This window comes from Brachionichthys hirsutus, chromosome 8 (genome assembly GCF_040956055.1).
Source record: "Brachionichthys hirsutus isolate HB-005 chromosome 8, CSIRO-AGI_Bhir_v1, whole genome shotgun sequence".
Classification (NCBI taxonomy): Eukaryota; Metazoa; Chordata; class Actinopteri; order Lophiiformes; family Brachionichthyidae; genus Brachionichthys; species Brachionichthys hirsutus.
In genome coordinates this window covers 11,162,618-11,234,706 of record NC_090904.1, presented here as the reverse complement: position 1 = coordinate 11,234,706, position 72,089 = coordinate 11,162,618, and the positions used below count along the sequence as shown (strand labels likewise).

Here is a 72,089-nt window from a genome sequence, read left to right as displayed (position 1 = left end):
TGCTGAAACAGGTGCTCCTATCAATATGCAGCGCATCCCCAATTAGGCGACTTTACGTCATGCATCTAAAGCAATCTCATTTATTTATTGTGTTAATGAGGGTTAAGGAGCAAATGTGTCATGAACACAAAAAAAATAGAATGTGAAAAAGCACAAATAACCGAGAAACTGTTCTTCCTTATTGGATGTTTGCATGCTTAATATATTTCCCATATTAATACGAGCACTGATAAATATATTACAGTGTGTGTTGGGAAGGGAGAAGATGGTACATTCCAAGGGACCAACCCCAAGAGCAAGACTCAGACTCGGGGGGCGTTTCAAGGTTGTTTAATCAGAGTTAGCGTGGCGATTGGCCGGGCTGGTTGGCAGAGACAAGGGCGGGCGGGGCAGAACGCCGTGTCTCTGAGCCACAAATAAACAGGTTAGCAAAGATCCGAAACATCCAGGCAAATTAAGAAAGATAAGGAGCGATGAGAGGAGGTGTCAGCCGGGGTTAAACCTCAAGGCGTGATGGTGGACCGGGGAAAGGTTCACCGACAAGGAGGGAGAGATGCTTCAAGCACGGTGCGCCACAACACTACGCACGTTTGCGTAGCGACGTCATTCACGCCCACTGGAATCGATAAGGGAATCGTTTGCAAAACAACAGCAAGGAATTGAAACACCGGTTCTCAGCAAGAACCAGCTTTCGATTCCCATCCCTATCCACGCCACCGTCTGCACAACTTACTGGGCAAAACATCTGCAATCAACACTGAAGCCAGATAGATACAGGGGTGCACATATAGGCGGGGGCAGGGTCTGCAGAAGCAACTTCAAGTGAAGTACTTCTGAAACAAGAATGCAGAAGAGACTTTCATTTATGGATGCTATTGAGGTGGACAATGTTAAACGGACTCCAGCTGTTCAACCGCTCAGAACACTTTACAGCCGAACTCAGCCGTCAGTCAGCGTGTCAATGAGAGATGCAAAGGACACATACACAAATGGAGGAACCATCAGGATAAATTGGGGGCAGAGGATGAAGGACACACAAGGATGGAGTCACAGACATCACACACTCCCTCCTAAAAGGTGGTAAAGCCGGTAATAATGAGGTTTCAACCGTCGTTCATCCATCCATCAGTCCTTTTCTGCCTTCTTCCCTCATTTGTGAACAAGACTCAGCGATCCCACACTTTGTGCCGCAGTCAGGAGATGAACATGGGAACTTCTTACCGCTACCATGCTCGGTTTCTACTAAAATATTCTAATTCGATATGGCTATCGAAAAAAGGGCTGAAGACGTTTGCTGGCGTTACCTTCACTGTCATTGTTTTTAATAATCTTGGATTCTTTTTGAGCCTGTTGCTCGGAGAAGGTTCTCTCCATTTTAAATGGGACGCAACATTTTTTTTGTATCTTCACATGATAAAAAAAAAAAACAGCAACTTTGCATCCATCAGGATTAAAATAATTCTTCAAGACCAAATTTATTCAGGAAAAACATAAAAAAATGAAATTAACTGTGCAGATTGCGCAAATATTTATTTTTGTAAGATGACTAAACCACCACCTCCTTTTGTCAGGGCACCACTAACACAGATATTAGCTTTTTAATTAAGAAGCAGAACTAAGAAGCGTCCTGTAATAATTCAATTAACACAAAAACCAAAACATTGAGAGGGAATAGAACATTTCTACTTTTGCTGAAAGCAAAACTCTGGCAGCAGAATTAATGTTGCAGGACTGACCCCGAATAAAACTGCTATTGCTTCCAAAGACTTCACCGCTTTCTGGAATCTGTGTCAACAGCATGACTGTTTGCTGTGCAGAAAAGCATTTAGGTTAATAAAGCTGCCCCAGATTAGCCGATTTAAATAATTAATGATGCCACTGCTCCTGTAGATCTGCTTAAAGTGCACCGTTCCTCTAATTTGGAGAAGCATGTATTGGCCCTTCACTGATGCAGTGTTTGTAGCACTTTATTAGGTGAGAGAAAAGGAGCATCGACTCATTTTTTATGTCCGGATGAGATGTTTAAAGCCAAAAGCGTGAGGTGAACGAGGCAATTTATCTGCGATCGGTGCCTCTGATTCAAATTCTTAATTCTGAACATGCAGGCTATAATGGATTATTGTCTATCAAAATGGAATTAAGATTCGCAAAATGTATTATGAAATGTTTTAAAAAATAAACTGTTCAAGAGAAAACCGTCTGTTCGGTTTAACCCAGCGATGTCAGCTATGTTCTCAATTTATATACATTTATATTTTGTCAGAATATTGGCTTTAGAGGACACCGAGTACCAAACCTGAAACAAAGTAAAAATATCCCCCCCGTTCTACATGTAATGTCAGGTGGCGCTTACAAACACTCACCTCCATGTCTCGTCTTTGTTTGATCACTGCGCTGAATAGGCGACGCTGCCGCTGAACGCCGCTCTACAGATTGCATGTTACGTTTGAAGAACCTCGTCTCTCTAAAGGCTGCAGCTCTTCATTCTGCATCCCCCATCTGTCCATGAAAACTATGGCACATTGCGCTGTGGGAGTTCACTTCCAATCAGTTTATATTTATCCGTCTCCTTTGAGCCAGGAGCAGACGTTTCTCAGATGCTACAGCTCGAGCAGCGTTTCCAAACGCCGGCCCTCCACATTTCATTTCAATTCATCTCTGTTGATAGCTCTCTCTCTTTTCCTCCACTCCTCAGTTGCTTTATAGTCATAGCATGTGTATGCTCACAACTGTCAATACCTGATTTAAAATGCATCCCAGTGACCAGAAGAGATCAGAAACTACTCGGGGGGGGGGGGGGTTCCCGTCTGGCTATCAAGGCCTGGTAAAATAGTCAGTTACTCTGTGGGGTTGATCGGGTGGATGTTTGGGTTTGATTGCACTGAAAGTCAGATAGCTGCTTAGCCTGGTGAGACCGGAGGCGGCATCGCTTGGGGGGGGGCACGTCAGCATTCAGGCCACACGTTAACGACACCAATGTCATTCTCCAGATTAAACTTACGTCTGAAAGTACATAAATCTGTCACCCAAAGGCCTTGACATCCAATTAATTTACTGCTGAGGTTTTGTAGACCACAGACTGTTCCATTTTTTTCACTGGGTTCTATAAGGTCATCCTGTTACACAGCAACGCTGCCATTTTTTTTTTTTTGCATGCAATGCTTCAGTCCTTAACGCATCCGCCAGTGAGAGCAAAATTACGTATGATGTGCTGCAGCGACGCAGCGTGCATTTACCGGGTTTCACATTTCAATGAACTTAAGCAGTTTCCTATATTTGGATGGCAGCAGCAATTAAACGGTAGAAAGTAAAGTAAACATAAAGTTGTATATCCCTTTTGCTCCATCGCTATGGGATGATAGTTGATCAAATCCGTGTCAAGGCTAGCACAGAGCGAAGCTCCACTCGCTTCATAAATGGAGGGCTAAAGTTAACGTAAGCAGACTGAGGTAAAAGCAGCATTTTGCAACCTTGACATTCTCATTTGCCTTCTGAGAAGCGCACTTTGCATGAGGGTGATTTGACACGCACAGCAGATGTGTGGCAAATTGCAAATGTTTGCTCGAGAGGACGCACGCGGATACTTGTGTGGCAGGGATTCATATCTGAAAGGCCTCTCTGGGTGGAAACACGGTGCAGAAGGCTGTTCACAACATGATGAGATGCTTTATCTGAGTGCGCAGGGGAAGCCATTATTCCCCACGAATCTGCACTTCTCGATCGGAGAAGTAACACGGAACAGATAGCACTGTCCTTGGACATCACTTCAGATTTTTCCCTTCATACATCACAAATGGTTAAATGCCAGATCGCATCTTTTTGACAGGCCTACTCAAGCATTTATAAAGCCATTCATCCCATCCTGCAGCAGCCCACAGCACTGCAACCATTGTATTTACTGCACTGGCCCCGTGGTCATGTTAAACCCCCCCATGAGCCCATTCAGCCATTGTTACTTCCAAGGGTTACAGAAAATATCTTTGAACAGTCAGCTGCCTTGACACCAATGACTGGGAATGACAATGAGGTCATTGTTGACTGGACAAGTAGAGCTGCGGATATGGAACGCACTGTTGGCGTCTCTGGTCAAACACTAAATAGCAACCAAAGCACACCAAGTCTGCAGCCACGCTGAATGGGACATGCTCACGCAACAATTAGCACAGTTCAGAAGTTCAGTATTATTATCTAATAGTGCATAAATACATTTATTAAATAGCATTACACAGAAAGCCAAACTAATTTGATTGAATTTTGAACGTATCTGTTCCAGTTAGGGCCAAATTTCGAAACCAATTTCCTGACGTAAACATTGCCGCTGGCTATCCTATTAATTCACTATTAACATTCAGCCCAAGACCTCGGCTTCTCTTTGCTGGTCATTGTGTACAGGCCAACATGCAACCTCAGAGCAGTTAGTAAATGTGAGCTGTTTGAAATGTCACATAATGATTGAGAAACAAATAAAGCAATCGTATGTAAAGTGCAAAGATCTATCGGCCACCACCACCATCATACCTTCCACCTTAACCAGGCTCCTGTGATTACCCTCGCCGAAGCGGAAGCGAGGGTATTGCAATTGGGTGCGTTTGTCTGTCTGTTTGTCTGTCCGAGCGCATAAGTCAAAAACTAGTAACCCAATCGACTTGAAAATTTTACACAAGCAAGGTTCTGTCCATGGTTCGGTCCTCCCCGAGAATGGCGTTGATCCGGATCTGGATCCAGATTCTAGAATTATTTTTACATCTGGAATTGTGCCTGTGCTGTAAACTGCCACTTTAAGAGGGAGGGACATGAATGGCATGATGGGAAAAAGAGTCCAGAAGGAGTCTTGTAGTACGTTCCGGAGCAGCAAGCTAGAGCAGGTTTGGCCCCTCTGATCCGGAAGCCCTGTTTACTGTCTGACAAGATCGAATAGTCTATTGGAGGCGAGAGTCTGCAATCTCTGATTGTCTTTCTAGTATTTGAACTGTCCTTGAGTTTAAAACAAGGGAGCAGCATTATTGAGGAGCATTTTTGCATGCATGAACTAAGTGATCAAAACTTACAGAATAAATGTTATATGTCCAGTAAATAATAAATCTTATGCACAGGTTGTAAAATGGATCGCAGTTCTCTGGGCAGGGAAATATTCGCCAATGTGTGGCTGAAGAATCATCAGCATGGAACAATGCAGAATATGTATATTTAACATTGAGAGAACGTTCAGACCATCCGAAGGTCACAGCAGACTGGAGGCCTACTGGACAACATCTGCCAGTATGCTAATTATATTGTTCCTGCAGCTGCAGCAGCGACATACCGCAGTGTTCTTGTTCCACTTGCAGTGAAGCCAATTTAGTTTCTCGAGGGGCTTTCAAATGTACTGGGAAGTTGTACGTGAAACCTCCTCACAGGGTAAAATATTCATTTCATTTTTACTAATTTTGTCCACGACAGATTTATAGACAGTTTAGCGGAACTCCATAAATTTTACACATGAAGATCAATTTAATCAAGTGGGTAGTAGCAAAGAGCTCAGCCTGTGAGTCTGAAAGACCTTACGAAAAAGCTACTGGGGTCATCTTGGCGTGCGCGTGAGACAAAACAATTTTAGCTGAAGCGCTTAATTTATGTGATGTGTTTTCACTCATGTTCTCACACTGAGGAAGGGCCCATCAAGAGATGCTAGTGGTTTTTGCTTCGTTTTAATCATTGTGTGCTTGAAGGAGTAAATATACAATTTTAAGTCACATTTTTGTTGGTCAGTCCACGTCAAGCTAGACTGAAATAACTCTACAAGTATTTGACAGCTTGCCATAAAAACGAGGCATTCAATTGTCACAGAGGACGAGACTTTGGTACCGAAATACAATTAATCCTCACTGACTTTTCGTGTGGTGCCATTATGAGTGCAAACTTTTAAATGATTCAATAAAACATCTAAATAACCATCATTTGGTACAAACAGTTTTGGTTTCCCAGGCCTCAATTTCAAAAGAAAGCATCTGTGCCTTTTATGCGCAATGCAGATTACTTTTATGAATTATTAAATTCTCTTGAAATGCTAAAAGACATTAATATTAATTCAGATTATATGTAAATGTAGAAATCCAAAAGGTTGCGTACGTAAAGGCCAGTGACATTGTAAACTGGAACATTTGGACCCTTTTCCTCTGTCTCGCACAACTTTGCGAAGGGTGGAACACATTTTCCTTCGCTTTTTGACTGAATAACAAATGGAATGAAATTAAATTAACAATGTTCACGAACCTAAAAGACCCTAAAAAAGCTAAATGTAGCAGTGAGAATTGTCTGACATTTTACTTGAACAAAATATTGTGCTCCTTCAGTAAACAAGTATAATGTGTTTAGTGAACAACAAGAACACCTTTGTGATTGTGTGTCACTACACCTGTTCTTGCAAGCATCTCCACGGCACACAGTTACTGCCTAACAAATGCAACCAACTTCGTGCCTTTTGCAAAGTCAGCACCCGCAGCTTCAATAGAGAAAGCTACTTCTTTGTTTGTTGTTGCATTTTTTTTATAGCACAAAATAATTTTGGATCGAGGGTAAACTGTTGTCTTGAATAACGGAGCTGAGGAGGATCGAGACAGGATCAGCGTGGCAGTCAGCCATCGCTCCCACAGGAACTCAGAAGAAAACAAAGCGTCTGTTAATTTTCTTCCTGGCTGACGCCTCAGGGCTAGAACAACATTTTCCAAGCAAACCCTGGAAGTGTGACCTTGGGCTTTGGCTGAGACAGGAAAAGCTGAACAGGTTTTGCATACCAAGAGAGGTGCCTTCTTGCATGCAGTCCAGCGGGGGAGCCGAATAATCGCACACCGGCGCAGGTTGAACGACCCTCCCCCCCTACTTCCCAACTGCATCCTTTGTCCTGAACACCTGCTGTCTCTTAGCCCTGTAAATTAGAGGGTGTAATACAGGATGCTGTAAGTGGCAGTGTTGCACACAAGGAGTCATTCCCAGCACAGCTATAATAGCCCCCCTTCTCAGTGCTTCTCGCTCCCCTCCCTCATCACAGACTTCAGGGCTTCCACGTCCCTCCAAGCCATCGCTGCCAAATCAAAGCCCCGCGAGTGAATGAGGGTAGTATAGATGCGTAGCGACGGAACCAAACCTCGCAGTATGTTTGACATTTGCTGGAAATGACTCTGGTGAGGATGCAAGAAAATGAGGAGTGGTTGCAGAAAATTGGATTTTTTGTTTTTGTTTTTTTATGGTTGTCTGAGAAATCTTGACGTTAAACGTTTTTCCGTCCGTCTCCCAGCAACTGCAGTAGAGATATAGGACAGACAGAAAAAGTAATTTTTTATTTACAATTTACTTAAGGCAACACCAGTGTATTTTTTGGCATTATGCAGCTCAAATTTAAAATATAATATAATCTATAAAATAGCCCTTCAGTGTACACATTTAAATTAATACAAGCCAGAATCACAGACCAAACTTTGTCTTGCAGCTGTCAAAAACTTTATTTTTCACTTAAATGTGAGAAGAAGAATTTATACACCACTAGCGTCCCAACCGCTTGTAACTTTGGATTTGGAGCCGTACACATATTTAATACGCTGGTAGGCCCACATGCAAGATATCTAATTTAATTTGTATTTAATTTAAACAGCTCTTGCATTCTGTGCTGATTTCTTGGCTCAGCTCCTCAGGATCAGGGTAGAATCGGGTACATTTTCTGTACAAACAAAGTCAAATAGTCTCCTCCCATATCGTGCGCCCTTAACCTAGCTGTGTTTTTACATATATGTCGAGTCAGGTTTTACCCAGATTTAAGAACATAAGCAACCCAGCAGCAGCTCTGACAATGAATCATGCTTTTACATTCCTCTGACTGTAACCTTGAACCTATTATGTGCTTTGGTTCTGGATCTGCAGCTCAGCATCGAGTGCAGCTAATAAACAACCAAGACACATTTGGTATTCAGTCTGCTGGAACCTTCACTTCAAAAACAGATTCTTTTTATGGGTTCGCTTTTCTGACTAATGACTGTTTTGTTGTTCCATAATTGTGTTGCGTTATCACATCCATCTGTTGCCTTTTCTTTGATATCTTTCATAAAAAAGGTAATATTCTGACAAATTCCATTTCTCCTTTAAACTTTGCTTGTAGGCTGTATTTTGCTGTTGCACTTCATTTCCATTTTTTTTTCTTCCTTCCGGGTAACCTTGTGCTTGAAAAATAAATACAGCCATCATTCTTTGTATTATTACTGGGGACTCTAAAGCTTTAAGAACAGAACAATCAGAAGCAATTCTTCATCCACCTGCTACAGCAATCATGAATAGTTGTTTGAGTGGAATCCACTTTATATTATCCGACACGGCACGCTTATTTGTGATAATAAGGAGCATTTTGAACGCTGTTGATGCTTTTCTTCAGATACTCCTTGCAGAAAAGACGGAACTGCGTCGATCTTTGTGTTAAATTAAGCGATCGCTTACCACGGGCAGCGTTACAAGTTCCCGCAGAATTGATTTGACAGTCTTAAGCCTGCCTCTTTTTGCGGCTCGCACATCCCATCTGTTTGTCACCTCTGAATATGAACAGAGTCACTCAGGCTGAAAATGTCTTGCAAGACTAATATTTATGGAATAGCAGTTATGCTAATGCGTGCCAGCGCTAACAGCATAACACTGGGCTCATGGTGCAGTCTGCATGACAAATATACAGCGTTGCTGGCGATACGTGTGATTAGAAAAGGCAGTCCCTGGAGCGTCGTGCACTCCGAACGGAGAGGCGGTGCTTGGGGGGGGGGGGGGGGGCAAGATGCTCAGACAGTAATCAGTTAAAGCAGCAATGATGATGTAATGAAAAGTACCGCATTAACATGGACAGTCGATTCCGTCGACTAACATCATTAGTCGCTGGCGGCCGCGTCAACGCTTTGCCGTGACCCATTCATCATTGGAATTCCTTAACATGGTTAGGAGACAAAAAGCTTCGAGAGTTATTTTGCAAACGGAATTTGCTTTCGTATTTCAGGGTGAAATAAGGAACACAATTGCCGAGACAATGCCTAACGTCACTTTGCATTCAGTCTTGTAATCTCATGCGATATAATGGGCTCCTTTAGGCAGAGAGAACGCACTTTAAAACAAGGGATCTTTCCCAGGTGCACATTATTCAATTCGCTGCAGCTGAATATGGTAGTTAATCATCTGAAGATTGATGCTGCAGGATTTTTCCGTCTGAGTTGGAATCTCTCTGAGCATTTCAATATTAAACTATAGAAAAGGGCCGTTACTGCGCCGAGGTAAAGCCGAGGGGATATCAAGACCTTACAGAGGCAAACCTCAGACCCAGAAACGTATTTCATATGAAACAATTCACAGGCCTAAAGAAATACATTTTCAAAAAGGTAATAGTAATACCATCGCTCGTCTTCTGAAGCGCAGCCCCACCTTGTTCTTTCAGCACGGTGTCAGACATCGTTCAAATTCACATCAGCGTAAATCAGCACACGTTTTTATGACGGCGCTTTTTGTGCACCAAGATCAAGGACATTCATCGAGCTGCTCTGATTTACGCCGAGCCGCAATCCATTTCATGCGCTCAGAGCAGTGTCAGGACATTTTTTTTTTTTAAAGCACAGAAATACAAATCAGCAAGCGGCCGCCCAAGCAAACACAATCTGTTGCTGATCACCGGATTATTATTATTTTTTTCTCCATTGTGCTTACTTGCTTTTCTCATGTTTGACTTTAATGAGAAAGATTGCAATGAGATTTTAAACTCCTCCCCAGTGCTAACGTGGCTATCTTACCTGCACATATTAGTAGGAACAAATTAGGGGATCTTTGCATTTGCGCTAGACTTCAATCATTATCATTATCATTATTACATCTCTGCCTGCTCTGTAATCAAATCTAAACATGCAAATTAGGTAGGCAGAGCCGGCTGGCTCGACGGCCAACTCGGGTCCAAAGCTAGCAGGCGCTGGTGGCCTTTATAAATCACTGCCGTCTATTTCAAGTACAGTCAAACAATAGTATGTATTACAGTACAAGTACAGTCAAACATCCTGTCTAAGAGGAGCATTTCAAAAAAGTCCTTGCGGTCTTGTTTCCGTTGAAAGTCCTTGATCAACATTTACAAGAACCAATCTGTTTTTGTGCCAGTCACATTTTCCAAGTTCAACATTTTTTTTTTTTAATTAAAACTGCATCTCATTCGATCCACTAGCTGATCTGATAAAGGTCTCTTGGTGGCGCAGCGGGTAGCGCCGTCTCCTGCTGGGTTAAATTCCACCGGAGGATGTGGAACTTTACTTGTGAGCGCCGACCAAGGCGCGATTTGCTCCTCGCGCCTCCTCGTAAACAGGAAGCAGGGAGAGGCAGCCCAAATGAAGCTGATATTCAGCCCGGCTCTAAAATGAGCTCAAGCGGCTCAAAAATCAATTCAGAAATACGCTTGAATGGCACAATGTATGGCCGGCCTGAAGCTTGCTCCGGCTTCTTTTACTCAATACACCCGATATCCTGGCGAGTCCACAGTGTTCACTTGCCCTATTGAGAATTCCACTGATGGAAGAGGCCTTCTGGGTAGAACTGAGTGAAAAATGAACACCGCCGGCATACAAGCGTCATGGTTCCCTCAGACATTCAATTATAAAGTATAAGTATCTGATTGTGGTAGTCGTGTTACAGGAAGAGAAAATGGCCAAGACTTTCAGCAACGGTCCCATAAGCAAGCGGAGCTAGAGGCGCTGGACTCATGTGGCGTGACGTTTAACCAGGAAGTATGCTGTCCTCTTCCTCCTCCTCCTCCTCCTCCTCTCCTACATCAATGTCTTCCAGCCACACTCAAATCGCGTTACAGCCCGGTGCGTTCATGGGAGTTTAATAAAGATGAGGGTCAAATGAGAGAAACACAACCATCAATATTCGGAGGCTTTGCTGCTTCTGATAACATTAGCAATGCAGCGAAGGGGCCATCAAGGACCGGATAGCGTTCTAATCTTATATTGCAGAGCTCTAAGTCCGGATCGAATGTTTAAAGCAGAGAGCCGGGAGTTCTTCCTGAGACGTCTGGAGACTGGTTTGTCGTAGGACTGAGATACAGTTGCGTCAAATATCCTAGTGCTGCAGCCGGAGAATCTTCGTCTCATCTCAGCAAACTCAGAGAGACGAGCAACCCCCCCCCCATTTCTGATTCTGAATTACACATGGAGGAATGTTTCATTGATTTTATCTACATGTGTGGGGGGGTAATCCAAGTGTTAATTAATTAAAGAGCCCTGTCTTTACTCTGCGCTTCAATTACAAATGAATTAAAGAATGCCCAATGTGAATTATGTCTAATCAGAGGAATAGATTTCACCAATTAAAGTGCCCTCCGGGCTGGAGGAGAGGGCGAGAATATGGAGCTGGCTTGCTCATAAATCCAAGTATTGATCTGAACGCAGGCAGGGGGATTCAATAAATATGCCACTGCTCCTACACAGAAAATAAGACAATGATTAACCATTAAGCAGACTGCTGATGGCACCAGGAGCTCAGAATATTGTTCATCGTGCCAAAGGAGATGCTTTTTGTATTTATGCATTTATTTATTGGACGACCTTCAACAATGTTTAAAATTTTTCTAAAGCACATGGCAAAAATCCTCTACAGAATGCAATATGGGGAGGGGGGAGTATACAAGTATGTATTTGTATTCTTAACATAATACGTAATATTACTTTCATCCTGCTCCACCTGCTATTCAAGTGCAGCAGCTTCATCCCTCAGCATACCATCACTCACAAATTAGAGACAGTGTGTTCAACAGCATTTACCCATTTTACGAAGTCCTTTAAAAGTTGCATTGCAAAGTGTGCATTAACTATCATTACCGGTACATAATGGAGATAATCAAACTCATAATTCCACGCATAATTGAAATGTAGTACCTGGACTAATATGTTCACCTCACACACATTTCAGACCAGTAATGTGATGGATCTGACTGTTAAGATAATTTTGTTTTTATAGCAACAATTCACCACTAAATTACTTAATTAATTTTCTACATTAGGAGCAGGTGTTTTCTTTATTTGACAGAGACTTGGCAAACCACAAACGGCAAAAAAACCTTGAAGAAGAGCAGCCTGTTGATAGAATTTAATTGCATTTTATACAGGGATTTGTAAAATGCCTATTTTTATTGCATTTATGTGCCTAATTATACGTAATTATTCAACATGGTTAATTATTTGATGCTTTCTTATTGACATTGGTTGTGTTTTTTTTATTTCCGGGCTCATTGTGATGAAACGCATTAAAGCTCAAATGGGAATGGATGTGCATTTTAAATCATAGAAGCAGGTGTGGTTTTATAAACCTGATGAAACGAACGTGTGTGTGCGATCGCAGCGCGCAGCGGTCTTATATACATGATGCGTAGCTAAATACTAAAACTTTAACTTGGCCATGATCAAGGTTAACATAAAAAGGAGAGGAGCGGAGTTGAAATGGGGAAGTCGTTCTTGCTGTAGCTCCTTTAATCTTCATACTCTGTATGCGTGTAACAGAACAAATACTTGGATTACATAAACGAAAGTTCAAACGCAGAGTTGTATTCTCAAGAGCTCCTTTTGCGTCTGACATGTTTGTTGAATCGTGAAACCGAGACGAGAACGCATGCCGATGCAAGCCTGTCTTTCGAGGCGTGCTGTTGAATGTAAAGCTAGTATATATTTGGAAAAAAACCACCCCCCACGGCTGCGTGGCGGATATAGCAGCGATGACCCGAACTCTCCATTGGCATCAGATAAAGTTCTGTTTCGGCAGATAAGGAGTGAGTAGCCTCGAGCAGTGGCGGCGATGCCACCTCGGAGAGTAGGAGTGAATGATCGTCTGTGTCGAACCTGCTCCGAGATCTGGGAGAACTAAAACAGGATTTTCCACCGTAGCTACTAAAAGCAGGCCATTGATCACCTCGAGAGGAGCTCTCTCGCTGCTACGCAAGCGCACGGAAGGCCGATGGAAATGTCTTCCGACTATTACAGCTCAAAAGAGTAACTCATTAGCTCGCCGGCATTTTGGAGCGCTGTGGGCCGGGATGGCCTTCTAGAGATTTATCAGCAGTGGGGAGGCGCAAAGGTTAAGATATATCTAAACCAGAGGTAAAGGATGGAGACAGTGCAGTTGAGGGTTAAGGAGAGATGTAGTGGGTCTAAAGTATTACACAATTACTTCTTCCAATTTTCAAACACGACGTGACAACAAGTCTTTTTTTTTTTAATTGAACAGAAAACACTGCGTTCCGCAGACGACAGATGAGACAGGTAATAAAAAAATTATTATTCTCATCACACTCACGTATGTGCAGCTCCAGGGCTCCCTAACAAACACAGCCTCGCTCTGTCCATCCGAATGAAATAATAATAATCAATAATCATATTAGCTGTTAGATTATGGTACATCAAGAGCCTTGTCCTCAAAGGATGAGCCAGAGTCATGCCATCCTTCGATTGGCACCAACTTACGTTTCCCTGTTACCAAGCTATTGAATCCATTTCAGGGAGACTCAGAAGCCTTTAATGCCTGATTAATAATACTTTATTAATCTGTCCCCTGGAGGGCAATTTGGTTTACAGCAGTTTGAGCTGCCCAGGCAATGTGGGTTAAGTGTCTTGCCTAAGGACACAACGACAGTGTAAACATGCGCCTGGGGTTTGAACCGCCAACCTCTCGATCATAGGACGACCCTCTCAACCACTGCGCCACTGATTAACGGTGTCAAAAGCTGAGCGGCCCCTATTTGTGACACATTTATTGTCCTTCTGCACCTCTGTGGTGAGGGTTAGCTCAGAATGAGAACGCATAGGGGTCATCTCTTGATGATGATGGGCATGTTATACATTACACAAGTAGCTAAACGTCAACAAATTAGCCACAGTACACTATTAATCAGGATGTCCCACACGCCGGCATGGTAGTCTGTTCCAGATGTGTCGGGACACCCTTGATAATGAAGAAGTACGACTCAAGTGACCTATACTAACAATAAAGATTAAATTCAGACACAGCAAGAAAGAAAAATCACAGGCATTTGTTAAAATGTATACTTTTTTTCTAACCTTATACAAAAAGGCTCCTTTAAAGTGGAAGGGAAAGCAACAACTCCGACCGCAGCTCCTGGAGCTGCTTTACAGCACGCCAGTCACCGGCCATGCCTTTGCTTTCCAATGCATCATTTGGTGCCTAATTTGCGGGCTTCACTTCAGCATGTTTTGCCTGTAGGTTTCCAGTCAGCAGAACAAGCTCTGCATGCATTACGTGCTATTTTTACCCCAGTGCACATCTTTTGTTGATAGTGATGAAAAGAGAGGTTTCAAAATTACCCATCAGCCTCCGAGCTCTGCATGCCATCGCAACCCGTTTGTTTTTAATCACAGGGGGATTATTTTTGGTTTCTTTTAACATAACATTGCATGTTATAAAATAGGTTTGAACTTCCAGCAGATGGATGAAATCAAAATGCATGGAAACGGGGCATTGAATCAAACGTTAGAAATCTCCATTCCACTTTGGGAAGCCAGTCCGATTACAAAATGCGAGCCACTCTCAGAAATGTTGCAGAAGTCATCTGATTATCCATTTAAAGTCGCCAAACAAAATCCTATTGTTGATACCCCCCCCCCCCCCCATCTGTGCTTATCCTGTAAATATGAAATGAAACCTGGGAGGCAGGCTGCACTGAAGTCACCATTCTTCCCAGCGTCATCAAATCAGCCTGTAATGAAATCGACCAGCGTGGGCTTGCCCCGCCTCCTCTGCAGCTTTTGCTGGCGCTCTGGAGATGGACTCCCTGTATGCATTCACAGTGTTGAGTGTTTTATCAGCACACAATGATTCAATGCTTTTGTGGTCTACCACAAGCTGTGCTGCTCACGCATTAAGTGGAGTGCTATTAGAGAATAAATGGGGTTAGGTTGGATGTGGGGGTATTGGTTTCTCTTTGTGCTGTATGGATTGTGCTGACTGAGCCGTTGTGATAGACAACACAAGTCTGTAGTTTAAAGCTCAACAAGGTTCAGGAGACATATCTGACAGCAGCAGCAGTGTTTGCCAAAGGGTTAGAGGGCACAGCCAAGCAAATATGATGCTTTAGCCCAGGTGAAAAGGTCTTAAACCCAGTCCTGTTACGTGAAGCCCTACGGCCTCTCTTAAACTGTTGTGTAGCTTTATACTACATATCACTTTCGAATGTGAAACCTCTGCTAGTTCCAGATTTGCCTCTTCACACATGCATTTGAGCTTGATATATGGAATAAATGCAAGTCTTTAGAAGTCACAATGAGAGGGCAGAGCAATTTTGCATAGAACAATCTCTTGTCTGCAGCATGCATTTTATTTTGACTCTGGAAACGCTTTTTTATTTTGTAAAGGCAGTGCATTCCCCATCAACCTGTGGATGAACTGTGTACTTTTCCACCCAAAATCTCTCGTGTAATGCAACACTTCTGAAGGTTCACACAGTATTAGGTAAGCGAGTGTTTGAGCAGCTTGAACCGAGAATTCTAGTTCCTCAGACAACACACTTCCTTAAATTGAGGAAACGAGGAGTCTGGAGGCTGCATTTTATACCGGCTGAAGGTTGTGTACAATCTGGTCACTCAAGCATATGGGCAGTCTGAAATGCAGCCATCGGAAATGAATGCTATAAAAGCATTTTAAGGCCATCCTTAGATCTTTGGTGGAAAGCCCTGAACAGTCGAGGATTCTATTAGCCCTGCTGACATTATTGCTTTATAGTGTACAATATAATTAATAATGCGTATCAGGAGTATACTGCACCTGACGGAATACTAACCAGATATATAACGACAGTAATATTAAGTCTTAGCATAAACAAAGCAGTTCCATTATGATCTCAGCGTGCAGGAAACATCAGCATCAGTATTTGCACAATGACAAGAGAAAATTGAGATGCTGAGCTTTTAAGGTATCTTGTTCTATTTTTAGGGTGCAATGATATTCATTTTACAATTTCTATCGTCTCTTTGCATGTTTGCACTGCTGGCATATTTGCCTTCGAGGTGAATGTGCACTCCCAAAACTATACTACTCAGAAGGGCAGGAACTAATGCTGGTGAAAGGATATATATATATATATATGGGATTAACAACCATGCTCTGCTCTCAAGCAAAATTTGCCACATAATCCTCCCTCTGTGTGTATGAGAGCAGCGAAGGAAGCTTCAAAGTAGCAGCAGATAATAAAAGATGATGCTAATGTTGCGTGGAAGCACTGAGCGCAAGAAGAAATGTGACTAATAATGAAGTTATCCAGTTGTGTGTTTACACAATGTCATATAAGGATCTATAAAAAGGAAGGGATTTGGCTCATACCGATATGAAACTGTCAGTTGCCAAATCATATTCCATTCAACAGAGGTTAAGAGCAGATGATGGGACGACACAGCTCTCGTGTAGAAATCTTATTGTTCCTGACAGGCAAGAAAGACGGCCTCGAACTGACATAGAACCAAACAAAGGAAGCAATAAATATCTGGTGCTTTTGCAGCTTGAATAGGGATCATGCTCTTGTCCAATGTGTGTGGACAGTTTAAAGTGGAGGGAGGGGAAGCAGGTATTAGCTTCTCCTTGAACTGTTAAAAATCCACCTCAAAACTCGCCCAAAAAACTATTTATAAATGGGGTTCCCTTCATCTCAGTTCTCGTCAGCTATTTCGCACCGTTGCATGCATTACTTTAGTGCAACAATATACATTTTGATCCTGGAATATGTCAAACAGTTTATCTAGGAAAACACATCATGCCCGGAATGTGAAATCAATTGCAACCTTCATTAGAGTCTAGCAAAGATCTTTATCGACACATTCAAATGTACTGTGAGTAAAATGGATATATTCAACAACACACACTGTGTAGGTGTGTGTGAGTGTGTGTGTGTATACGTGCCAACTGTGGAGGCTGTACTTTCTAAATAATGAGATTAGCTGACAGGCTATGCAACAGGATAGTCTCCGTGGCAATGCACTCCTTACAAACTCCACATGCTTGGTCAGATTTACTGTTGCAGGATGCCAATGGGTTCCCAGTATTGTAATGTAGAACCCATTAGTGTCCATGTTATCTGTGAAATAAGTCATTTCACGAAATACAATCAATTAAGATAAGACTCCAGATAGCTCCACCTCATTGGACTAATCAATAGATATTAATTAACCACCTAATAAATGGTCTGGAAATGAAAAAAATTGTCATTTAGAGGATTTTCTTTGGTGTTTTTCCACCCCTTTATTATTTTTACCAATTCCTTCTGGTGCATAAATCTGTCATTCGATGGTGGTTTGCGGTGGCGGATGAATTACGAGAGGTGGGGAGAGGGATGCAGTTGGATTCCAGTGTGTGTGTGTGTGGGCATGTGAACTTGGCAGAGGCATGAGTAGAGAAAATACACTCACCAGTTCCATTGTGTCCTGGAGATTGTACATCACGGTTCCGCCCGGGTGCTGTGTTTCTCAGCCCTGCGATGCATTTACCATCCAAATGGAGAAGGAGTGTCGAACTTGCACCAGGATTTATCATGACTGAGGAAGCGCATCATTTTTAATTTTCATTTATATATCAATATATATAAATTTTGCAATGCTGATGCGTGATGGGCTCTCGCTGTTTCTGATCCTGTTTTTGTTTTCTTTGTATCGCATTGTGGGCGTGGCCACGACGGAGTCGGCAGAGCACAACGAGACACACCTGTCATTCATGGCATCTCGTTAACGCCCTGCTACCTGGACTCCGCCCTGCTACCTGGACCCCGCCCTGCTGCCTGGACCCCGCCCTGCTGCTGCGCCGGCACCAGATTATGTCTTTGCTTGCCACAGTGTTTTGGTTCTTGTTTTTCCTGCACCTGCCCGCCAGCTTGTAGTTTAGCTTTTGCGTATTTTAGTTTTGCTGTATTTTTTCTTAGTTGTTTTCCTGGACCTCAGCCAGCCCCAGCCTTTGCTCGTTTTTGTAGACGGTGCATTTGCTTTCTCTCAGTCTCTGTCTCTGCATTCTGGGGTCTATCAGCCATTTTTCACGCTGCGTGATAATCACTCTTGGAATAGTTCAAGATCCTATTAGTGGGTGGTTCGGTTTGATCTTATTCACCGTATGTCATCATGGCTCAACGTCATGCCGCTGACAGTATAACGAGGCAGCGATCTGTCAGGAGTAGGTTTGATCTTCACAACTTTCTGTTCATATGAAATCAAATGCCCCCTAAGTAAAATAACTGCTTCTGCATATCTTAACATGTTGAGTAACGTGTTTTGAAGTTTTTAATTTTGTCAAGCAAATAAAATCCCAATGTTTAATCCAGCCATTTTTTTTGTTAATGCCTGGAAACTACTGGGAATGCCCTTGGTGGTCCTGGTGAAAAGTGATCAGTCATTAGAAGCACCACTTTTCAGAGTCCATGTCAACCCTCAGCTGGATCCTCTCCTAAACGCATTTTATCTCCTGTTCGCAACTGTCAAAAACAGCATGCATAATCTACAGCAGGGGTCGGGAACCTATGGCTCTTTTGATGGTCGCATATGGCTCGCGCTCAGATTAAAAAAAAAAAAAACTTTTTTTTTTTTTTTAACTCGCCTTGCCCGTGCTGACCGCAACTGGTTTGCGCGCCCAGGTCATGTGTCGTGTTTTTTGTTGTAACTTGTTCACTTGTGTCTGGATCTTATGTTTCGTTTTCTTTGCGGCACCAGACAGTCGCAGGGGCATTTTGCACGGCTGGCATTTTATTGTGAAAAATCAAAGAGCGGAAGCACGCTGTCACGGTTCCGCCCTGAGCCTGGGCTGCCACTTTAAAAGTAGGCCGTCATCCCGCCATCAGGGGTGGGTGTGGCCAGCTGTGTGTACGGTGGCAAGAGTGGACTTTGTTTGGCTCCACCTTAATTCCAGATTACTGGCTATTTTAATGTATTTTTACCTGGGACCTTCTTTTGGAATAAATGTGTGAAAAAGACGGGGCCCTGCGTTTGCTTCAAGAGGGCATCACTTGCTTTTTGGTTTTCTCTCGGCTGTGTATTATTACGTTGGGCTCCAGCCGCCCCTCGTCCTGTGTGCAGCTCCAGGTGTAAATGATCAATTCAACCATCGCACCGTTTCTGTTCTCTGCTTTCTGGGGTCCGCTCACGTTAGTCCGTAACGTTCAGAGGCTAATTATACTAGTTTTATTACCTGCTTACCGCTTATACTGACATTTAGTTGAATTCACGTTTAAAATATATTATATGGCTCTCACTGAAATAAATTTCCAAATATTTTGCTTTCATGGCTCTCTTAGTCGAAAAGGTTCCCGACCCCTGATCTATAGCCTTGTTGTAGTCCAAAATCAAAAGAGTTCACAGTGTCCTCGTGAATGGAGTCGGTGCATTTAGACTTGACCAAGGCATTCCAGCCTTGGTCGAGTCTAAATGGTCGCAGTTGTTTATCGGTGTCTGTTTGTGCACAAAACATTGGTTGGCACTGAAATAACGTTTATCCTTGTAAGGTTTCTTTATTTAATCTTCCCTTCTCTCAAATTATATACAATATTACTGCAATATAAAATGTGGTTTTATTATGAGTTTTACCTTCGAGACAGACGGTAGCGCTAACAGCGGTGAGCCTTGTGGGGAGGGGGGGAGGGAGGGAGGGGGAGGGGAGGGGAGAGAGTTAGACGGTTTGCAGATAACTTCATTCTGTAATTGTACCTTACAGGTACACTTACATAAACTTAGACATAACAGTTCTGCCTTTGTGTTCATGGTAGCATCCTTTCTGTTTGAGCATGGTACATATCGTCGATGTACACCACTCGTACTGGCGTGCTTCTATCACGTTTCCCCCCGTGTCTCAAGTGCATGCGAATCGTGCCGTGGTGCGTCTGTGGTACGGTGAAACCTTTGAGGGAAGGATTAATGAGAGTAGGGGGGGTGTCTGCTGATGGATGCTCTTGCTCCTTTGGGTCTCCATAATTCACATTGTCAGCTGAAGAGCCATTGCCGGGCGCCAACCCGGCGCTGTCTCTCATCATCACACACAGTCAAGAGCCTGTCAGAACAGATGAAGCCACCGGCTCAGCACTGTCGAGGAACATTGAGCCGTAATTCACATTCCCCCGCCCCGACAGGCCTCACTAAATCCAGGTCCTGCAATGAAACACTGGCGTCTCATCAAGGAGGCCCTGCGTCGACACCACAGGAGAGCCGCTGTGCTATGAACTAGATTAGCAATGATCGACTCAACTGGCCTCCCCCCAGTCACATGATAGCGGCACCGATAATTGCTATGTAGCTTTCCGCAGCAATTCTATATGTGTCCATGCATGATGCCTCGTACAACTATTATTCTACAGTTCATAGAATAATGCGGTTTTCTGAGCAAGCTGCATTTCAGCCGTATGAAGATTTGTCTTTTCTTTTCCCTCAGCCTGGGGCGGCATGCAAATTCATGCAATTCACGTCTGCTAGATCTCTGCATGCAGTTTTTAGGGGCAGTATGGTATTTTATGCTGATATACACATCTGGACAGATGCATTAGAAGGCTGAGAAGCCCTCGTGGCATCCTGACAGAAAAAAAAAACCCCATTGAGTGTGTTTAATGAAGAATTCTCCATCAGCACACAGATTCCACATCTGCGTTTGAGTGGCTTAATTAAGCTATAATGAAGAGGTGTGTGTGTGTGTGTGTGTGTGTGTGTGTGGGGTGCTACATTGGGCTCAGGGATGTCTGACGCCCAGTGTCGGACCTCATTTATACCAGTAGGCTCCATGATTGGCACTTCGCTCTTCAGGAAACCTCAGAGCAACAGAAACACCGGGAGCAGACTGAAGAAATTAGGCTGCGCAGGACTCCAGTGTACGAGCAGCAGTCGAGAAACCAAACCCGACACATCACAGGGAGCAGCAAGAGCAAGGACACTTTAGTGAGGCATGTTAATTTCTACTGGAAACATTTGTAATTGGAAAAATGATAATTCGAGAAGCTATGAATGAAGCCACACTGTATTTAACATTTAACATTGGCAATTTAGTCATGCTAATTAACACGCCATCCATCGCTTTAACATGCAGCTGATACAAATGTACAATTCAAATAATTCAAGTGCATGTTTGATTTTCTCTGGGCGTCTGAGCAAAAATGAACAAATTGCGGTGCAGAAACAGAACTGGCGTATTAACATATGTCATTTGACTCGGCTCTTGTGCTGCGGCTCAATTAAATGCTTGTTTAAATGTTCCTAAATGTCTCCTAAAGCGGTCACAGCTGCACAGAACTAGGAAAAATTACAGGGCTACTCTATATGTGCAATAGATAAATAAATGTCTTTACTTGTGTGCATTGAGGCGCAATTTATTTTACAGCTTAATTGCCATGTAGAGCAAATGTACATTCAGCCACAGACTCATCCACGGATTCAACCATCCTTATGGCGCCACAAAGACGCACAGCCAACCTGATCCTGAATGCACATACAGTTTTTGTTTGCCATGCAATTGCAATGGAAATATGGTTTTAAATGATTTTTCAAAATTCATCAAATCCATTTTCTGAATCGCTTATCCGCTACCGGGTCGCACGTTGTGCGGGAGCAGTTTATGGGCGCAAGGCGGGGCACACCCTGGACAAGCTGCCAGTTCATCACAGGGCCACGCAAACACAGACAATCATACACACACACACACACACACACACACCTACGTAGTGTTACATGTTACATGTTTTTGGTGGTGGGAGGAAGCCGGATAACCCGGAGCGAGCCCACGCAGACATCAGAAGAACATGCAAACTCCTCACAGAAAGGACCCCAAGTTAGATTTGAACCTGTGACCTTCTTGCTGTGAGGCAACAGCGAACTGACCCCTTATGAAATTCAGTTAGACAAAAAAAAAACCCAAAGGTGTGGATGCTTAAATATCAACTGCTATTTCTTGCCTTTTCCCTTTTCAGCATATACAAGCACATCTATTTCTGTCCCATTTTAATGGTGGAAGAGGTTTGCAATGTCGAGATTTAACCAAGTTAGTCATCAGTGACATTTAACGTATAATCTGCAAGACTCTGAGTTACAATTTCGAGTCAAACTTAATTTAGATAGAGCTCAAGATCACAATTACCACTTGCCTCAAGCGGCTTTGCAATCTGTAAGGTGCATTACAGCCTCTGCCCTGGCTTAGACCAGTTATTTGTGGATAAGAAGGGAAAAAATATCCCATGGCATATATCCCAAGAAAGAAAATCATATCTACATTGCAAAGTCGAAATTTCACATGCATTTGTTAGGAAAATAGATCCAGGATGATCAGCAACACAAACACAGAGGAGGAAGAGGCAGCAGTGAATTTACACAGATAAGACCTGCAAAACTAGCAAGAGAGGAAATGAGAAGAGAGTTAGAATCCCTTGAGGCACAGAGAGAGAGAGAGAGAGAGAGAGAGAGGGGGGGGAAGATTCCCGGCTGGGCTCATCGGGTCCACTTGAAAAATCATAATAGTTAATGCACTATAATAATAGCACGGTACAGAAAATATAATCAATATAGTAATAACATATAGAGTAGAATAATATCAATAACATCATCAATGAAAATATGATCTTAAAATACACAAAACATCTTTTTTTCAAAGCGTCTTTTATTTCTATTTCACAGATACATTTTGTATTTTTTTTGCCAGACAAGGAGAGACGTTCCATAATTTGGAACCCACGAAATCTAATCAAGACTCAGCCTCTGAGAGTGATCAATTTAGTAGGATGAAGGTCTAAAAAGTTAAAAGGGAAGAGAAGGAGAAACATTACAGTTGGAGGAAAAGACACACGGCGTGCAGCTTTTTCCAATTTAATTATGCGAACAGTTGTAAATGACAGTTGCTTCCGTTTACCCAGTGTTAAAAAATAATGAATATAAACTTGGCCGATTAACACCAAGGCTGATTTTTCATTAATAAAACAAAGCTGCGATGGGGGGGGGGGGGGGGGGGTTGGTGCCTTGCTCGAGATGCCTCTGGAGTGTCCAGGAGGTGAACTGGCAACCACCAGTTGCCGACATCAATACTGTGGTCCATACTCTTCTTGATCTAAGCCAAGTCCGGACGGATTGAGCCAAATTAATATGTGCAGAGCAAATCGGGACATGTATAATGTCTGTGTGGTGACCAGGGTGGATGTATGGGTAAAGTCTAATCCTAACTCGACTCACAAGTTTTTATTTGGCATTTTCATACAGGATCAAGGGAAGGAAAAACACAAAAATACACAAAAAAAGAAGTTGTCAGTCAGTGTGATAGACGAGGGACAGACAAGTGACAGATGTCAGTGAGTAAGTGAGGAATATGGGTCAGAGAAAAGATCAAACTGCAAACACCTGGGAAGACAACAGACCAGCAATAAACACAGACACAAGATAAGGAGAGGACATTCACACAGAGAGGGAAGAGACGAGAGATGCCAGAAGAGGATTAAGGAGGTAATTTTAGATAACAAATGATTTTGAGAACATTTTTGAACAAAGACAGAGCAAGGAGTAGCCATGCTTTCCTAACAAGGATCTTTTGCACTAGTTTTTACAGACGACTACAACGCTGCAGGGACGGGATAAATTTGGGTTAGCATTCAGAAGCAGATAATAATGTTGTTTTTCTTAATATATAGTTATCCATTTTGAAATGGTAGTTGCTAAGCGTCTGCCTTGCTCAGCTGCATTAACAGCCAGGGGCAGCCCAGTACAATCACAGTCCTCTGCTCTCGACCACATAACAGAGCGAGGGCAAGTGTGTGCTAAGTGCCTAAAGGCAGCTCATTGCTAGTCATTGAGGGAAGAAATAAATACTCCCCAGTCACCATCCAAGCTCAGATTTTCCCCATTGGTAAGGGATTTGAAGTGGAAACCTACTAGTTGGAAAACTTCTCCTGGTTCATTTTAATCAATCAATAACCTACAGAAAACGTTTGATCCACCTTTACAGTCAACTCCCATAAAAATGGTTCAACCTCCAACTGTGAGCTGAAAGCAGCCTTTCTTATATGATCAGGAGCAATGCCCTAGTTCTGCACTGAGGTGGCACCTCTGCAGGCCTTGTCAGTAGTTACGTCACCAGCAGGACCCACCGGAGCTCGGTCGCTGCCGCCTGGCCCTGCACGCCTAACTGGACGCCCCCCCACCCCATCGGAAGGAGCCTTGAATGCATCCTTCAGTGTTCAGAGAGATCTGACTGGAGCTCCATTTATTCTCCACCACAGAGGTGATACTTTCGTAGGTGCCATTTCACCTTGGCATCATCTGAATCCTTAAAAGAAGATGCAAGTTTGTGTTTTCTGTTAAGAAACTCTGATGACGGACCCCAAGAAGCAGACAGGCTGATGCAAAATAGGATCTGAACCACAAGGCACGGGTCGGCTGGAGCCCTCACAGTCCAAACAACAAAAATACACAGCCGAAAAAATATACAAGGGAAAATAAACAAATGGCGACTGACTGGTGTCGCAAAAAATAGTTCAACAAAAGACTCCAGCCACAGGGGAAAAAAAAACATAAATCACAGCCCGGCTCAAATAATAAGACTAAGGACTAGCGCATGGTCAGGATTACATAAGACGACTCGTAGTGATTTTGATAGGGAAGAAAAACAACAAACAAGGCACAAGCACCAAACCGCCCGGATAAACTACAGCAGGACCCACGGCTGACGGACGGCTGTGACCCTGCCGGGACTAAAAGGGCTGGTGATGACGACGGGCATCAGCCTCAGGTGCATCTGGGATGGCCACAGCCAATCCCGTGAGCCGCAGCAACCGGTCCCCAAGCAAAATAGAGAACATCTGTGAGCACGGGCGACGAGGCAATTAACAGATCGTGACCCTCACATTATCTTTTCAAATAGTAATTTTCAGACAAGGTTATGTAGTCTTTAAAAAAAATAAAAAAAGTAACCTGCTAGGTGCTCTTTTTAATAAAATAAATCCGATTCCCCTTGACAAAACAGGGATGAAGGAGCAGCCTGCAGGAAAACTGAGTCCAAATTAGATATACAGAAATGAAAGTACAAACTTGTAAACAAGTGAGATAACATAAAAAAAAATAATCACATGGTTAACAAATTAAAGAAAAGTGACAGCAGGGAGGAAAAAACGCACAAAGACAGGGAATAAATCAAAAGGAGACGTTCGAGACAGGTGACATTTCATAATGAAACGGCAAACAGACTACAAGCAAACTTCAGGACAATGACAGATGGTGCGGCTCCATCACCTCCACCAAACAAAGACACGAGCCACAGTTGACGTTCCTTCCTTTTTGCCGTGTGCAAAATATTCCAACAACCTTCAGCTTATCCTTCCATCATTATATTTTTGTCGTAGGCACAAATAGATAGAAGCAACTCTTTTAATCGTGCATCCGCTTTAACATCCAGGAAGGTTGAGTTTTTTTTATTCGTCTTAAAAGTTTACTTTTTCCTTTGGCTTTTAATTAAATTGGTTTATTTATTTACGAATGTTAATTTCTCTACATTTTGTCATTTGTTATTTCTATTTATGTTTTGTGTTTCCACCGCTAAGTCTGAATTTTCTTTTCTTTTTTTTATAGTTCCACGTTTCATTTGGTACGTTTCAGTCAGTTCATTTTAATCTCTGTTCATTCACCTTCAGCCTCTTATCTGGAATACAGGTCAAGAGGTGGGGTACACCCTAGAGGAATCACCAGCTCATCGCAGTAGTAGTATTTTATGTATCTATTTCAGCATTTCAATGTATTTTATTTTTCACTGCCTTCAGTACATTTTTGGGATTTCTTTTTTAATTAAAGAGGATTGATTGATTGATTATTTGACAAATTAGATGGTGACAGTATGAGAGCAGAAATCCATGCAAGCTCAGACTGAATTCTGAAGTCTGGACACAATATTCAACCTTGACAGAAATTCATCCCGGTCCACTCACATCTCAAACAGAATTTGCTTTTTCCACATTAGATTGAATAATGGATCCATATTTGAGGCTCCCGTCGGGTCGACATAATTACATGCTTTTTGAGGTGATTCTTTTCTTTAATTGTGTCCTCATTAAAGATGGCCTCTGAAAGCTTTGCTCCCCTGCTTTCTACACATATTTTCTAGTGATGAATGGAGCTCGCCTCTGATCGCTCCTCCTAATATTGTTCTCTGGCCACACAGGGGCATATATCGCTCATTAATAAAACGCTGATTAACTTCCAAACCTTCCTCCGCTGTCCCTTAGCTTGTTGTCCATTAAAAGGAGGCACCCGCCTAATTAGAGAATGCTGATGACGCATCCATAATGCTCAGGGAAGGAGGAATGCATTGTTGCTGTTGAATCTAAATGTCATTAAATACATTAACAAGATATGATAATTTCCTTGACGCCATTTGTCTGTCTGTTTGTATGTTAGCAGGTTTAGGGAATAAACTGCAAGATGGATCTTGATGAAAACAAATGGGTCTTGGTCTAACTTAGGTCCCATTACATTTTGAGAGCGATCTGGATAGAGCAGCAGTAATAGAGACCGATTTAAGTTTACCGCGAATCAAAGTGCAAATTCACTGACACATTTACAAAAACTCAGGTATCCAACATTCCACTGAAATTGGGTTATTGGAGGTCTGGCTCTAATCTGAGCTATTTGTGTATTTCTGAGTAAAACAGAAGTACGCGACTAGCCCATTTGGCTGGAATAAACATTTTTATTAATTCTAGTTTTAGAAAAAAAAAGCAAATTCACAAACAATTATTAACATGCATAATTTTAGTATAGAAGACAAAAACAGTTACTTTTCAATATGAAAATTCCATTCGCCATGTGAGTATCTCACAGAGATCATTTATTAATACACCAGTATTAAGGTCAGAACACACTATATAAAACCAGTAAGTTTGTCTTTGATGGCCACATTTTAAAAAATATCTGGAAGCTATTTACACTGCACCAGCGACACTCTTTGTATGACAGGACGTATTCTAACCAAGTGAAAACAAAGAGAGTTTTGCTGTTGCTCTGCGACGAACACATTTCAACCATTCCAGCTGGTGACGCTAATCACATGTTTTTAATTTTCCTCAGATTGTACGAAATATTCATTAAAGCACAGGGGTATAAACAATACATGTCTTTTCTTTTGTGAGCATGTAGCAGAAACATTAGGCTGAATTAAAACTATGTAAACAGTAAAAAATCAAATAAAAAAAAGCTGATTAAAACCGCACATATTAAAAACACTGTAAATTAATTAACTGACACGTCTTCCAGTTGGCAATTAAGTTGCCATATTTGGATATTAACGGAAAAAGATAAACACCACTTGGTTCACATATTTGCACACACAAGCTGCTTCAATGGCCGCACACGTCAAAAAGTCACGCAGCGATAATCAACTGTCCGTCATCGTAAAACAGACGAGCCTCTGACAGAGCGCAGGCTAGTTTGGGAACTACTGTCGCCATGAAGCTAAAGGCTAAACACGCTAGATAGGCAGGAACATACTAATTCACGTTAAGTTTGCCGTTGTCAGAAGTGTACACAAAAAAAAAAAAAAAAAAGTTTTCCAATTTAATTAATTTGTAAATACCAGAGCATTAAATGTCACACAAGAAATCCAAGACATGTTTGAACCATTGCAACCAGTCTTAAAACCGTACCTCTTCTATGGAGCCGGGCTTAACTCCAAAAGTAAAGGGTTAGTAGATAAGTGCAACACAGAAGCTAAGCTACGTTAGCTTCCTCTATTTTGGATGTTACAGTATCAGCTGTGTGCAATTTCGAGTTAGTTCTGTGGAGAAAAAAACACCTCCCAAATAACAACAATGGATGTATTTGAATCCATACATTGTGGGAAACATGGAAATGAAAGGATTCATCCAGTACTAATATAGTACTACGGTTGGATCCTGACAGCTCAACAGCTTTTGTATTTGCCGTTGAACTCAAAAGAAAACAATCATCATTTATTTCAATGCCATCGCTCGAATCCGAAGCTGCTATCCATCGCTACGATACAATCCACTTGAAATATTTGGGAAATCTTTTTGGGAGCAAGTACAGCCCGATTTCTGGTAAAAGCAAATCTAAACACAAAAGCAAAAGGAATGTCTTTTGACAGAGAGTAAAGTGGCAGAAGACGTTTGAACTGCAACACAACAGAACCAGAGTAATAAGAAAGTGGCCATCAGTCAGTCAAGGCAGGTGAATTGTGACAGTTGTAATAACGGGGCAGGAAAATCAATATCCCATTGAGCGGTCTGCAGCAGTCTAATCAACGAGCGCAGGGCTTTATGAAGCCGCTGAAGGAGCAGATACGACAGTCTGATTATGGCAGTCATTTTTTTTCTTTTTTTTTTTACGAGGCCTCTGGGGTCTGCACACCTGTTCAGACAGCTAAGTGAGGATATTCAGTCACCTTGCATCAAATCCTTGTGCTTTCATTCAACTTTGAGAAGAGTTGGTGAGTGCAAGACAGCCAACAGGCTTCCGGATAATCGCCCCCCCCCCCCCCGTGTTGGGTAACAAGGCACAGCTATGTGTGGCGGCTCAGCTGACTGTATCCTTCCACGCACACGTCTTCGGGACCCCAGTCGTCACACCTCCACTCGCACTCCGGTGACTTTTGACAGACTCATTATCCGCACGATGAAAGGGTATGAAAAATGTCAAGATGCAAAAGGTCTTTTGTTACCACTCAGTTGGGTATGTGTAGATGGCGGTGTCATTTAAAAAAATAAAATAAAAAGTCAGCCATGCCTTTCCCTCCATTTCCTTCCATTTCCATTTTGGGGTTTGCATCAATTATTCTGATGCTTTAATAGCCCATCGGTGATCTCTTTGATCGAGGCATACATTTATTAAACAGCCAAAAATCTCCGCCATGCTGCGTATGCTAATCCACGGTGGCGTTCCTGCATTTTCCATCCTTCCAGTGCGCTGCTGTACTCTCAATGGTAATTCAAACAATCTATTATTCCAACAATGGCCGTCTATTTATGTTTCTTGTTTCCTGCCCTTTCTAATGCCTTCTTACAAGAGAAACAATCTATTTTTCTGCGACACGTATCTTTCTTTTAAGCTATTTGGAAAGGGAAGAGAAAGACGAGTGAGCTCCAGTGAAGGCACTATTATCCTGTGGTCCATTATGATCTGGGCCATCTGCTGCGTAGATGCTAAATGCTGCACGATATAATATACTGTATCGAGTACGCAAGTCGTCTAACAGCACACATGGGATCAGCTCGACTTGGTAACACCGCTACCACTGCTCTGTGGGATCCTCGTCATCGCACCAGACGTAAGAATGCAGGGATTCACGGGCATTTATTATTTAAAGGCGCATGAGACTCGGAGCAAAAGCCAGAATCCACCAGAGCATCGTCTCGGAGGCTTTTTAGTTCAGCACAGTAGCTCGCAGACAGATGTAACATTATTCCAGTGTGCAGAGATAACTGAATTTGAGGCACAGTTGATCAATTTGCTGTGTTTTTCATGCGTCTGACACAGCCTGGTAAAAATTGTAAGCCTTGGGATTGATTCTTCATTTGGTCAAAGCTGTAAGAACTAAGATCATTGTGGATATCACTTGACTTTTCAACAATGGAACCGGATTGATTTTTCGAGACATTAAAATATGGAGGCTAAATAAAAACAACAACTTGCTGAGACCTCATTGCCCCCCAGTCACCTACTTTGGTATGGACTCTTGATGCAAAATGGATTTTAAGGCAGTAGTGTCTCCAAGGTTACTAATATGTGGACATCAGAACTTCCAAAATTAAACCTGGAGCACGGTTTTGACGCTGAAAGAATTACCGAAAGATATCATGCACACAAATTTTCACGTCTCCGTCTGATTGGTCCCTTTTAAAAATTCAGCAGAGGCCAGACGTTTTCAGCCTTTCCCAGCCCTGCCACTGAAGCCCAGGCCTCGTACCAGTCCAGTGGAGGGTGTACATAGAATAGGCTGACTGTAGAGATGGAGGGGGATGGGGCTCTGCAGGCCATGTTTAGACATCACCAGACGAAACAGAGCAGTGCACCAGCGAGAACTGCAGGGAGGTACATCGGGCTGAGTTGAATCGCTCCTGATCCTCGGGCTCCCATACCTGCAACAAAAAAAACCATCAGAGCGGCTCTTGCATAACCAGAAATACCCCTCCAACCAAAGACGGAAAAGTCTGCTGTGCTATCTCCCTAAATTTCATCATAAGAGACATCATAAACCAAAAGCCAACTCTAACTTTTTATTTTTTTTCTCCATATCTACATTACAGCTGTGTAAAAAAAAAGGAGGGGCTATTTAAGTATAGTAAGGGAATAAAGTTTGCATTACATAAAAAAAATAAAAAAAACAGAGCAGCAAACTGAACCGCCTCACAATTCTGCACAGCAGCGGGACGGAAGCACAGAACTGTTTTATATGCTGCGGCGCTGTGCAGCAAGTCAACGAGGAATAATAACCCAATGGCAGAGATGGATGACACTGTGCATGCATTTCTAAAAAGGTTGCTTTTCACAACACAAGTCTATTACACAGTGGTGGGAGAGGACGCGAAGGAGCCAAATGTGTTTGTGCATCCCATTACTATTATTAAATCCTCTCATACGTTTTACCCATGATAAAATTGGATGCGATGGAAGAGTATCTCACTTAATTGTTGGATGTGGATGGGTTCGCTGCCCACACCTTCACCACCCTCGCTCACGGCCTTGATCTGAATTAAGTAGTTGTCACTGGTGGACAGGGTGAGCTCAGCGCTGGTTTTGTTGGTCAAGATGGTTTTGATGTCATTGTAGCGATGCCTCTTCAGCAGCACCTGAGGCAGGAGAGGATGAGGCAGACACAAAGAAGCTCATGGAAAAGCTGCCATCTTTGTTTCTGGAGATGAATCAGAGGCTTGCAGTGAATTGGGACCTACCAAATATCCAGTGACCTTAGACTCTGTCTCCATGGCTACTACAGGATCCCAGTGCAAGGAGAGAGTGGAACCAATCATGGTCCATTGTATGTTGACTGGAGCCTGATCAGGAGCTAGACAAAACAAAACAAAACTAGAAAACGACAATCAGAGATTGCAGACCCTTGCCTCCAATCGACTATTCGATCTTGTGAGACAGTAAACAGGGCTTCCAGATCAGAGGGGCCAAACCTGCTCTAGCTTGCTGCTCCAGAACGTACTACAAGACACTTTCTGGACTCTTTTTCCCATCATGCCATTCGTTTCCCTCCCTCTTAAAGTGACAATTTACAGCACAGGCACAATTCCAGATGTAAAAATAATTCTAGAATCTGGATCCAGATCCGGATCAACGCCATTCTCGGGGAGGACTGAGCCACGGACAGAACCTTGCTTGTGTAATAAAAATTTCAAGTCGATTGGGTTACTAGTTTTTGAGTTATGCGCTCGGACAGACAGACAAACAGACAAACGCACCCAATTGCAATACCCTCGCCTCCCCTTCGGCGAGGGTAATGAGAAACATGGCAAAGTGCGATGGGATGTGCTTTTAATAAAGAAACCGCATTTCATATTGTTTCTCTTTTTTTTGCAAAGACATTTTCAAATTGGTTGATAATTTATCTGGTTTTGTCCGTCTGTATCCATATTTTTACACCGCAGTATATTGATCTTCCAATGCCGCCATATACTTCTCGCCATTTTCCCTCTGAAAGCCGGTCTTCAGCTTAAATGTCAAGAATCTTGTGCCTCATTCACCTGGTTTATCTCAGCAATTGTTCATCTTAAGTACCTAATTTACTGCAATGCCTACTTTTCGCTGCAGGCGAGAGAATACTCACAAGTATTCTGCATAAAACGTGTCAATATTCATATTTTTCATCACAAGATACCTTCATCAGTGAGCTAAATTTAGTTCAATCATTCAAGTTCACAAAAAACAAAAACAAACGCCTTTTATTCTGATAGCTGTTTAACTCTTGAGACTAAAATAATTTACTTAACGCTTAATTCTGCGGCAAACAGTTTTTAAATAACTGGAAAATCACTCAGAGAGCGCAGACCTCCACCAAGCAGCTCATTCCCCTCCTGATTGGATTTACTCCATCCACATGGTGATCTGGATCATCATCAAAAGGTTCTAAATTGTTCTTGGTATCTTTATACACCAACCATGAAAAGTAAAAGTGATCAGAGGTGATGTGTATTTTAAACTGATTGTTGAATTCGTAAATGGGGTGTTCAATGTTAAAATTAAATATTCAGGTTTAAGCACCGGCCACTTTCATTTTAAGCCACACCCATCAAAAATAGAGACAAAGCAATTTTTTTTAGCATAGTTTGTCCTTATTTTCCACTAAACCCACTGCTTTATCTGCATTTTTGCCCCCCCCCCCACAGGGTAAATGGAAAAGTCTTATGTCAGATCCAATTTTGTGAGCGCAGCTAACAAAGGCACGCCACGCCTGTCAAGCTCAGAACAGCAGGGCGTCGTCTAAGAGAGACATTGTTCACAAATAAAGAGCATTTAGAAACCATTTCAATGCTCCTGTGGTACGGACTCACGTGGTTCTTTTGTGGTGGTGTTGATGGGGACCGACTGGGGCCCGGGTCCAGCCGTATTGAAAGCAGCCACAGAAAGATAGTACACTGTGTTCGCCTTCAGCCCTGTGATGCTCACCGACGTGTCGTTCCCAGAGATGCGCACTTTGCCGATGGTATCAGGCTTGGTGTCATCTTCCCAGTATACCACCTATCATGCGTTAGAAACAGTCAAATGCAAGGAGGCAGCTGACTAGATTGTGGTGCATTTCGCTGCATAATTTAAAGTCATATTTCATCATGATATCTGAAATGCTGTTTGTATTACAGAGGGGGGAGATGATGAATAATAAATGTTTCACTGGAGAAGTCTCAATTACTGATTCACATCCCCTCAACCAGCCTGGCTATAAAAACAGCCATTAATGGGTCATGCTGTAACTGACCTCGGAGCAAATATTAAGGATGACTGTTTATTTTCTTCATGAAATCAACCTCAGGTCTTGCTATCAAGAAAATGGGATATTAAAAGTCAAGAGGCGAAGAAAAATCATTCCAATATATATCTATTTTTAAATGCTTTGTGTACCAACAGTTTTCCACTTTCCACAGCAAAACATGCTTCTCTGTTGAAGTTTGCTTTCCTTTAGGCTGTGGGCACAACTGAAGACGTGCGATTAAACAAATGGACTCATTTCCACTCGCAATGAGTTGTCTTCAATATTCAATAGCCACATGCCTGGTATTAAGTAACATAAGAGTGAATAATTCAATTGAAATGCGAAGTCTGCCTCTCTCTTCCTCCCCCCCCCCCTGGTCCTGTTATGAATTATTTCATTTCAAATTGGTTGTCAATTAAATCTGTGCAAGATAAGCATCAGGATGTAATGCAATACAATATTTTGCACAGATCTAACGATGATAACGATAAAACACAATTGAATTGCATTTGCAATTTAACAACTTTTAATTAAAGGTTGAATTCCAGATATGTGTTGTTCACATCTATACTGTTGGTGTAGATACTATTGATATTCAGCAGCTTAAATCCACTTCAGGGCCACATAGAAAAAAAAGGAAGAAGATTCAGTTCTTAAAGGACGTGGCCAGCGCTATGGCAACTGTAGAGCGGAGGGCCAGAGGTGACAGGTATCGAAAGAGCACCGGGGAGGGAAAAAAACGAAAAACCAAACTGCAAAGGCCTCTTTGCATTCTTGAAAGGATGAGGGAATTTCATTTTGCTTTTGTCGCTCTTTGTTGCGCCAAAGTGATTCATGATATTATTACACATAAAACCGCATCGCAGCAGCGACACATTAGAGGATGTGCTTTAAGTAAAAAAAAAGGAGAGTAAATGTTGAATTTGAGAATAACGAAATGAGCTGATGTGCAAACCGCAGGGAAAAGCACAGTTATCGTGTTATTCAAGACAAAAAAAAAACAACAACCAAAAGAACGATGTTGCAGACGGTCGTAACGTACCTCATATCCAAGCACTCGCTCCGCAATGACAGGGAGAGCTTCCCAGATCACTTCAATTTTCACTGCAGACACACTTCTAGTCCTAACCCTCTTAGGAGCTTCGCTGGGGACTGCAGAAATAGAGCGCTGGTGAAAATCCAAAACACTCAGGCAACATCATCAGACACAGTAATAGCAAGGAGAGGAAAGGCACAGAGGCGGCCGGTAGTTTCAGTGAAAAGCTCTTTCCCCAACTCTCTTTTCATGGGATCTGTGGGGAAGACTATCTGCCCAATGAATTCAATTAACAAAAATGCCTCCCTGACAGCACAGTGGGGGGGGTGTAAGTAAGTGTCTGCAAGGATTTCCCGTAATCTACCGGCATGCTAACTGAAATTCCGCGGTCATAGCCGTAAGAGCTTAGATTAGAGTTGGCGCCCGTCAAGTCTGCGTCGTACCTTCCTCTGCTGAGAAAATGGTGGCAATAGTACTGAATGGCCCCTCCCCTCTGTTGTTGTATGCGCCAACTTTGACGTCAAACAGCGAAAAGGGCGGGATGGTGTCGTTGCGAAAGACGTAGCGTCCCACGCCGAGAGAGGACATGACCGCTCGCGTCCAGGTGACTGAGCTCACGGCCCTGAAAGCGATGATGTAGCCGAAGCCGTCTCCATTCTGCAGTTCTTCGGGAACGGGCTGGGAGCGAAACACAAAACTATAGTGATATTAAAACGCATACAGACAAAGAAACAGACAGGCCCGTCTCTGCGCGGCATCCCGTCAAGGGATTCCTCTCCCTTTGCCGTCACCACCTTTCTCGATCACCACCCGTCTTTTTTTCCTCTTTATCTTTTCCTCCAGCATGGCTATTTAATTGTATTTAAAGTGCAAAACTCTTCAGAGGAATGCTCTCAGTCTCCAATTTTGAGGGAAGAAATAGCACCCGGAGACTCAACTGAGTAGAGGTGGCTCGCTCTTATGAGGGCCATAAAATTGCAGCGTTCAATTCTGCACAATTAAGCACAACCATTACCCGGGCTAGGGAGCGAATGGTAAAATGTGACAAATGACTTACCTCCCATGTTATCACTAATTCAGACTTTGTGCCGCCTCCACCTCCGACATCAGTGGGCGCTGTATCGGGAACTGAGAGGTGAAGCCACGAGAGGAGCAATTAGTGCAGTTTACAAAGAACAATGACAGACATCATCAATGCTCATGCGGACTTCGGCCTCTAGTTTGCACCAATAAACAACAATCAATCAGCCTTGATGTTAAACCTGCCCCATCCCGACTCCCTCTAAGCGGTTTGAGCAGCGTTTTTGAATTCTGTCTTTTTTTCCAGCGCCTGTCCGCTGTGTAGTGTGTAATATTTGGTATTTTGCTTTGGCTCTATTTTGTGTTTGCATTTTGCTGGGCCCCCCGGCCAGTCCTTTTAGTACAGTGAGTTTTCATTTCCTGATTTCTGTCCTTCTGTATTTACCTTTGCGTGTGTATATATATAACATATACGTAAAGTGTTTTGGTTGTACTTTGACTTGGACTTGACTTGGAACCTACGCAACTTGCAACTGATGGACTTTACGGCCGGTATGTCTGGTGACGACACGCGTGATCACGACGCATGTCTCGCGGAAAGCTTATGGCGGTTTCTGCCCTAGCTCCTGGCAGCGCCTGCATATTGCAGTCTCACTATGCTACAGCTATACCACAGCATAATATACTCAAAGTAATTTATCATAGACCAACTTACAACCAAATAGACTTACAACCGGTCCCTCGGAACCAAAAGTGGCCGTGAGTTGCCAACTATATCAACTGTATGTCATGAAGTATTGAGTTCCACATACTGGCATCCTCTGTCCTGGTCTTGGCCGAGGCCGGGCTGGGTTCTCCTACACCTACGGTGTTGCGCGCCACCACCCTGAACTCGTACTCCACCCAGGCATTCAGGTCTACCACGGTGGCTGTTAGCAGGTTCCCACTGACCACCTTGGGCACTGCAAACAGAAACTAAGGCTGAATGAACTGGAATTAAATGATTCCAGATTAATTAAAATAAAAGACTTGCACAAATTCTTGAAGAGGGCAAAAGGAGCATTTCGTTAGACCTGTGTCAACAGCCTGCCAGCCCACAGTAAATGGCGTCCGGGCCTGGACGCTGTAGCCGGTGATAGGGCTGCCATTGTCCCTTCCGGGGGTCCAGGAAAGCTGTGCCGTGCTATCGGTAATCTCCTCCACTGCCACCTTATCCGGAGGACCTGGTGGACCTAAATTAATCAGGACATTGAAAGGTCACATTCGTGGAAACCTCCGTTTTTCCTGTTGATTTTTGCACCATGTTGTTGCATATCAGTGTCGCAAACGCTGCCTGTAATAAATGACTACATCTTTTCTTTTTTTTTTAAGTGTATGCATGTGCTATTCATTCGCTGCATTTGGAATGTGCACCGCCGCCGCGTAATTACTGAGCATTGGAACGCCACCGATGGAAAGAGAGACAAAATACGATCATCTAGGCGACAAGAAAGGACGTTTCACGGTGGCCGAAATTACTCAGAGGAGAACAAAAGAAGAGTTAATACAAAGGAAGAAGGATTGCGACTATTAAAAGCAGCATCCCGCTTCACTGTGTTGCCACGGTTTGCACTATTGCTCAGTTATTCCAATGCTTTCCATGTTATCTTGTTGATGTGTAAATGAGCCAATTACAGTCATTCTCGGTGATAAACATCGGCTTCTCGAAGCACCCGAGAACAGCTCTTACAGTTTGTTAAGGGCATGAACACCAATGTAAATCGCCAGAGACGAAACCACACACTGAGCCGAACACGCAAAAGCAAATAACGAAAAATTTAAGCAACACATATGGAACGCACACACACACCCTGACAGGAGTCTGACTCATCGCATATTTACAGGGAGCCTCTGGGACCGCTCGCATCATCCTCCTTTCTCCTTAAATGCTGGCGCAGATGCTTCAATGCCACATCAGCTCGCCGTTAGTGCAATGCGGCGTCCATCCGCTTGCGTACGAAAGCGAGCTCTTGAAATCAATTGGCTCGCTCACCTTTGACGACCAAGATGGCAGGGGCGGACAGGCTCTCCACCTCGGTGTCGATGATGCAGACGTATTTCCCTCCGTGCTTCAGCTGGATGTTACGAATCATCAGATCTCCCGATATAGTCTAAAGGGAAACGTGATGATTGAGGATAAGGTAAAGTAAGTGATTGTTATTGTTATTTCATCATTCAACTTTTGGCTCTGTAATGCCTGAAACATTTATGAAGCTTGGCACACTTGCATAATCTCCAGGCCACTGGTTTTTGCATTTCATCAAACACCAACAGCACGCATGGCAGATGTACTTTGCACAAATAATGCCATTGGCCGCCCTTCAGGCGCTACCCCTGCTGCACCCCCTCCCGCCACCCTCCACCCCATGCAAACAGCCACCAGATACACACAGGACACGCAAAACAAACACAGTCTAGTTAATTGGCAAGACGAGCCTAATTATTCCTTAATTACATAAGCTCAAGCTAGATGTGAGCATAATTCCCCTCAGTGTGTAAAAAAGCAAATATTATTTTACATGAGCAGGAAGCATGTGGGGGGGGGGGGCATAAGGGAACAGACAAGATAACAACAACAACAAAAAAGAAAACTTCAAATGAACATTCTCAGGTTTTAAAGGAAGGTTGTTTTATTTGTGGCTCCACTAAGGAATCGTTTTATGGGACAAGGCTGTTTGTGTTTATCAAGACATTACAGTGCTATTATTTTCAATCAACAATACAGCTCTCAAAAATTCCAAAAACCAACAACGCTACAAACTGCCGTTGTACCTTATCTGCCTCATCTATATCCTGCATCCTGATGTTCCGTAACAGCGAGGTAAGAATTGCCGCATTCAGGGCAGCTTTCATCACATCCAGCTCCTGGTGCCTGTGGAGTGTCTGTGGATTTCCACCTAACAAAGCATCTCCTAGCTGAATGGCAATTCTCTACAGCCACGGGCTAAAAGAGAGTTTCATCTTCCTCGACTTTTACAAATCATTTTTACGCATGCACCTGATTCTCTCCTCAATGCCGGGCCCCACCCGGCTGACTTAAGGACCTGTGATTGAGGGCAGGGCTTCCTGCTTTAGCAGGAAGGAGGTGATGAAGCACATTTGTTTTAATTATGTTAATGGATTCATCTAAAGCTGTTGGGTAAGGGGGTGGGGGGGCTGATAATCTCTTTGGACAGGAGAGACAGAGTCTGTGAAAGCTAGATCTCATTGTATATTCCATGTCATTATTAAATGTCGATCGCTTTTGAGGATATATTAATTTCTATGTCCACAACGCTATGAACGACTTTGCTATTCATCAAAAGGAACAAATATTAAAGCGAGGAGTCATCACTTCAAAGCATTTCTGTGCATGAACGTCCACCGGTGCCAGGCTGCCCTTGGTGAATGCCAGCCATCTCATTACTTAATTATTTTAGGCATCAAGATTCATAGCGAGGTATGCAAATTCAATTATGAGCCGTGTGAGCCGATAAGAAAATGTTCTCCCTTTAGGTAAGAGAATTGGAATTTGAAGGGATGAAAAATATAAAGGCTCGATAAATTAAGACCCTCTGTGAGCTGGAAATGGCATTGCACCAGTATATCTTCAGAAGTGTACCACATGGCAGCTCGCACAGCCAATCCAAAGGGTAAGGATCCCGATTACTGACCCATTAGTGCCGGTCACTCAGGCTTTACCGGCATGGAAATGAAATGATTTAATTGATCCTGAACGGATATCTGTTCCTCTTTGATATTCTACCCAGCAGTGACCATAGACAACTTTCAAATGCACAAGTCTTGGCATACATTTCTCTGCTTGGGTGTTATATGTGTCTAATAAGCCCTGAGCTTGGTGGCACATCACACAGTCTGTCCCAATAAATCCCAGAGTAGCTAGACAGTAGCAGGGTATAATGCTCGAGATGACTCACTCCTCCCACTCTTTCGAAGTGATCGCTGTCTCGTTGGAAGTCGATGAGCTGGCCGTTGAATGCCCACGAGAAGGACACGTCCAGCGCTGGATCGCAGGCAATCTGGCAGGGCAGCACGATGCTCTCACCAACGATAATCTCCATGTTAGTCGGTCTCGTGGTGATTTTGGTGGGCTCTGGCAAAGACAACAGACGATAGCGTAGCATGTTAAAATCTCTGCCACAGAAACCTTTAACACCTACTGTGATCCCTGCGACTGCAAGCGCACTTCAATTCACAGCTAAAGCAAAATCGATAGCCATGCAGGCATATGTGCGTTTTCTGATTTATTTATTTTCAATAAGCAGTTAAACTCCAAGCCTGTTCATTACCAACATTTAATGGCATCTCAGGTTTGCACTTCATTCTTCCAGGATCACTTTAAGAGACATTTGAAACGTGGATGGGAAGCTGACTGCGGCGGCTCGGAGGCCTGAGTGTATGTCGAAGAAAGGTCACAGTAATTAAAATTCTAGGATATTAAATGTATGAGTTGTCAGCGTACGAGTGGAATAGATGCTAATGAGGAAAAAACAGCAGCTGGCCCCACACAACAGATGAAGGGAGGGGATAAATAATGACCCTTAGCTAACGTTTTCTTGCTTACTTAGCTGCCATTGTTACATAATTGTTTTACATTATTAGAAGGCTGAATTAACTTGATATGTTTAATGTATCCATCAAGTACACATTTAAACATAACAATGAAACTGTTTGGAAATAGCTCAATTCTTTTCATCGTTTATAGAAGATTAAGACTGGCCGTTTTTCCATTTCCATTCTTGTTGGTAACCTGCGTTAGCCGATCGATGGCCTCATTAAACTCTCAGAAAGCACCCAAGTCAAATCTCTCCTTTAAAGATTAGCAAGATATTCAAACGACTAGCCGGTTGGGTCCCACGGTTCTGGCTCAAAACTAGGGGGTACTGGAACTCAGATTTAATGTCCGAGTTCCAGGCACTAAAGATTTTCTCCCCTCTCAGTTTAGCCAAACCCGTATCCTAATGAAATAAATTAATTAAGCAGTCGCTAAAATTGCAATTCCAGCTGTCGCTGTTGCCAGTTGGAATAAAGAAGCTGCTTTGGTCTCATCCCTGAAACGGGGTTTCAGAAGTTGCACTGAATCCGGAGAAGCCCAGAGCACCTCTCTTATCATAACGTACTTGCTTTGTGCGCTTGGAGGGAAAGCTTAACAGGCCTGACATGGACAAAGCATGGCAGGGTGCAGGGACGGTTCGTTTCAGGGGGGCCGTCTTTGATGGAGGAGAGAGAGGGCAGGACTCACCGGTGACGAGCAGCCTCCCGGTTGTGCTCGCCGTCCCGAACTGATTCTTCGCGACGCATGTGTAGCTGGCTGCATCCCGCCTGGTCACATTGGCGATCTTTAACGTGCCATTGGGAAGCAAAGTGATCCTAAGGGAAGCAGAGCAGCTTTTTACTGTGCTGGTAACGGAAGAGAGTGTACAGTTGGACTGCCTTGACTACTGTGCCGAAGCTTTGTACCTGCGTCCATCTGTGGTTATTATCTTGATGTTTCCAATCATTTTAGCCTTTATTCAATAAGTTGACTGATTCTACCAATGTAATATGGGAAAAGCCTCTGAAGTACCTTGGCCCTGTGCTAGGCTACTTTAAAGCTCTTTCCTAAACACCGTTTTTTTGGGGGTTTCTATTAATGTGGGCCAGCAGCAGGCAGGGCACGAGTGCATCAGAAAACACTTTGTGCACTTCCAGGGTTGCATCACATGCATTGTACCAAATGTCGCTCAGCTGAGGAAGTGAACCAAAAAAGGGATTTCAGTGCTCTTTTGTCATAAATGCTCACACTGTTTCTCTTGCACAGCTTCCCTTGAATAAGCAGCAACAACTTCAAAGAGTGCTCACATTTCTTCCGGGTGCTGGGAAGCTTGTCCTGGAGTTGTTCTTACTTGTGACATTATGTGCAGAATTTAGTCGCCAGGCTTTAGCTTGTCTTTTGCCTCCAATTGGGAGGACGAAAGGTTGATTGATTTTTCATGTGTTTAGTATTTTCTGAAATCTATTCTGCTGCCATTTTAAGGAGGGCGCGTGCCATGTATGTACGGTCGTCACCTGCTCTCATTCTGCTCATTAGCCTTTCCCTCTATGTACCTGCACAAATGCCAAACACTCTGTTCAAACAAGTCAGCTCGCAGTGACTGTGAATAAAAGCTGCGAGGCAAATGCATTGAGACTTTTATCCTACCTTTCAGTTCTCTGCAGGATCTCATTCCCTTTTTTCCACAGGCTAATTGCTGGGGGCGAAGCCTGAGGCTTGCATTCGAGAGTGACGTCGCTGCCTGAGCGAGCTTTTAGCAAGGCCTTTAAAGGACTTTTGGAGAAGCTTGGAGGTGAAGCTGTATGTTGGGGGGGGGGGGCAGAATAAGGCATGTGATTAGAAAGCGCATGCGGCCTGAGCAGTTGCAGAACACCCACGCTTGTACTGACATTGGCTCCAGCAGCTCAAAAAAAAAAAGGTCCATCCTTCCAACCTGCACAGCTTTCAACTGCTGCTCACAATCGTCACCAGATCACATCATCACTCATCATTTGAAGCCCCCCCCCATCCGACCGTCTTAACATGCATCAAGAGACACTCTAATTTCTCACTGAGCCAGTCAGATGGAAGTCATCAAAGCTTTGCAAATAAATCAATATCCCATCTACATGAGACCGCATGCAGAATGCCACAAAGCAATGCGTTTGTACTACCCAAATCAATATGATGAAACAAGTGAGAGTAAAATAAGATTCATATTTTTGCCAGTACTGTCCATGGCGACATCAAATGACTCTGCAGACGGCGCGCTAAGAAGCGCTCTAGCAGGATCCCACTTTTTATCTTAGGAGATGATCAAACACAAAGAGATTGGCAGGATAAAAGCAGAAGGGGGTATGCAATCTTACCTAACACCATTAGTTGGGCGCTGGAATAAATAATGCCGTGCTTGTTTTCAGCCACACACTGGTACATCCCGGAATCTGACAGGTTTAATGCGGCTATGGAGAGAGCCCCGTTTTCAATTTGTACGCGGCCCTGTGGAGGAATGAGAAACCGTTTGTGTGCATCCATTGCAAGGCCAGTCAATTACGCCCAAAAGCACAGAAGCAATTATTGGCGCATCTTGGAAGAGGGGAGGAAGAAGGAGGAAGGGAGAAGAAACAAAATGGCCATAGAGCATCGATGAATCCTGCGTTCGAGCTTGTAAAAGGGGGGAGGGGGGGCATGCGAGGCAGAGGAGAAACTGGAAACCTGCACCTTAGATATTCAGTGTCGACGATCGCACGAGCAGATGATTTTTAAGCCAGTGATCTACCAAGAGATCCTCAGAGAGAGTGTTAGCTTAGCGGAGTCAGAACCGAACAAAAGAGATTTTAACATAAACACAGCGAACCAGTTGCGTTTCCGGACGCCTCAGCCTCTGACTCAACTCAGCAAATGGGATTCTTCTGCTTCTCAGTGCGCGTCTTTGCATCGTTGCACACCAGTATGTCTTCCAGTCGACTTTGCATTTAATCCTGCAGATATTCTCCTCATGTTCAGTCCCAACGAATCCCATTTGCAATTTGTTAGGGCAAATTAGGCTGCTGTAAACGCACACGAAATTCATCGGTAGCGTGACGCAAAGCAAGTGCGCGCCGGATTACATCTCGAGGCTGCTTACTCGTGACCGCCTTTCTTTTTAAGTCAACAATATTCTCATATTTTTTTCCCGTTGTTCATGGTCGGCAGTCATCCATACATTCATTCGTCATTTGAATTTGTGCCCCCCCCCCCCCCAACTGTCAATCTTCATACCTCATTCAATATCTGATCCCCGTTCTTCAGCCAGCTGTAGGATGGTTTGGGTTTTCCATTGGCCTTGCACTCCCAGAGGAGGCTTTCCTCGATGGACAGAGCCGTGTCAGTCATTGTTTGCAGCCAGTGAGGTTTGGCTAAGAGCAAACAAGCGGATTAGCTTTTTAAAATGTGTTTTAATTAAAAAGGAAGTGGATTAGTACAGAGTGGCGTCAGAAATTAGAACGCCGTTAAAGCGGCAATTAAATCATCCCAGTTTGAACTCAGCATGTGGATTATCAGGGAAATTAGGAACACGGGTTGTTAAACAGATTTTTAGTAAGGACTGGAACTGAATTTCTCTAAAACAATATTCACTTTTTTTTTTTTAACCAAGCCTGGATTCGTTCCGTTACCTGTCTAAGTTCATGATGAACATTTTCTAGACAAATAGAATAAAGCTGCTGGCCACATTCATCCTGTGCAAATGTCACTATTACCGCCATTCAATTTGAAACGCTTCACTGACCGTGGAATGAAACGCGACCCCGCACAGCGTTCTTGCCGCGTCGGTTCTCCGCCATACATTCATACGTCCCGGCGTCTTCCTGCTGGAAATTAGGGATTTCAAGGACGGCGTTGGAATTCTTCATCTTGACTTTGCTGGGGAACGGGATGCCGCTCGTTCTCCGCCATCTTATTTCCGGGACGGGGCTGTAAAAGACGAAACAAGAAGAAAAAAAACCTGATTAAGCACAGAAGAAAATCAGTTGGAGCCTGGTGAGTTATTCCCGACAAATCACACTGATTGCTCAGATCTCCGAAGCTCTTAAAAGAACTTTGATTTCTGCTCCCTTGTCTTTTCGTGCCGCAGCCTTTGCACTCCCATGGATTGATGAATCTGAGAAGAAGTAATGTTATGCTTGTGCATCCTTAAATCATCTTGAGTAGCACTGTGCATTAATGAGCCGGCAGCACACACACACACACTGAGGCTTTCTTACTTTCCCAGAGCGAAGCATTCCAGTTTCACCACCGATTCCTTTGCAGCCGGAACCGAATCAGCGAAATGAACTTCTATTTTGGGTTCATATTCACCCATTACTCCTACAAAAAAAAAAGACAAAATGGAGACAACGGATGACAATCTTTTAATATTGTTGATTAACAGCAGACAAACATTTGATCAGGGAGAGAGAGACAGCAGTGACACAGTTGGAGAGCGACCAGAAAATATCTGGAGCCAAATTGACCCATAAGGGGCAGCTGGAGAGGAGCCAGATGTCAAAATAAGTTGATCAAAGATTTATAATTATAATCAGATCTCTGGGAGAGATAGGTTTTGTCTTGCCCACTTGGGCTACAAATGCATCTTTGTGCTCCAATTCGTCTTTTCCGATTAGAAGCGACTTTGTGTTAGACGCTCGCACTCATCGGCGCAGCATGACAAACAAACGGATTTGCATTGCATTCGATACACAATGTTTCAGACTGATAGAGCCTAACTGTAATTACAGCTATAAATCAGCTCATAACAACGTTGACATTTTATGCACAGAAACACTGATTGGAAATGACTGGCTGAATGAAGACTAGCTTCATTTCGGACTAAAGGAAGACTTCCTGTCCTGATGACTCTTTGCTATTAATGGTTTAATGAAAGCAGGGTTTGTCTGGTTATGAAAATCCCTTTTGTTGTTGCTTACCACATAATTATACCGTTATAATTGATGGCACTCCATTATTAAACTCATCTGTCTTGTTTTCATTCGTCCCATCAATTCTAAATGTTAAGTCAAGGGAAAGCTGGAGCAAAAGCACACCGCAGCGCTCGCCACCCCGTGCGAATGACAAGACACCAACTCAAGTAACCAGAAATTATTTGACAATTTTCCAGTCACAGCACTCAGGCTGATGAAAGGCCATTTTTATTAGATTTTTCTCATTAAAAAAAAGATAATAATAATAATTAAAAAGACTCAAAATCAAGAAGTAGTCCATTTAATCTATGTAAACACACTTTTTTCAGCAATAAAGACTGAAAACGACTATTTCTTTTGGACAAAACTCTCTCATTCTCCCCTCTGCTTAACTGTTTGTTTGTGTCCAGATCACACCCCGGCCTGCAGCAGGCGGGTATTGGCTGGACGCTCTGGACACAACTGATCCTCATCACAGATTATCCCTTCAACTATTCTAGGCCTCTTGCCTCCCGCTACTCCCTGCTTTTGCAAATGCCGACTGCCTAACCCGCCTCCTGGAGGCCGCCTGCTGTGTATCTTCGTTTTGTCTTTAGTTAGTGACGCTGGCCCGCCATCATTATTTTTTTTATTTGTACGGCTTTTCAAATTGATCACTTCATCATCACTGTGGAATAAGAAAGGTCTGCCGGTTTCATTTATTTTTCGAAAGAATGCGCATCCCCCCCCCCCCCCCATTCCTAGAGCCACACAGGTGTGTTCCACAAAGAAACCGGGTGGTTTCCACCTGTCGGACTCAGGTAGGTAGCCGTTACCTTAGCAACTGTCAAGCGCTGTAAGCGATCAGACAGCTGCTGAACATGGCTGGCAGATTGTCCCAGTTAAAAATCTCCAGCCAGACACGATCATTGTTTTTAGCTCAATGCAGTTAAAGCTCTGGATACAAACGTCAAATATTCATTCATTAATTTATCCTGTCAGCAGGTTTTCATGGTTTTAACAGCTTCCTGAAAACGTAGCTGTAGGTTTCAGTGAATGTCACTTTGAAATTCATTTATGTCAATTCAATTCTTAATGAGATTGAAAAAATATATCGCTCTCTTTTCTAACCACACGACATGGATGCGAAACAAATCCTCACAATCACAAATCTGAAATGAGATTACATCAAAAAGCAGAAAGCGTCAAAATAAAAGTAAGGGTGGATTGATTGATGAATCTGAGGGGTTCAAGCTAAAGCTTCGCCACAGTTTCAGGTATTTACCGTCGCTTCTGAGGACCAGTGGCGTCGGCGAGCTGAGCACCTTCTCCCTTATGACGGTGTTGTTAACTACACAGGTGTAGTTGCCAACATCTGACGGCTCTACTTTTGCGATGTACAAGCTCCCGGTCTCTTGAGAGATGAATCGACGGCTGTCTTGTTGCACAAAATAAGGAAACTCATTGAAGATCCAGGCGAATTTCAGGTCTGACAAAGAAAAGAAATTCACATTAGAGGAGCAGATTCTGCACAGTGAGTAGAGGCGCTGACCCCCGACGGCTCTCATGGCCTGAAACGGTTACTCTCTCAGATCATTTTCCGTCTCCTGTCTCACTTTTTCATGAGAAGAAATACCACGGCAAATGTAGCAGCCATCGGTGCAAAAGAAATGGTAGACGCAAGGAAAGGGAGCGAAACAAAATGGATTACAGCGCGTCAGTGGTCATGCCCTCCGTTCCCTGAGCCAAAACAAACGGACAGGTAAAGGTACGGAAGTGCTGACTCGTTGGACGGAGGAATATGTTGAGAAGCAGGTATGTCATAAGAAAGGAGAGTCCTGCCATGTTGAATTACAGACTGTCCTCACTTACCAACGTACTCAATTAACGACGACTCGGAGTTACGACGCTAAACGAGTATGAGTTTAGCATCAAGAAATCACTTTTACGACGAGCCAAATGCACTGGCAGCGGAGTTACGAGTGAGCACGTACATATGTACAGAATAAATGGCCTACGCTTGTGCAAATACAACGTTTTTTTTTATTCAACGGTTTGTTTCCTGTCTGTTTTTATCCGCCTTCCGGGTCACGGGCTTTGCTGGAGCCTATCCTAGTGAGAGGTGGGATGTAAACAGGAAGCATCGCCAGCGCATCGTGGGGTAAAGTCTTCAAAGTTGTTAATCGTTTAGCGTCTTCGTCAGGTAACTCCATCGTTAAGTGAATCCCAATTGTTTTGTGATGAATTAAATTAAATTTATCAGCGTGACGTGTCAATGGTAGAAAGAAAGCATCTGCAGAATTCAAAGTCAAAGCACGAACCAGAAGGGGCTCCTTACACGTGTGATATAAACTCTAGTTCAGGGAGCAAATTGATGCTTTCCAAATTCAAGAAAGCAAAAGGGTAGAAAAAAATATATATATAAGGGGGTGGGGGGGATAAAGAGGGCAAGAAAGAGGGAGAGCCAGAAAAGGAGCAAAATGGCAAGACATGAAGAAAAGAACAGCAGGCTTATTTTCATTCACTTTGGAATATGTGAGAAAACATAGTGCAGCAGCCAACCACGTATCAAGAGCGAGGAAAGCTGTCAGGCTGTGTTTCACACGGACTACTCTGACCCATTATCCCACAGACCAGCTGTACAATACGCTGCGATGCAAACTGCTCTCTTGTGAAGGAAATGGATTGTTCCCATGTTCAAGGAACTATATCAAGAAGGAGAAAAGCTTAGCAGAAGCCATTGTCCGTGTCCTCGGCTTTCCGCAGATACCCGGCGAGCTGGGGAAGAGCGGTCTGCGTCCTCGCATCCAATTTGTGGCTTTTCATCAAGGAGGCGACATTTTTTTAAGCTTCCCGGCAGAACATTTAGAGAACTCTTTCTGAACATATGGAGATACACAATCAATGTCGTGCAACAGCCTGATGCTGGTTGGCGTAAATAAAGGAAGTGGCTAACAAGGAGGTGACAAAATGAATGCCGCTAAAGCTCACTGGCGTGGGAGATCTTATCAGAGTCAACGCATCCAACCAGTTTTTTGCTTATTCTTTTGTTCCATCGTGCAAATGAGGCCAAATTTGTCACAAGTTGATGATGGTAGCAGTAACAGGCTAAGTCGTCCCTCACTATCGGGGATTTTCTTCCCCCACATCCCACCAATTCCACTCTCAGAAGAAGAGGGCCCTGTGACATCAGCAAAGAGGAGGTGCATGAAGACTTTAATGACCAATAGAAAGTTCATTTTCAAGTAGCTGAGGTTTTGCCAACTTACCTCCCGAATGTGCCGGCGGTCCACACAGCAGAACCACTCCTTGGCCCTCGCGGACATTGACAGCGCTCCTCACCGATTGACTTTTGAAGTTATCCAGATCTGATGAGACGAGATTGAATTTGTAAGCCAGCAGCGTAGACAAGAGTGTTTTGATATCGCATACACACTCAAAGGTTTCTTTCAAATTATAGATTTGAAAAACAACATATGTTTTCTTGGAACCCCCCCCCCCCCCCCCCCATTTGTAAATCACTTTTGATATTCTGAGCATCGGGATTTTGACAGAGCGACACTGATCGCCCCGCGACACCTCCTGACAGCCCCTGATGCTTTTAAAGCATCTGAGGTAATGCAGAAACGGATGGACCTGACTTGGCGACGTTGCCACTTTCTCACACGGAACAGATTAGACCAAAATGGGATAAAATTGAGCAGGACTGTTCAAACATGGCGGGGGGGAAGCGTGCGTGACAAATAGCATCTAAAGTCATTATTCGACGTGGTGTAATCTTGCACTTAAAAGCATTCACTTTCAATTCAATATTCTCAGCACAATAACCCCCCCCCCCCCCCCCCCCACTGCAAACGAAGGAGCAGTTGCTGGAAGACAAAACTTAAGCCGGGATGATAAACCACCCTTAGCTTCGCGACTGATGGAGGGACGCCGCCGCAGTCCGCTCTGCACTCTGTCTGCACCCTCTGGCTAACGGCCTTGAGCAAGCCTTCCAAACACAAACAAAAGAAAGTCAGCGTGACCGATAAGGGAAATTAGGAGGAGGAAGATTATGGAGGGAAGTAGGACAGAGCGCTGGTAAGATTAACGAGCAGCTCTCTGATGACCGCAGTGGAATCAAACACAGACGAGTCACGGCAGGACACGGGGGGGAGGCCACAGGAGACGGCCGACATGAAATACAGACGGAGAAGCGATGTGCTTCCAATCTCGCCGGACTGCCGTCGAAAATACAGAGTCCATCTCCCAACGACGTTAACGCCCCCCAGTGACATTCAAATGCTCGATTGAAATAGCTCGGCAACAGCAGCAGCTGATAATTATGATGGGAATGCATTTGCAAACAGTGGGAGGTGAATCTAAGAGCTACCGATAATGACTTAGTGGACGAGAAAAGAACAACTCCTTCGCCAAGATCACACAAAATGACACAAAGGAGGGCAGAGATGCTGGGCTGAGTGCTGAGGTTGTGCACTTACCCCCCCCCCCCGCTCTCTTGCCTCTGAGCAGAAGAATAATGGAGTACAGTGAACTGACCGCACACTGCCTCTCTGACGGCTAGAGGCTAAACTCGCTGTAGCTCCAGCGATTCCTTTTTGAGCAGAATCAGCCTCAGAAAAATAAGGATGGAGCAGCCATGAGATTACACGGAGCGACCCTTTATCGTTTAAAGACGATTGGTCAGGGCTTCGGAGCGACATCGTAGATGATCCCTGTCAAAAACGGCGACCCACAATATTTAAGAGCAAATATACTTTTACCTGCTCCAGAATCCACACACACACTGTGTCTCAGTGTTTCGGCTAATAGTTGGTACAAAACATCTGCTTTCTTTTCTGTATTGTAACTTTGGCCATATATCTATTATCATGATAGTCTTCTCAAAGCAATTAGTGAAAACGGTGAAGAGGAAAATATAATTTAAAGAATCAATGCCCCCCCCAAGAGGAGTTAGAAAATCACAGGTTAGGATCACCTCGTGCTGGGAGCAGCAATTCACCCCGGCGAGCCCAACACCTACATGGTAACATCTTAAAAGCTGACACGGCAAGTCTCTGCATGGCAAACGTTGCTCCACTGTGTTCAACAGCCAATCTATATATTTATTTGCATGTTGGACGCCAATGTAAGACGTTCACGCGCTACTTTTCCAGCATACGAAGCCGCCGGCTGCGTTTGGAAGAAAGTATGAAGACTGAACATAAAGGAGAGGCAATGAAAAAACAGCAGTGAACTAATTAATGCCAAAAGGCTCGAGAGAGTAAAAAGATTTTACTACAGCTTTAAAACAATTTATGCAAAGGTTGTATGCCGTGCATGTGAAGATGCCTTTTGTGATTCCTTGAAAAAAAAAATAATAATTTGCGCATGCAAAACTACAGTAACTCTGAGGCAGCAAGCTGGCATGCAAACTGCATGCATGTGTTGAGAGGGCTATATGACCTAAAGCAATTTCGTCACGATATTAATTTGCCACAGCGGTCAATCTTGATGCCGCAAGGTTGGGCTGAGGAGGGAACTGCTCAATGTTTCCCCCGTAACCCTGATATCAGCAACCGAATTGACAGTAAAATGCTATTTTAATCAATGGAGGCCAAAGCTATGAATATAGCTGAGAGATCTTATGTAAGCAGAACTGCTCAGAGGCGGCATGAGAAAGATCAATTTGTCTGTAGCAGAGCATTTGGACTCAATCTTACAAAGTCGTGCAAGAAGGCGGCTTTGCTATTTTAGAAGCTGCGACAGTGACATTGACCAATAACAACCCGGTGGCATCAAATAGCAAAAAATGGCTCCACAAGCACCGACACTCTCTCAAGGAGTGATGCGTCAATGATGAGCCAAAAGCTGCTTGCTCATCCTCGCAAGGCAGATGGCGCACCTGAACAAAGGGTTTTTCTCCAAATTAAAGACTCCCGCTCGCATTAACATTTCACTCCACGTCCTTCGGTGCCTGGTGATGCGTCGGGATCACGGCTGTTTGACTCCGAGATATTTCACTGGGATGCCCGTGTAGCCTTTTGGATGCGTGCAGATACACAGAACATTTAAATGATTCAAGGAGATTTAAATAATTAATGACGTTAAGCCGCTGCGGTATTATTGTTTCTGCCTCTGGCGGATCACCGCAGGTAAAGTAATTAATATTTTCCTCATTACTGACCCATTACTTCACCAATGTGCATCCGGTATGCTATTAAACCGGATGATAGATCTCGTGACCCGACCAATCTGCAGCATGCAATCTATGAACAATCGCCTGGCCTGTCGGTTGCCTAGGGATATGCAGTGGATCTGCTTTTTCAGCTTAATATCAAATCGTGCTCAAATACAGTCAGACAGAGCTGTTCATGGGACGGCGGCGGGAGGGTCCAGGACCACACAGGCAAATCCTGCTGTTTCAATAGCGAATGTCGACCTGGCCTTTACAGGTAATGAGAGATGACAGAGATTGATTTAGTTCATTTTACACTCAAAACGCATGAATAATAAAAAAAAAGTAAGAGGCTAAATGCAACCTTGCGCTTTGCTGCAAGCCTGGTTCATGCATCATTTAACGAGCTAAAGCATTGCACTCAAAGTTGCACCATAGACTTCACACTGTGCGCTTTGGATCATTAAAACAGGCGCATGCATGACGCTGCAGAGAGCAAATCAATGCTTAATTCTACACATTACTTGGCATGCCGAATCCAAGTGGGCTAGGTTGAATTTCGGACAGCAAAGAGGTCGGAACGATATTTCTATCGGCTCCATTTCATAGAAAAACAGAATATTGGCCATGAAGATCTCCCAGACCTTCCACACTGTAGATTAAACAGGACAATAAATGTCAAACAGCTCTGCACCTCAACCACTCCCCGCAAGTGAGATTCATGACTTGGGCTAAGGGCAAACAGGCCATCACTAGCGTGAGGGTGAAATATTCTCTAACTGTGGGACATAATCGAGAGGCTCGGCGGGCTTGATCAAAACAAGCAAGGTGCTTCCAAAACGGAGGAATTTCTAACCTTTGGTCTTTTAAGCGCAAGCAGAGCAGCGGAAAGCCGGTCTCTATCTGATTTGTTCACAATCTGTCGAATATATTCTACAAAAAAAAAAAAAGAAGTGGCCAGAGATTATAAAGTTGCGGCGCCGTTTCAATTTCCCAGCTTTAAAGCTGGAATCACAGGGGCAGGCGCTTCACTTGGCGATTCAGACTGAGCGTAGATGCTGTCAGCGCTGGGAACACTAATGAGAATCAATGGCGTTCAGAGGCAGTCAGACGCCGCCTCATTGTGTGCGTTGCAGCTGACATTTCATTCCATTGCCGCTTCCTATCTCAAAAATCTATTTGTAGGCAACATGAGTGAAAAAAATTGACCAACTAAAAAAAAAAAAAAAGGTCTCGCAAAGCAACAACAATATCACACAGGTCTGACTGGTATAACACAATAACATGCCAGAAAGTCTAAGCTGTCTGTGTGTGGCGCCAAATACACGTCAGCAATTGGAGGATCACTTACATGCAAATTGCAGCCTGGCTCTGCGACTGAGGATGGACCCCCACGTGTTGGAGGCCGTGCACTGGTATACCCCGGCGTCTTGGTCCATATCCAGGTCGCTAATGATCAGGCTGCCCCCAGACATGCGACGCCGGTAGCCATTCCCCGGATCAATGAATGTTCCGTTCAGCGACCATCTGCAAAACGCAAACACAATCAGTAGCCGAGTCACCCTGGAGATTTACGCTCGCAGTGCTTATCACAGATATCGATTCGATCAATCCACCCACGTCACGCTGAAGAGATAGAAGCTAAGCAGGGTTCTGTATGAGCAGAGAAATCTGAATACTGCCAATATCCCTTAAAGCTAGTTTGCAGCGAACAAAACGTTTCTTGACACCGACAACTTTCAACAGTTTGACTTATTTATTTTTTTCTGCTAATTTAGGTGAGAGCAAAGAGGATATTGATTTTTTTTTTCTTCCCAAACTTGCCTGGCGAATTGGATTTTTATTCCAACTAATCTTTAATGGCTTCCTCTATGGAGGTTATGTTTTTGTTGCACTTGGTAAGTGTGAGCAGAATATGCAAATCTGTTTTGACAGATTTTATTGACATTTGGTGGGAATTTGTGCCGCGTTCAAATTGTTGTTGTTGCAAGTCAAGACAGACGTAGCATTGAGAGATGGAGCATTTGCTGTTTGCGGTTCTCGGCCGAGCTCTTGCCATAAATTTCTGTCCAAGCAGTTATCGTCCCTATGAATGCGAATGTCTTTTGTCATCCGGTGACTTTTCCCTCTGCGCCTCTGTGAAATTGACAATTGTGTTTGAGAGAAAAATATCTCAACAGCTGTTAGATGGATCGGCAACCAGCACCGACCAGGGAGCATTTTCTTTTTGCCCTGTTCCAGTGAAATCCAAACATTTGCATGTTAGATTAGCATACAGGCTAATTGTGTATTAGATGAATTCTAATGACCCTGGTGATCCCAGATGGTTTTCAGTGAAATGTCTGGACGACTTTTCAACGGATTGCAATGAAATTTGGTTCATTCCTGTGCACCCAGGGAGAGAAAAAAAGGCAAACATTTGCTGTTGTGTGCATCACAACATCACAACATCTGTCAACAGTCCAAGGAACTTCAACCAGTATCGAGCATATATTTATTTTCTAATTCTTGATGCTCGTCACTGGATCAGATTCTGAAATGAAAACTAGCTCGAGCGACGGAACCGGTCTGTGTGAGTTACAGCAGGGGATACTTCTTACCACCAACACATCAGCTCATTACAATATCCAAAGGCATTGCTTTTGCTTATAATTATGAACTCATATTATTAGGGAGCATTAATCATCTTTATCTATAGCCCCCCCCCCCCAAAAAAAAACCCAACTGAAGTATTAGCTGGGAGACTGTATGCATCTGAGGTGTGTGAAGGGCATTAAATCAAAGTGCACTTTACCATCTGCAGACCAGGTACTAATTCCGTGCATCCACAAATAGATGCATTCTCATCTAACTCTGCATCCTATGTTAAACCAGTAATAAAATCATATTCAATTGATAATAAAATGTAGTTGTGTCTTTATTTCACTCATATTTGCAACAAATTACGAATCACTGCTAAGTATCACTAGAATGATCTAACTGAAGAAGAATAAAAGTGCAGCGAAAATACTTTACTTATATATACGCAAGATACATGCAGAAAAATGGAGATCAGGAAACAAAAACTCACTACACTAAAAGGACTAAGGCTTGGACTTGCTGAGGTCCAACAAAACCGCAAACACAAAATACAGCCAAATCAAAATACTAAATTTTACACACTACACAGCAGGCAGGCGCTGGAAAAAGACAGCAATCAATGAAAATACAAATCTTACGGTCGTGGATGAGAAGGCGAAACGCTATGGAGAGAAACACCTGGGCTAGAGAGTAACACGATATGGCAATGGGACAAATGACCATAATTTTGGGGCCGAAGCATCGGCAGGGTCTAAATAACAAACAATTCTAAGTAGAAAATGGATGGCAATTACTGAACTTACAAAATAAAAATTAAAAGAAAATTGTAAAAAATATTCCACGATAGCATTTTGATCTATATTCATAATTCCACGACTATTAAATAGTCCTTAACATTTTGCATTATTAGTGTTTTAAAGTTTCAGAGACAGCGGGGGCTTGGCAGAGCTGCATGCTTTGTAATTAGATTGTGTTTTTGTATATCTGAATTTCTACTTCGTGACACCTTCATATTGCATTGTCTACAGACCGTGTCCCTCAAGGAAAAGGTCACAAGATACTTTGTCATGCAAGTTCAGCTCGGGAAGCAACAGTGATTAATCGCGGCGACCCAGGAGAATCAAAACGCTGAATAATGTTCGCGTCGAACGGAGAGAACGGTTCATACGTCGATCAGCCTGACAGCTACTTGTATTCGATGGAGATCATATGAAGCGGTGTCTGCACGGGCAGGCGGAGGGTAACAGGACTTTCTCTTTCACATTCTCACAGGAGAAATATCGCCCCTCCTGCTTCTTATGGAATTTGAGAAACAAAGAATTATTGGAATGCCACATGTTCGTCTGCCACAGTGACAGGATTGTGAAATGACAATTCCCCAAAGATAACGAGAGGGGAAAAAAATCAATATAATTTTTTCCTCCCAGGCAAACCAACAGGCAGAGTGATGCCTCGTGCAGTCTTAAAGCCAGTCGTAGCTCTCCCCAGTCTCCTGCCTGACAGACTACAAAAGACAAAGCCGTCTTTCATCTTGTAGCCTGCATCATTCATCCAACAGTCTGTGCAGTCACTTAATCTGACTCATTTTGTCACCATTCCTACGATGTTGCTTTTACTAAATGCTCCAGACTGACAATGTTTGTATTTTCAGAGAATATGTCATATAAATATATAAAAAACAAAACCCAATTTCCACAATTTATTTCCCCATTTGAATTATCCTCTGTCCTCCTCCTGTGCTTGTGGAAAGGGAGGATTATTGTGTGTGGAAGAGGGGAGGAGCTTAAATGGATGGGAAGCTAGTTAGACTTGCAGCCACCCAGCATGATTTAACTTAATGGGAGAAGAAGGTGGCCAGGCTGGACAGATCACACACACACACACACTAGAGGAGACAGCTGGCTGGGTGTGATGGTGTTTATTTCGCCGCAGATGCAATTAGTAAGCCACATATCAACTCTTTCTGCAGAAACAGGCGAGACGTGACTTTAGAAGGCATCAAAGGCTTCTTCTCTGCCCTTTCTTTTCTTTTGTGAACCCAGAAATGGTGGCTGCAACTTAATGAGATCAACACGCCCCAAACGGGCTGCTGTCACCGTGTCATGTCATCCAATTGTGAGCGTTCAAGCCCGGGAAACGTAAAGAAGAATCAGCAGAACACGGAGCGTGCATCGTCCTTTCACTTTTTTTTATAGGGGACTAACGGTAGAAGGATGCTATGGATGGAAATGCCAGGGAACAGGGCTATAGGTCGACCCAGGAGAAGATACATGGACGTAGTGAGGGAGGACATGAGAGTGGCTGGTGATGGGGAGGATAATGCAAAGGACAGGGTGAAGTGGTGAACGTTGACTTGCTGTGGTGACCCATGACGGGACAAGCCGAAAGTACAATAGTAGTATAATAGTAGCACCGATTGACATATTTCAAAGGTTCTAAATGTTCCGGATGCATGTCTGAAACCGGTCCGAGTTCTCAGCATTCTGCATTTGTTGCACATTCTTTGCTTGAGATTGCTCACTACGATATAAACAGTCCTGATCACTGCACAGGCTGACATTATTTTAAAAGGCCACAAAAAATGTCAATAAATACATAGAAGAAAATTCTCCAGTCAACTGAAAAGAGGAAATACTATCTTTAATAAATAAATAGCCATAAACGCTGAGGTGTTCTCTAACTGTGGATGAGCGCAATACATCATAGCAAGATCTGTTTGTTCACTTTCGCTTTTACCATTTCCCTCAAACACACTGCAAGACAAATAGCAGGACGGTGCAGCAGGCAGGGCAGAGGTCTCATTGTTGCTGCGGCCCAACTTGAATCACACAGAACCCGCTGGCAAATTGGCGAGAGGAGCTTAGAGTAAGTCCAACAGACTCCGGGTGAGCAGTCTGCGCCGCGCTGCCGGCGGCGACTGATCTGAGCATGCTCCTTGTGAACCGCCCACGACCTTGAGGTTCACATCAATTTTGCATGAGGCCTCCTCATCAGATATATGTACTGTGTCTCTGCCTCACCTGGTTCTCCTTGAGGCCAGACACCCACAGAGAGAAGGCAGTGACCACACCGACTGGATAAGGGTCACTGTCCAAGTACGCAAACACACACACACACACACGCATTCCTCGCTATATATATTCTGCAAATAAGGAGTAGTAAGAGACAATTTCCTCTCGGTAGACATCATAGGTGAGACCGTGGAATCTGTTGCACACTCGATTCGCTCACTCGCTTTCCGGTATGTCGTAAAATCACCTCGTAAACAGACAAAACAACAACAGACGAGTGCGTGTCGTAAAGTGGAACTGTCACGAGTCGCATAGTTCGTAAGTTGACGACCCCTTGTATCACGTACAAGCGGTATTTTTTTCATTATTTTATTGCTAAAATAAGCATTTTCTAGCCTAAGAAAAATAAAACAGTAATTAAAAACAGAATTGAACAAATAAATAAATACATTAAAGCATGCATTACAACAGATATTGCCGTATTGCAACATCGGAAAACACAAAGAGCCGCTCCTACGCTATATTGTACACATCATGCTCGTCGCCTCGTTCATCCAGTTAGCATCAGCGTGTGAGTCGTTCACGCTGTGTTTTTTTGTGTGTGACAGATTCATTAAAGTTTTGAAATATATACTATTGTTACTAAAAAGATCTTTGTATGTGTGTGGGAAAGGGGAGAGGGTGGGCTGATAACAGAGCAGGGAGCGTTCACAAAGGTAAAAGAAAAAAAAAAACACAGAAAATAATAAAATAAATATGGTGTCGCTACTTCGTGGCCACTTCGTTTTCACTTTTCGCAGGGTCCCGGAACGTAAAACTTGCGAAAAAAGAGAGTCGACTGTATATATATATATATATATAAAAATAAGAAATACTCCTGCTGCACCGTGCCAGCCAGTAGTCACAGGTAAAGACATAAGTCAGCCTGAGGTCACATGACACAATAGCAGACACAGCAGTATGTTTTTTTTACTCCCGCTTTTCCAATCTCCGCTGTGCCCTTGATCGTGTGTTACAGCAGATTCATAGTAAACACAGTGACAGGTGTATTCATAAAGCACAGCTCTGGGCGCCGGCGTGTGCGCCGGTGCTACAGTGGACTATTTGTCAAGTGGAGAAGTGCCAGGATTGTCTTCGTATATTCACAGTGTCACTGAGTGGGTGAGGAGAAGAAGAAGAAGAGAAGAGCGAGGGGGAAATCAGATGGTGTGAAGCTGAACGACAAGGCGCACCTTTTTCTCATTCGAGCTGCGTTACAGTATTTGTATAAATATAATTTAAAGCTTTAACTGCTGAATTTAGGTGATATCAAATGTATTGTACGTTTTATAACAACATGATAAGCAAGAGGAGGCAGACTCTTTGCTTCAGCACCTCTCTGGACAGGAATAACATCACCTTCTGTGACAAATTCAGTGTTGTGTGACCCAATTTTTCTGATGGATATTAAACCAAATGGAGGATTGTTTTTTTTAATAGCTGCGGTAACTGAGTAAATTAAGCGTGGCTCTCAGACTGTAATACGCTCTTGCTTGGCATATCTAATTATAAAACTACATAAAAAAAAAAAAAAATGACGATTTTGCAACAGGCATTTGCAGATCTGTGCCTAGTCGCAGTTTTCAGAGTCCGGTGAAAGTCACAGCGTGACCGTTTCCTACAGGCATTTTATCTGTCAGCTCAGGACATTTTGAGCTTCTAATTTCTGTTTTAGTGAAATAAATTGCCAAGAATTTATGCTTTCTGTTTTATCACCAGGACAAAACCTCTCCTTGCCCGAAGGGAAGCAAGTCAAGGACAATCAGCATCAGAAATAAAGTGATGCGAGGCCAAATAAAGCTAAAAAAACAAAAAAGAAGACATCTCCTTCAAAGTGAATTTAATGATAGAAATCCAGCGTCTTAAAAACATTAACAAATGTGTCAATCCACAGTTGTGAGCATCTGATCACTCAGATGTCAGCTCTTCAGTTGAAACCAGGTTTCAGAATTTTCTATTCAGAATTTAGACTGCTGACTCCAAACAGTGGAACAAATGACCTCGATGAATATCATCAGGTTGACGTGTGTGTGTGTGTGTGTGGTTAATACATGGCACTGTTTGGTATCAGATCTCAATGTTGACTCCAAAGTCAATGCTGTTTGCCATATTGTGCCGCAAAGAAAGCCTCAAGTTTATTGATCAGAGCTTTCTTCCTCCACTGGAAGCAGGGTAGAGGAAAAAATGAGACGAGACCAAACCAGTAATTTAAGTTAGTGGATATAAAACCGAAAGCATGAGGAAGAGAGCAACGCAGATAGTCCTTTCATCCCTTGTTGATATCAAGTATTGATTGGTATAGCTTTAATATGCTGCAGACACACAATACAGTAGAGATAATGCATGCCTGACCGCTCTCATATTATTGGATGCTCGCTCGGTCGGCGAAGAAGCCGCAGATCAAACTGACACCAATGTCGTTTCACACGATTGCTTTAGTGCCGCGACGGGCCCGAAGGAGAGAACCTCTTCAGCAGGCCGGTGAACGCCAGAAGGTTTTAAAAAACAGGTGAAATAATGCAACGGATCATTTGGGCTTCATCCTGCGATTGCTCAGGTTGCACATGTAATGATGCCCCCTCACCCCCACCGCCCCCGCCGCTGTGCCCGGACCGTGTTTTCATCCCAGGCACATTATAGCAAATGTAAGCATTTAACCCGAATGTCACTCACAAGGTTATCGCCTCTCCCCTACTTGCTGTGCATCTACACGGTGCTGACAAAGCTCCGAAACACAATCTCCCCCCCAAAAAAAGAAATTGGCAGCTGCCATTTCCAGCCAGGCTCTCTGTGCTGCGAGGGAATAGCCAGACATATATGAAAGGATCTGTTGTGCAAATGTGTCACTGAGATCCCCTTTTCTCCCCTCACGATTCCTTAAGCAGGGCACATTATAAATGATCAGCTTTAGCCGCACAGAGGCTCAAATCTTAACCGCAATCACATCTGAGGCGTTAGTAAATTCATCAGCGCCATCAACCTGACTCCGCCATTGTAAGGATGAGCTTTGCTAAATGAGAAACAGACGCTCAATTAAGCAATCGCTCTTCGAGGCCTGTCTCTCCGCCGGCGGTGGCTAATCTCTGGAAAATTCACATCCAGAAAACATTCTTTAAAAAAAACAAAAAAAAAAACCTCAGCAATCAATGCTATCAGCGCCCTCTTTGATTGTCATGAAAGCCGAAGTAAAGATTCACGATCAATTAAGCAGCAATGGCTTCTCGCAGTGCCTTGAGCGAAAGAGGGAAGGAGATTCTGCCGAGGCTTGTGGGGAATGTAACTTTGATGTGGTCGTTTTACCTGTACTGCAGAGGAGGGCCGCCTTCTGCCTCGCATGTGATGCTGGCATGCTGGTCCGGGGAGCTGACCGGTAAAGTGAGGTCACTTGGCTCCGTCCGCCATCTTGGCCCTTGGAATATGACATCCTCTGCACGTGCTGGGGAGAAGGGAGAGAGCGGATGGCAGTGCAAGCTCGGAAAATTGTCTCTTTGACCTCGAGAGAAAACACTGGAACAACACAGCCAAAACGCAGACGGCGTGCGGGAAAAACATTCGTCTCGCTGAAGTCGGCCCTTCTTCAGCCCCCTTTGTGCCGTTTTCTCCCATTCTCTGAATAATATTCCTCTTTCCAAGGAAAAAAAAGGAGGCGTGGCTTCTTTGCTTCCTTCGCATTGCATGCAACGCACTCCTTTTGGGTGCTAATGCAAGTGCTGACACATTTGCTCCCTCTTTTGCTGTCTGCTGCTGCATTTGTCAGAACCCGAGGCACAAAAAACACAGATTATATATTTTCAACACGGCAAGCGGGGGGAAAACAGTGCTCGCTAGCTGTGCCATTTTATTGTCTTTATAAATCTTCGTGCTTTTTTGCTACGGTCCGAGGTATTAGTTTGTTTTAATAATTCAAAACAGGTGTGTAAAACATGTGGATAAATAAAAGAGCTGAAACGGAGACGTTCAGTGTTAATTACGTCAGAGGAAGAACGTCATTCTGACGGAGCAGCGGTTCAGGACTTAAGTCTGCGACGGTCGATCGCTGAGGTGGGAAACCAAGTTCAACACATTTCCTCAGTCATCAATGGGCTGATAAACAAAGCGGGGGGGGGGGGGGGGGGGTATTTTCAGAACATCTATGTCATACTTCACATGCACTGGTTAATTGAGGCCAGAAGGACACACTCATCTGCCAGAGGCTTAAAAAGGGAAAGGATGTGGAACACAATCTGGTACTAAATAAAAAAGCGACGTCAACAGACGGACTGGGTAGGCCTAATTAATACCGCGCCGCTAACAGATTGCAGCATGTGGCTGGCAGGTCTACATGTGGTTTAAACCAGTAAAAACGTGTCAGGGAATCGACTTGGCGTCGCCGTGTGGCAGGTTGGGAAAATGCATCCAAGTGCCAAGTGTTCTTGGGCAGTGCATTTAAACGTGGCTCTCATGCGGACTAACACCTAAGTCGTTGGGCATCCCAGACGGCAGAGATCGACGTCTCGCCTGATTCTCATCAGCTGCAGAGACTTTCAATGGATTTCAAAGTTCCAAACCAGCACCCTCCTGCAAGCAGCACGTCCGCCAGGAAGGTTGAGACTGCGCGGATCTGGCTCCCTCGAGTAGCGGGTTTGAATTACCCATGAGGCAATTTGAATTACATTCATAGGGATTTACAATGTCATTTGAACAAGGGTTGACATTCTGGTGGAGTGTCTCTTCTGCTGCTGCTGCTCAAGTCCCAGGTGGCACGGCAAGGGCAAAAACGAAGCATGGTGGCGAGTAGATTGTGCTAAATAGCAGAGCTGGATTCATTGCATGGATCCCGATAATGATCTGGACAGGCTATAAACGGGAATGGGATCAGACTCCGGTTTGTCCCCTGATGGTGCTCTGTATATGTGCAGTAGGACGCCACTCCAGAGAGCGGTGAAGGGCACCGTGGTAGAACTCTACAGCCAGTAGCGTGATCTGATCGCTGATTATTGAAGACAAACGGTGCTAAATACGATACTCTGCTTACTTAAGAGGAAATGCTATTTCTAATCATTTCTAATACCGTTAAAGAGTGAGCTCACATAAGCTAAAATATATATTCTGGGATAGATATGAGTATCTTTCATATTTGCGATGCTGCTATGACATGAACTGTGTGCAGAGAGACTCACACAAGATTTGTTCAAACATCTTACCTGCAAGGCATCCGGTGATTGATAGCAGAACAATTTGTTTCCATAGCGACATCATCTTCAGTTGTCGACTTTCATCCAGTTGCTTGTAAATGGATTACTCTCCCTTGAATACAAGAATTCTAATCTGAAGGGAAAGTAATTGTAGACGTGATTAAAATACGGCATTTTGATCCACAAACGACAAACATTCACAAGCAAAGGAACGCGATTACGGCGCCGCTAAGTTACGTAATTGGTTGGCATTATTAAGGGGATACTGTAAGTGACGGGTAAGTGAATGTTGAGGAACTGGGAAGAGACGGGGGAAACAGCAGCAGACAAAAACCGGAGGATATAACCCGTCGGTGCAATTTTCAGGCGGCACAGAAGAAGAAACAGCTGCTAAATGAGTGTGTTTTCTTCCGCCGTGGATGTTTCTCATCCTGCCTAACAAGCTCAATTCTGCAACCTTAAAGGGAAGCCAGGAAGGGAATGATTGACCTCAAAAGATACTTCTCTCTCTTAATTTGACTATTAATAGGAGCTGGCAGACTGCGTACCAGCTCCCCCCCTCACACACACAAAACGCCACTTCATACTCCAAGCAAAGGGTTTGGTGGCCGATGGTATGCAAGCAAAGTGACTGTTTTCATTTTTGCTCCCACCGATCAGCAACAAACAAGAGCGTATTAAACCGCCATCCGTTAATACGAGCTGAAAGGACAACAGAAACGTGTGAAGCTGCGACGTTTCCATTAAGGGGTTTATCCTTTCTTAACAATTAGACGCGCCAAGATCAGTCTCGGGGAATCGTCGGAGGTGCGGACAACGCATCCGTGTTTGTCCTACACATGAAGACAGGTTTGCATTCAAGCTGTGTGAAGCAGTGTAATATTTCTGGCAGTAACAATTCGTGTAAGGAGGCTCCATTTTTTTTTAAAGCGGGTAATTGCACTGCGGATGCCATTTCCTACGCCGTTACCGTGAGGCATGAAGGGTGGGCTCCTTCACTGTTTGTTTTTTTACCACGAACTGGACTGGACGGTTGATATCATTTTAGAGACTGGTCTGGGATACGTAAGCTGGTGGCACTGGCCTGAGGCAGAGAGGAATCGCTTAGGTTAAGGGATGCCTTAAGGTGCGACCGGCAGTAACCGGAGGTTAGAGATGGGAGCAGCCATCGGTGAACATTAAGGCTATTAAATTTTTAGACTGCTTGTAGGTGGAAAATACCACACAGCACAATATCCAAGTTATAAAGTGAGGCTAAAGCTGATTCTGGAAGATGCAACTGCTTATGTCATCTCGCCTGATTGGCAAACTGAGACATTTGAAAATAATGGAACGACAAACTTGGCAATAGGCATGCATAAATTTAGTCTACTCTAGTTCACACAAATGCATTCAAACTACTCGAAGTTTCTCCAGGATTCTTTCTGCTGCCCTGCTGCTTGTTAAACTAACAATGTCGTGCTTGCTATTTATATATTCTAAATACCGTCGGAGTTATTCTAAGGAATGGAGCTGGGCGTGAGTGAGTGGAGGGAAACAGCATAGCCAGCGGCGTAAATATGTCCTGCTGTTGACTAATGAGTGAAGTAATGCTCGTACTTTCCAGTGGGTTGTAAGTGTGATGTAATTGGCAAAAAAAAAACTCGAACGACCTCTGTTCGGCGCTGCAGCAAAAAACACATTGGAAATACGTTATCCATTGATACGTCCACCCGAGGTTCTGGAAAACACGGTTTCTGGAGCACCCCATTCATACACCGCTGCCGTTTTATAGCAGTCGCATTAATAAATCCTGACATAAGTGTCAAAAGAATCTCCGATCTTTCACAAATTGAATCCAAAATCCAAAATAGCAGGTCAACAAATGACCCAAATGGCCACTCAACTTTTGGCACGGAGAGCCCCAAGACTGTAATTGCAGTATTAGTTGCACAGGATGGGGCTTTGCTGAAGCTCTGACCTACATCACAGTAAGTGGAAACTGATACGCCTCTCTGGATTAAGAATTCAGACCAACCCCTCATCCTTACGGCACAGCCCTGTTGTGCGGATTAACCCCAGAGCTATCTTTGGAATTCTTGAAACGGGCCGAAATACTAACTTCTCATTCGTTTCAGCAACTTCTAGCTGTTATGTTGTGGCGTAAAAATGATAGAATCATCAAATTAATTCGTACTACCCAATAAAATTCAACAAAAGGAGTCGTCCAGTTTCCTCCCAGTCATCCCGGGTTCCAGGATAGTTCCTTATCAGGGTGTGTTTGCAGGCGCTGCAGGATTCAGAGTGGATTTCCTGGTGTCTTTCAAAATTTAGGGGGCATTTTGCCACTCTAAAAACCCATCACATTGGATTACACAGTTTCAGATTCTGCTGGAGCAAGAAAAATGTGTGCTGCATTTTTCAGTGTGAGCGTCGCATTAACTGTCATCCACTTTCAGGAGGATCATCCTGACCGATCAGTCCAAAAAAAACGACGAAAAAGAAAAACGTCCAAAATCCTGGAAGAGAAATCTCCTCTAAAAGACTTTCTGAGCAACTTGGGTGTTTTGTAGTTCATGTCACAGTCTCCGTTGACACAATGGAAGCTTTTCCTGGGAGCACATCTTCACTCTGCAGCCTGGAAAACAGGCCGTAAAGGATGTCCTCTTCCAGGTCTTTCTCATTTGATCTGTTTTTGAATTAACGGTTCATAGAAAATCTTATCTTTTCCTTCCCAGCCATTGCGTTCGTCCCCCTTGTCTAAAGGAATGTCATTTTCGTTTGACGTTGTTTTTCTGAGGCTCTCCGTGGAGGAGAAAAATGTTTCATGACGCTTCCAAATCGATTTCAGAGCTGCTGAAACTGAAGAGAGAAGTGTGTCGCTTTTGACCTTCAAAAATAAAGCAAGGCAGTCAAATCTCTGTGCTGAAGCATCCACAAATCCAAAAGCAGAGGAACAATATTCAATCCGAAAAGAAAAAAAGAAACTCCTGGGATTTGGTGATGAAGATGACGAGATGCCGTTTTCTTTCCTCGGCTCAACCAAAATGATGAGCAAAAGATTGCTCCGCCAAACGTAATGAGGCATCACACTTTCACCTACATAGAAGCTAAACCTAATGGAAGTCATTGGCTAAACGCATTCCGGAGTAAATTAGATGACTTCTTGGTTAGTGGGGCTGTTGTTTGGCACATAATTGATAGGAAAGGTGGTTAAAGGCATCCACCCCCCCCCACCCCCCCCCGAGGGCACCGTAATTGCAAAAGAATCTAATAAGGGGAGGAAGGAGAATGGAGAGAGCTCCTATGATGAAGGGAGCACAAGCTCAAGGGTTGCATTTAAATCACACAGAGATCCAGATCATAAAAACATCATGCTGGCAAAGAGGCGCCGCAGTGGCACACTGGGCACGAGGCCGTAATGGGGGGGGGGGGCACGATGCATTCATTCACATGGAGTTGGCGTCTTTATTGCTGCACAATGTCATCAACAAGAAACAGCTCGGCAAGACAACCTGGGAGGCGAGGATGCGCCACCGGGGATGGACTCCATCTGAGCGGCGCTTTTGTAAATGGATGACAAATTCTCAATCAACATTGAACTGATGCTTCTTCGTTTGTGCTTTTCAAATTCAGACCAGCTTCAGTCTAGGAGGATACAAAAAAAAAAATGCAAGCAAGGCAATGAAGTCGGAGCTTAATGGCTGTGTTTCATCAGCTCCAGTAAAGTATACTTGAATGAGAGAGAGAAGAAGAAGTATGAGTAATTGTTCACGACTGATTGCACCATACCTCTTGCGCTATACCTCAGGAGAGCGGGGCGACGCGTCGACGAGGCAAATTATGCAATGTGGGTTTCAAATAAAATGGCATTTCATGTAGCCCGATCCAAAACAGCTGTTTCATTGACATTCGTGAAAGGATTGGTCGGCTCCCGAGGTGTTTCTTCCATTTTGTTTCAGGCGCAAGCCTCAAAGGGTGAAGTTAAAGGAGCCAGATCACGCGCGTGTCACATGTGTGAGTTTCAACTCAATGATGTCAACTGCGGCTGAGGTCGCGTTTCAATGACGGAGGACGTCGTGACGGAGGTTGCTTGTGAAACATTTCAGTAAAGATTTTATTTTTTACTTCAAACCTTCACTAATTTTACAATCCGATTTTCTTTTTTTTTTTTTTTTACACACACATTAAATATCTGTTTAGAACTAAATATCTGGACAGGATGCTGATCAGGCACCACAAAGCTTCACGCAAAAATCTGGGATGATGGCAGGATTGCCCCCCCACCCAGTTACGGGGCTGCATCCCTTACCTCCTGCCTAACGCAGGGGGCAGGAGAGTAAGTGCACTCAAAAGAGCAGGGAGCAGCGATCCATTCCTCAACCCCATCCTCAGCCAGCCACATGCTCCACATACTGGAGGTCAGGGACAGGAGACACTCAGAGAGGCTCATTGCATTTTTGATGCGATTCAATCCCTTTCACAGCCTCCCCCTGAAAGGAAAGCGACTGCACGATGTAATTGCCACTCTGGCTCAATCAAAAGGAGATTTTCATCTCTGCAGCGCAACGCTGGGCATCGGTGCGATAGAGAAGAATCACTGCGTGGCTTCAGAGGCGTGCTTCACCTCTCATTTGGCTACAGCTCAAGAATAAAAGGGAAGCGCATTTACAATCCCGGCTGAACAGTGGAACACTTTGAAGGCGGGGAATGCTGGGCATTTTTCTTGTCACTGTCGGGTCTGTCCTTTCGCACACTGGGTGGGGAGCTCTTGCGTGAAAATGAATCAGAGCCAAACATGTTAGGTCTTCCAGAAAAGGGTGGGGGGAGAGAAGAGAGCCGCGCTGATAAATTACAAAATAAAAGTCATCTATTGAAGATCTTGACATTGAATTTAAGAAGATTTTTGATATTTTCTTTGGTAAAAGTGTCGGAATATTTTGCCCCCCCCCCCCCCCCCCCAAAAAAAAATACAATTAAGGAAGAGAATGAAATGACAAATGTTCCTTCCTCCTTTCCTCCGCAGAGACTGCAACAAATGCTTGAAACAAGTTGGAGCGACACAAAGCTTTCCTCCCGACGCCGTTTCTGTGCGTGACCGAGCGGAGCAGCACCAGATGGACTTTGTCCTCTCCTCGATGAGGGAAATGAGCCTCAGCAGTAGAAATCCCAGCAGGACCATCCAAACCATTTGAGGCTCCTCTAGAAAAGCGATCATTCGCATCACGCGTGTGCGTGTGTGACAGCAAACAGTGCGTACCCTGTCCGCGCGCCTTTTAGCGGACGCTGATGAATTATGAGATCTATGGAGACGTCTCGTCACGGCGATGTGGGTTTTTAAAAAGGGGATTTTATTTTTTTTGCTCCGAGTCAAATTAACTTTTCTTCGCATTTGTAGCCCGCAAAAGCTGCAAACTTAGCAGCGCAGCGCTCTTTACGCGTTAAGATAAAATACAATTAAAGCAGGGGAATAACTTACAGTCCTGCCACGGACGATTTCTGACCAGATACTTACTACTTTTTCCAGGACGCAGTTTTTTTCCTCTTCATTAAACTGCTTTGATTGTAATTCCAGTGTCCGGTGGATGCGCGTTATTTCAGGCTCCGGTGAGCGGATGACATTTCTGACTGACCAAGCAGCCAGGATAAAAAAAAAGAGATTGCTCTCCGCTCTTGCAGTTTAAATTGCGTCTCTCGGTCTTAAAACGGCGGGGACTAAGAGTAAAATCCACAATCGGTGAGTTTTCAGGCGGCTGAGGATGACGGGCGTCGAAACGCGATGAAGAAAACGACCCTCGACCTCCTTGTATTACACTCCTCAAGATGCTGCCAAGACGCAGAGAGGACAGCGGCGCCTCTGAGCCGAGACTCACATTGCGCGCATCCCCGAGCTTTTACTATTTGTGCGCAGGAAGAGGCGCCCACTGGTGACGCGTTAAAACACCGATCGCAGCGCAGTAATGCGCCACCAGACCACCCTGCCCATTCCTCCGCTGAAGAGTGTGCACGTTTGAACCCAGGACAGTTATCGCGTTGAAGAGATTAAGTATAGAAAAGCTCCAGAAGTAGATTTAAAATGAGACACTGTCCAATGGAGTTATTAAGCTGCTTTAATATATGCAGGAGTTGTGGGGAATCTTCCTGAGCATTCTTTACATAGCAAAGGACAAGATGATGAAAAGTAGCCACGCATTAGAGGGATGTTATTCATTTGGAAACATTCACTTTAGTAATAGTGATTTATCAAGTGAATATTTTCACCTAAACTATAGATGCAAATCCCAAGAGCTGCAAAAAAAAAAAAAAAAAAAAAAATAGCAAGAGGTTTTCACTCAGAAAAAAATGCAAAATGCATAATTTATTTCTCACTAACCCTTCATTGGAGGTATGAGTTCTAGATTCTAAAGCCCTTCAGGTGCAGTCTCGTAGCAGACCACACGTAGATGCTTTTGTGTATTTTGCCCTGTAAATACGGCGTCACCGACTTGAAATTTAATTTATTTTCATGATGCAACCGTCAGAAATCACAGCGTCCTGGGAAGCACTTCCAGAGCTCACGGCAAGATCCAAAGTCCGCAAAGGTGTTCAGCCGCTCGTGCTAATCGTAACTGCACGGGATAAGAATTGACCTTTTTGTGCCGATAATGGGTGGAATTAATGTTATTATGTGACAAATTTACCTTCCCCCACTTTTATGAAACGTTTTAGCACCTATTTTTTTCCAAATATTCCGACTCACTGACTCGTTGGCATCTGGAGTGGGGAGTAATGAGGGCCCGAGGGTCCAACAGGAGGGCCCGGAATTCCTGGAATTATTTTTCTTTTTTTAACTTCATGTAATCATCAGAAATTTATAACCGTTTAACAGGCCTTTTCTTGAATCTTAAACAAATATAACGTACATTAGAGACTGCTGTTGACCCTGGCCCTTCTAAACATGCTTAACCTCTCCTGCAGCCTGGTTGAGTAAAATATCCATGCAACTATTTTCCATAACCTTTTTGTCCATTGCAGAATCACGGCGGCCTGGAACCTGCCAGCTGGCATTGGGTGCACCCTGGATATAAAGAATGGATTATTGCTGCTTTAACTGAAGCATACAGAAATGCATGAGGCTTAGTGAAAATAATCCATAATCTCCACAGCTACAAAAACCTGAGGAATCATCACATACATAGTTTGTTATGTATTCACTTGATTTATAGGGAAGTCAACCAGATATTTAAACACTACTGAAATAGATCTGTATTGATTTAACATTATGATGAATAATTGATGGAGGATGTCCTTTTTTTTTTGTCAGGTTTCAAGTGTTCCTCCTAATGGAGATCTCAGAATGGGAACTGCAATGCCTTGCTTTTATTTATGACATTCAGTGGTAATGTCAGATTGCAGCCTCTCCATGCAGTCTGTTTCCAAGAATTCCAAACAATCAGATCTCACAAATGGAGCTGCCACTTTAACTCTTTTGAAAATGTCATCCATGAAATCAACAGAATAGCACTGCAGTTTGCACAGTGTCTGTGGCGCACTGTTAAAAGTGGATATCTCACTTCCAGAAGTCTTCACGCGCTGTGCCAGCGATTCTCTCTTAAGTTAAGGGAAGCCTTTAGAGATGCACTGTTGACAAATGGGCAAAGAAGAGGGCGAGCCGCAGACATTGGGCCTCGTGCTTCACCAACTGCCACTGGTGACACCAAATAAATCTCCCCATCACTGCATAGATAATTGCTGTTAGCTTTATCCAGCGCAATCCATTTGATTGATTTAAATATTAAAACGATGGCGATATGAATATTTAATGTTTCTGGGCAGAGGAGAGCTCCAGGGGGTTTTATAGAGACTGATGGAAAATACAGAGGAGGTGAAATGCCATTAATTAAGGTTATTTGGTATCTTATTGGATACATAGAGGGTTGTGGACATGTGTGTGTGCGTGCGCGCGCGTGTGTGTGCATACGCGCGCTTGGAAAGATGACAAGTCAAGGTCAGCAGAGATACGAGGCTGCCGCACGTGCTGCAGATAATCCACCCACGGGTAAGTAAAATGTGAAATGAGTAATGAGACCACTCAGAAGTCCTGCTGAAGTGTCCCGGAGCAAGGCGCGTCAGCCGTGACTACAAATGCGTTCCGTCCTCGCTTGAACTCGGACCAGCCTGTGGAGGAAGAGCAAAAGAAGAGGAATAACAACCGACGATGAAATGTTGAGCCGTTGAAGTTGGATGTGGATGCGGGAGTCTGTAGTCGCAATTTTATAATCATCGATCAATAATATCTCAAAGCAAGAAAGTACAAAAACATGCAATTTAGCTGAATTGATTACTCCAAGTTGCCCATAGTCTATGAGTGCGTGACTGTTTGTCCTTCTCTGTGTGGCCAGGCGATGCCCTGGCGACGTGTCCGGGGTGTGCCCCGCCTCTCGCCCATAGCAAGCTGGGAGAGGCTCCAGGAACTACATGTGACCCAGTTACGGACAAAGCGGAAATGGTAGCCTACTTCACGGTTCATCAGTTCCCTGATTGGCTATTTCTTTTAATCCCTTATTAACCATTTTAGCTCCTCCCAGCTCGTGATGATCATTTTATCCTCTCCCTAAAAGTGATGCTGTATGATTTAGCTGACCTTTTTAAAAACAATTATTATCTGTGTGGAATCACACATAACCATCGCAAGTCAAGCGAACCGTGTATTTGCCTTTGCATGAGCGAGGTGATGTCCTCTAGCAAACCTCAGCGCGGCACGCAGCAATCACACAGTACACTTGACCTCTAGCAAGCACGGTGCGAGTCTAGTGGGCAAAGCCAGATCTCCATTTGCATGCCTGTCACAGCTGTCCGTCCATATAGTCTGCTCAACATCATGTCTCGCGCCTTGCAGGGAATCTCTTCAAATGTAGTCCAACTATCCACGTCTAATTGATTCAAGGCATGAATCGATTAGAATTTGTCGCTCAAGCATCAAAGTCACTTCAATCTCATCATCGAATGCATTTTTTCTTTTAAAGCCGCAAGTCAATAATTCATGTGCCATCTACAAATCGATTTTCACACAAATGTCTACCGGGATAAAACAATACAGTTGGCAGAAACATATAAAAATCAGTTAGAAAACATTTAGTAGGAGGCCATACGCCTTTTAAGTTTGCTTTTAACAGAACAGTGACTCCCAGGAGCCTCTGCAGCCAAGTGGCTCTCCTGATCCGCTCCCTGAGCTGGCGTTGCATGTAGAGAGAAGAAATTGGTTGCAAGTCTAATTATCAAAAGGCTCGCGCAACTCTGGACATTCTCTCTCTCTCTTTTCAGAGTTTCTACTCACTCTTCCAAAAAAGGACGCCGCATGTGGAGCAAGGTTAGAGGAAAAGAAAACAAGTGGGAAGTGGTCAGAAAGACGGAATTCACCTGGAGGTGCTTCCCAGAGAGATCTATAGCTTTGACTGGAAGAGTGGCGAGCTTTTCCAGCTCCAGGCTTGGCAGCATACTGTGCCGCTCTCATTGTTGTTCCTGCCAGTTCTCTAAAGTTGGAGGTAGAACAACATCCACTGGCGAGAATATAAGACTTTGTGTTTTATTGGTGCACTTTGGGTTTGTGCAGCAAATGAAAGCCCAGGAGACGTGGCTAACACCGCGGATGTGTCAAAGGTGGAACAATTGGAAAAAGCGGGGGGAAAAACAAAGAAAAACAAACAGACAGCGTTACAGAGCCTCTGCGACACAGAGGACGCTGAGAAAACTCTCTTTTCTGAGTAGAAATGAGAAATATCTGGAGGTAAATTATAAACAGTTCTAAAAGCTAATGATCAGCAGGAGCTGACTAGAATACAACGAACAGGAGGAAGATTTGGCTGATTTAGTGAGTTTGGTGTTACGGGCTGAGCAAGGATTTGGACCCAATAGTGCAGAGCAGACAAATGCAAAACTAGTTATAGAGATTCTAATGAAGGAACACAACAGAAATACTTCATGAACAAACTGATTAATATTGCCAGACGGGCAGGGCGCCTAAAACGGTTTTAACTAAAGAACACTGCCTAAACACAACACTTAGATATGAAAACATCAAAAAGAGGACAGGCTGGCTGTCCGGAGGGACAAGACGGAAAATAATTTTAAAAAAAATCACAGCCAAACAAAACAATATCAAAAGGCGAAGAGAAAATACTCACTCCGTAGTGGCAGCGGCACGTACGAACGGAACGAGAGCTTAAACTGGGAAATACAGGAAGACACGCCGGGCGAGCAGCGCCTGAAAGAATTGACTAAGCAAACAGGACATTATGGCACGGAGCGGTCTAGAGAGTCTCAGTGGGCGAGATGAGGAACAGGTGCGCCTCGTTCAGTTCACCACTGCCTCGGCAGCTGCGCAGCGCAGAAACCAATCAGCAGCAGGACAAACATGGCAACCCTCACATTGGGTTCACGTGAAATTGTCAAATATTTAAAGTTGTAGAAATAAGCAAAGTCAAGTTTAGAGGCACGCGAGTCTTGTTGCAAATGTGCTCCAATTAATTCCATTTCCAAAACATTCCTCGGTAAAGTCTGATTGTGAATGGGGTCCAGGAATACTGTGAGTTTTCCTCTTCTTAGGATATTGTATAGTGAGCGTCTGGCTGAATAATCCCAAGTGTGAATTAGTTACTATATAAGTAGACGGGACTTTGCTCCTTCAGAAGAAGGATATGCTTCCAGTT

The 72,089-nt window shown here is 43.7% G+C and overlaps 1 protein-coding gene across 1 annotated transcript; it reads right to left on the bottom strand.

Moving 5' to 3' along the window:
• Positions 1 to 30,008: 30,008 nt before the first annotated feature.
• cntn3b (contactin 3b) lies at positions 30,009 to 61,486 on the bottom strand. The gene is made up of 22 exons (XM_068742847.1): positions 61,432 to 61,486; positions 59,549 to 59,684; positions 51,970 to 52,145; positions 47,731 to 47,829; positions 45,747 to 45,950; positions 43,787 to 43,889; positions 43,312 to 43,496; positions 42,804 to 42,940; positions 41,912 to 42,041; positions 41,211 to 41,361; positions 40,272 to 40,399; positions 38,947 to 39,122; positions 37,023 to 37,140; positions 36,064 to 36,222; positions 35,803 to 35,952; positions 35,028 to 35,098; positions 34,414 to 34,648; positions 33,977 to 34,086; positions 32,519 to 32,705; positions 30,914 to 31,026; positions 30,646 to 30,811; positions 30,009 to 30,100 (listed from the first exon to the last, which is right to left on the bottom strand). The coding sequence occupies exons 1-22, from the start codon at positions 61,484 to 61,486 to the stop codon at positions 30,009 to 30,011; spliced, it is 3,081 nt and encodes a 1,026-aa protein (XP_068598948.1).
• Between the last annotated feature and the right edge of the window lie 10,603 nt (positions 61,487 to 72,089).

Excerpts from the sequence above, each read along its gene's own strand:
- cntn3b (XM_068742847.1), bottom strand. The coding sequence starts at position 61,486 with ATGATGTCGCTATGGAAACAAATTGTTCTGCTATCAATCACCGGATGC. Across the intron at positions 42,042-42,803 it reads GGGATCAGATATTGAATGAG|GGCCGCGTACAAATTGAAAA; the intron begins GTATGAAGATTG and ends ATTCCTCCACAG. Across the intron at positions 40,400-41,210 it reads ATCCTGCAGAGAACTGAAAG|GATCACTTTGCTTCCCAATG; the intron begins GTAGGATAAAAG and ends TGCTTCCCTTAG.